The sequence below is a fragment of the Mauremys mutica genome, unplaced genomic scaffold (assembly GCF_020497125.1).
Source record: "Mauremys mutica isolate MM-2020 ecotype Southern unplaced genomic scaffold, ASM2049712v1 Super-Scaffold_100331, whole genome shotgun sequence".
Classification (NCBI taxonomy): Eukaryota; Metazoa; Chordata; order Testudines; family Geoemydidae; genus Mauremys; species Mauremys mutica.
In genome coordinates this window covers 1-65,173 of record NW_025423316.1, presented here as the reverse complement: position 1 = coordinate 65,173, position 65,173 = coordinate 1, and the positions used below count along the sequence as shown (strand labels likewise).

General features: G+C 52.8%; 6 non-coding genes across 6 annotated transcripts; 2 read left to right on the top strand and 4 right to left on the bottom strand.

Moving 5' to 3' along the window:
* Positions 1–26,174: 26,174 nt before the first annotated feature.
* LOC123360926 lies at positions 26,175–26,357 on the bottom strand. The gene has a single exon (XR_006576096.1). It is a non-coding gene; the product is annotated as a U2 spliceosomal RNA (small nuclear RNA).
* Positions 26,358–27,007: 650 nt separating this feature from the next.
* LOC123360928 lies at positions 27,008–27,123 on the bottom strand. The gene has a single exon (XR_006576097.1). It is a non-coding gene; the product is annotated as a U5 spliceosomal RNA (small nuclear RNA).
* Positions 27,124–30,213: 3,090 nt separating this feature from the next.
* On the top strand, positions 30,214–30,377 carry LOC123360924. Its single transcript, XR_006576094.1, has one exon. It is a non-coding gene; the product is annotated as a U1 spliceosomal RNA (small nuclear RNA).
* Positions 30,378–49,300: 18,923 nt separating this feature from the next.
* Positions 49,301–49,372, bottom strand: TRNAC-GCA. The gene has a single exon. It is a non-coding gene; the product is annotated as a tRNA-Cys (tRNA).
* A 3,917-nt stretch (positions 49,373–53,289) lies between these two features.
* TRNAV-UAC lies at positions 53,290–53,383 on the bottom strand. Its single transcript has 2 exons — positions 53,346–53,383; positions 53,290–53,325 (listed from the first exon to the last, which is right to left on the bottom strand). It is a non-coding gene; the product is annotated as a tRNA-Val (tRNA).
* Positions 53,384–54,373: 990 nt separating this feature from the next.
* On the top strand, positions 54,374–54,467 carry TRNAI-UAU. The gene is made up of 2 exons: positions 54,374–54,411; positions 54,432–54,467. It is a non-coding gene; the product is annotated as a tRNA-Ile (tRNA).
* Positions 54,468–65,173: the final 10,706 nt, after the last annotated feature.

Below are 65,173 nucleotides of genomic sequence, written 5' to 3'. Positions count from 1 at the left end.
ACCAGCCGTGTCAGGGCACAGTGTGTTTCAGTAACACGGATCCTGTGGGGTGGGCTCTGGAGACACTAATGCTTCACATCCGTGAAGGGATTGTTAATAGTTGCCTGTTACTGATGTCTGATTCATTAAGTACTATCACCATCTACAGCCAGGTTGGGACTGGCCCAGAGCCACGGGGGCTGTTGGGGTCCAGGTTAGGAGACCTCGGTTGTTTTCACACTCTTCAGCATAAACATGCTGGGCTTCCCCTCGTTAGACTAAAGCACCCGCACGTTGCAGGCGACTGCCTATCGGTCTGAACAGTGACTTGTGCAGCATGGAATCTAACGCAAACGTTAAAACTCTGCTTTACCCTGGTGGAGCCAGGATCTATTCTTTCCCTGTTCCGTTTCAGGCTGCCTGCCTGCGGGCTGAACGGAACAGCGTGCTCCCCCTGGCTATAATCGTCATGGCGTTGTCTAAAACCGACGCCGTTAGTTCATGTGTAGGGCTGTCAAATGTTCAGAGATGGCGCGTGACTGCAAGCATTGTTTGCACAGTGCATTTCTTTTTAAGACCCTGTTGGTTGGAGCCTCCCAGGGAAATATTTTACCCTCTCGGTGCACTACCCATTTGCTGCTGCTAATCTCCAGCAAGTTGCCTGCCACCAAGTGAGCACTGGAGTTGCCTGGAGACTTCTAGGATGGGGCTGGAGTACTAACATGAGCAGCAGGATATAGGAGTTCTATTCCCGCACTGCAACTTCCTTGCTATGTGCCTTGGGCCAAGTCATTTGCCGCTCTATGCCTCAGTTTCCCCACCTGTAAAGGGCCCCCTGTGCAGTCCTTGCAGGTCCCTTTGAGGAAAGGCAGTAGTGAGTTCATTTTTCAAACATCTCCGTTTTCATTGTAGGTGGGCTGACAAGACAGCTCAGCTCCACATCTTCAGAGGCTGGGGCCTACTTCGCTTTGTGGTTTTCGTTTAACCACAGGCTCTTGTGCTAAACCAACACAAACTCCTTGTTTTGAGAAAGTCCATCTCACCCGTTTATAGCAACAGATGAGTCTCTCGCAGTGAGTGAAATTTAGCTGGGCACAGTTACCGTATCACAGCAAAACTGCGCCCCCACTGCGTGCGGGCTCTCCCTCCTTCCCGTAAACACTGCTCAGCTGCTACTCCCCTTCTTAGAAACCTCACCACAGAAAGGCCAAGTAAGAGCAGTGTGTCATGCCCCACAGGGACTGATGTGATGATAGTCACTATGCTTCCTGCTGCAAATGGCACAGAGTACCTAATCCGGCCCTTTGCCAGGTAGGCAGAACTCCTCACTGAGCTTGGGAGTTAAATCTAAGAGCCTGGTTCAGGAAAACACTTAAACATGTGCTGAGGCCCTGGGAAGTCAATGGCCCCTAACTGGGTACGTTTACACTGCAGCTGGGAACACCCTAGAACGGGTAGGCAACGTATGGCGCGGGTGCCGAAGGCAGCACGAGAGCTGATTTCAGTGGCACTCACACTGCCCGGGTCCTGGCCACTGGTCCTGGGGGCTCTGCATTTTAATTTAATTTTAAATGAAGCTTCTTAAACATTTTAAAATCCTTATTTACTTTACATACAACAATTGTTTGGTTATATATTATAGACTTATAGAATGAGACCTTCTAAAAACGTTAAAATGTATGACTGGCACGCAAAACCTTAAATGAGCGTGACTAAATGAAGACTCGGCACAGCACTTCTGAAAGGTTGCCAACCCCTGCACTAGAAAATAACAGTGTCGACATCTTGGTACCGGTGGAGGACCAATGGTAACACGGTGCCGCAGTAGTGAGGATGCAAGCTGCGAGCAAACGCAGGCTTTCTATATAGAGCGTATCATGCGATCAAATTAAAACACAAAGCCACTTTTCTGAGACATTAGGGCAGGTGTGGGCAAACTTTTTGGCCCGAGGGCCACATCAAGGTTCCAAAATTGTATGTAGGGCCAGGTAGGGAAGGCTGTGCCTCCCCAAACAGCCTGGCCCTGCCCCCTATCCGACCCCCACCCACTTCCTGCCCCCTGACTGCCCCCCCTCAGAATCCCCGACCTGTCCTGCTCCTTGTCACCTGACCGCCCCCCCGAGGTCCCTCCCACCACTGCCCTGGGACTCGACTCTGCTCCCTGTCCCCTGACTGCCCTGACCCCTATGCACCCCACCCCCCTGCCGAGTCCTGACAGCCCCCAGAACTCCCACAATCCAACCCCCCGTTCCCTGTCCCCTGACTGCCCCCGCACCCAGAACCTCTGCCCCATCCCACCCCCCCCCACTCCCTGTCCCCTGACCGCCCCCCTGAGGCCCCCCCCACTGCCCCGGGTCCCCACCCTGCTGCTCCCTGTCCCCTGACCCCTATCCATGCCCCCCTCCAAGTCCTGACAGACCCCCAGAACTCCCACAATCCAATCCCCCCGTTCCCTGTCCCCTGACCAGCCCCGCCCCCAGAACTTCTGCCCCATCCAACTCCCACCCCGCTCCCTGTCCCCTGACTGTCCCCAGGACTCCCTGCCCCTTATCCAACACCCTTGGCCCCGGCCCCTTTCCATGCTGGTGAGTAGTTGCTTCAGGTTAGGGGGCTGTCTGTAAGCGAGGACTGGCCTGTCTCCCAAGATCTGTGAGAGTGAGGGATCATCTTTCGGGATAGGTTGTAGATCCTTGATGATGTGCTGGAGAGGTTTTAGTTGGGGGCTGAAGGTGACGGCTAGTGGCGCTCTGGTACTTTCTTTGTTGGGCCTGTCCTGTAGTAGGTGGCTTCTGGGTACTCTTCTGGCTCTGTCAATCTGTTTCTTCACTTCAGCAGGTGGATATTGTAGTTTTAAGAATGCTTGATAGAGATCTTTTAGGTGTTTGTCTTCGTCTGAGGGATTGGAGCAAATGCGGTTGTATCTTAGAGCTTGGCTGCAGAGAATGGATCGTGTGGTGTGTCCTGGATTGAAACTGGAGGCATGTAGGTAAGTGTAGTGGTCAGTGGTACTTAAGAAAAAAAGCAAAGTCATAGGGTTTTTTGGTAAAATTTATACCCATTTCGCATGTAACTGCACAATACGTTTGCACCACTAGCATAGAGAGCAAAAGAGAATTCTGGAGAATTTTAATAAAACTAGAGATCCCAATCCCGGGGCCAATGAAGGGAAGGTTAACACTCCAAATAATCCCAGTGTTGGGACAGCAGGACTGAAGCTTACAGGCTGAAGTTTTCAGTGTAATGTGTCAGCATTATCTGAACAAAAGTATTCCTTGCCTTCCAAAGACAAGTTGACAGCAAATCGACGCAGGTTCAGTCTGCCTGCTTTCTTCATTCCTTTCAGGGTAGGTGCTACTCCTTAGGTATACCAAAACATTTGCAATTTTGTCCTCAAAAGATTTCCCTGAGAATTGTTTACAAGAGAAAACAGTTACTTGAGTGCAAACATGGCATGTCCATCCATCTAAGACTCAGCGTGGAGTTAGAAGGTATGAGCTATACACTGCAGACCTATAAGCAGGGTAAACCTACATCAACAATGCATCATTCGTAGACCAGTCACAAGACAGGCATGAATAAATCGCAGGCATGTGCATAATATTTCCCCATGCTTATCCTCCCCCCGTCCCCCCAGTTCCTTACATCTTGTCAATTGCTGGGAATGGGCCATTTTCATTACCACTACAAACTGTTCTTTTTCTCTCCTGCTGACAACCGCTCACCTTGACTGATCACTCTCCTTACAGTGTGCATGGTAACACCCATTGTTTCATGTTCTCTGTGTATATCTATATCTTCCTGCTGTATTTTCCACTACATGCATCCGATGAAGTGGGTTGTGGCCCACGAAAGCTTATGCTCAAATAAATGTCTTAGTTTCTAAGGTGCCACAAGTCCTCCTGTTCTTTTTGTGGCTACAGACGAACACGGCTGCTACTCTGAAACCTGTCATACACCTATCAGTATCACCTCATTCTCAGCTATGCCTTCATCGGTCATTTTACTGTAATTTAACTAATCAATCCAAACATAATGTCACTTGATTATTTAACAAATTAGATCCCACCCCCTTCATTGGTTTACACCCAGCAAAATTACTTCATCAGGAAAAAAAAAAAATCAACCAACCAGACAGAGACCAGACAGATAAACAATAGCAAAATGGGGACCAATAAAATCACCATGATTACAGGCATGCAAACCATTTCAGAAATGCCTATGCAGTTATTGTAAAGACTCTTGATTATTCATGCAGTTGAATGGTGGTGGTGTGGCACTGGGCATAGGGCGTCTGAGGGGTGGTGGGCAGGGGAGTTTCTGGGGGTCTTCGGGTGTAGGGATGCTGGGCATGGGTATTTGTGGGGGCCTCTGGGGGGCGTGGCGCCGCAGGTAGGGGGTTCAAGCGGTGATGGGCGGGGGGGGTCTCCAGGTGGCGTGGCGCTGGGAGTAGGGGGTCAGAGGGGTGCTGGGCAGTGGGGGTTTGGGGGGTCTCCAGGGGGTGTGGCGCTGGGCGTAGGGGGTCCAAGGGTTGCGGGGTGGGGGAGGTTCGAGGGTCCCCGGGGAGCATTGCGCTGGGGGTAGGGGGTACGAGGGTTGCTGGGGGGGGGAGGGTCGGGGGTCCCCAGGGGGCATAGCGCTGGGCGTAGGGGGTCCGAGGGTTGCTGGGTGGGGGAGGTTCGGGGGTCCCCGGGGGGCATAGCGCTGGGTGTAGGGGGTCAGAGGGGTGCTGGGCGGGGGGGGTTGTGAGGGTCTCTGGGTGGTGGGGTGCTGGGCATAGCGCTGGGTGTAGGGGGGTCACAGAGGTCGCGGGGAGCTCTGAGCCCTATCAATCCCGGCCCCAGCCTGGCCACCGGAGCCGCAGCCGGGATTTAAAGAGCTCTGGGCTGCCCTTTCAATCCCCGCCATGGAAGTCGATGCGGTCCAGGATGGCGTACTGGCTCTCGCCGGAATGCCGGACCAGACCGGCCCGGCTTACTTTCACCTCTGACTGTGTGTGTATGAATGTGTCACAAACAATGCAGCTGCAGCCTGCCACCGACCAGCAGCGACCCCAGCAACCGGCCCCTGTGGGCTGCTGCCAGCAGAGAGCCAGCAGGTGCCGCTGGGCTGGGTCTGCTGAGGAGTAAGTAACCAAGGCAAAAACCACAGCCAGCCAACCAGGGAGGGAGCCGGGTGGGGCGGGGGTGAGGGGAAGCCAGGGGTGAATGAAGGACAACTGGAATAGCCTTCCTGAAATTTACAAGATATTTAGAGAAAGTTTTGTCAATTTCAGCCTCTGCACTCTGCAGGCAGGACAAAACAAAACAAAAAGAGATCTGAGATTGCACCACATTTCAGGTGTATAACGCAATATCGAAAGAGGGTGGGTTGGAATTAAAACTACTATTTCTTTCAAAGGAGGCACAATAATTTCCCTGAATATTTAGTTTTCCCCTCCAGTCCCTTTGTGGTTTTGTCTATGGGGGCTATTTGCTTTCCCTGTGAATCTTTAGTTGCTTTAGCAAAATTGCTTTGCCCAAAATAAACCCTAATCATCATGACACATCTTTCCACCATGTTCTCCATGCTTTTTGTGTTTTTTTTTAAAAAACAGTAACATTTCAAAGAGGATTTGCAAGCAGTTTGGACATCACAACCATGATCCTCTGCTGGGGAGGGAATGGGATAGATTTGAACTTGGAAATGGTTCCTGATTTTGATTGTGTTTAGGAGATCCCCTCATCCCTGGGGCAGAAAAGAACTGCCCCTGCCATGGTCACACACACCCAACAACAACTGGGAGTGAAATTAACAAGGATGCCAGAAACAGCTCCTAACTCTGGGCACTGAACTGCACAGGGAACAGCTGAGTTTAAACTGTTCTTTTGCAGGCAGCAGCAGCAGGCATCTCAGCCAGTGTCCCTACTGCAAACTGACTTGCCTGCCTGGTGCGAAGGTTGTGGATCTCTCGAGGCATCTAGACAGACTTATGTGTAGTGCTGGGGAGGAGCCAGTGGTCGTGGTACATGTAAGTACCAATGACATAGGGAAGGGTAGGAGAGATGTCCTGGAAGCCAAATTTAGACTGCTAGGGAAGAGACTGAAATCTAGGACCTCTATGGTGGCATTCTCAGAAATGCTCCCAGTTCCACGCGCAGGGCCAGGTAGGCAAGTCAGTAGGGACACTGGGGAAACTTCTGGGATGGGAGGAGCCTATACAGGAGAGATGGGCTCCATCTAAACCAAAGTGGAACCAGACTGCTGGCACTTAACATTAAAAAGGTTGTAGGGCAGTTTTTAAACTAGGAGATGGGGGAAAGCCGACTGCTGCAGAGGAGCGTGTGGATCGGACACAGACTTCTCTTAGGGGAGAGTCTGATGATAGAGAATCTCCAGGTTATAGTCAGGAGCAGAGGACGGAAGAGGATAATATAAGGGCCGGATCAGATGATAAACAGTCACATAAAAAAGAATCTGGCACATCAGAAAAAGGCAGGCTAATAAACAGGGACAAGTTTTTAAAGTGCTTGTACACAAATGCCAGAAGTCTAAATAATAAGATGGGTGAACTAGAGTGCCTTGTGATAAAGGAGGATATAGATATAATAGGCATCACAGAAACCTGGTGGACTGAGAGCAATCAATGGGACACAATCATTCCGGGGTACAAAATATATTGGAAGGACAGAACAGGTCGTGCAGGGGGAGGAGTGGCACTATATGTGAAAGAAAGTGTAGATTCAAATGAAGTAAAAATCTTAAGCGAATCCACATGTTCCATAGAATCTCTATGGATAGAAATTTCATGCTCTAGTAAAAATATAACATTAGGGATCTATTATCGACCACCTGACCAGGACAGTAATAGTGATGATGAAATGCTAAGGGAAATTAGAGAGGCTATCAAAATTAAGAACCCAATAGTGAGGGATTTCAATTATCCCCATATTGACTGGGAACATTTCACTTCAGGACGAAATGCAGAGATAAAATTTCTCGATACTTTAAATGACTGCTTCATGGAGCAGCTGGTACGGGAACCCACAAGGGGAGAGGCAACTCTAGATTTAATCCTGAGTGGAGCGCAGGAGCTGGTCCAAGAGGTAACTATAGCAGGACCGCTTGGAAATAGTGACCATAATACAATAGCATTCAACATCCCAGTGGTGGGAAGAACACCTCAACAGCCCAACACTGTGGCATTTAATTTTGAAAGGGGGAACTATACAAAAATGAGGGGGTTAGTTAGACAAAAGTTAAAAGGTACAGTGACTAAAGTGAAATCCCTGCAAGCTGCATGGGCCCTTTTTAAAGACACCATAATAGAGGCCCAACTTCAATGTATACCCCAAATTAAGAAACACAGTAAAAAGAACTAAAAAAGAGCCACTGTGGCTTAACAACCATGTAAAAAAAGCAGTGAGAGATAAAAAGACTTCCTTTAACAAGTGGAAGTCAAATCCTAGTGAGGCAAATAGAAAGGAGCACAAACACTCCCAACTTAAGTGCAAGAGTGTAATAAGAAAAGCCAAAGAGGAGTTTGAAGAACGGCTAGCCAAAAACTCCAAAGGTAATAACAAAATGTTTTTTAAGTACATCAGAAGCAGGAAGCCTGCTAAACAACCAGTGGGGCCCCTTGACGATCGAAATACAAAAGGAGCGCTTAAAGACGATAAAGTCATTGTGGAGAAACTAAATGGATTCTTTGCTTCAGTCTTCACGGCTGAGGATGTTAGGGAGATTCCCAAACCTGAGCTGGCTTTTGTAGGTGACAAATCTGAGGAACTGCCACAGATTGAAGTGTCACTAGAGGAGGTTTTGGAATTAATTGATAAACTCAACATTAACAAGTCACCGGGACCAGATGGCATTCACCCAAGAGTTCTGAAAGAACTCAAATGTGAAGTTGCGGAACTATTAACTAAGGTTTGTAACCTGTCCTTTAAATCGGCTTCGGTACCCAATGACTGGAAGTTAGCTAATGTAACGCCAACATTTAAAAAGGGCTCTAGGGGTGATCCCGGCAATTACAGACCGGTAAGTCTAACGTCAGTACCGGGCAAATTAGTCGAAACAATAGTTAAGAATAAAATTGTCAGACATGTAGAAAAACATAAACTGTTGAGCAGTAGTCAACATGGTTTCTGTAAAGGGAAATCGTGTCTTACTAATCTATTAGAGTTCTTTGAAGGGGTCAACAAACATGTGGACAAGGGGGATCCGGTGGACATAGTGTACTTAGATTTCCAGAAAGCCTTTGACAAGGTCCCTCACCAAAGGCTCTTACGTAAATTAAGCTGTCATGGGATAAAAGGGAAGGTCCTTTCATGGATTGAGAACTGGTTAAAGGACAGGGAACAAAGGGTAGGAATTAATGGTAAATTCTCAGAATGGAGAGGGGTAACTAGTGGTGTTCCCCAAGGGTCAGTCCTAGGACCAATCCTATTTAATTTATTCATAAATGATCTGGAGAAAGGGGTAAACAGTGAGGTGGCAAAGTTTGGAGATGATACTAAACTGCTCAAGATAGTTAAGACCAAAGCAGACTGTGAAGAACTTCAAAAAGATCTCACAAAACTAAGTGATTGGGCAACAAAATGGCAAATGAAATTTAATGTGGATAAATGTCAAGTACTGAACATTGGAAAAAATAACCCCAACTATACATACAACATGATGGGGGCTAACTTAGCTACAACGAGTCAGGGAAAAGATCTTGGAGTCATCATGGATAGTTCTCTGAAGATGTCCACGCAGTGTGCAGAGGCGGTCAAAAAAGCAAACAGGATGTTAGGAATCATTAAAAAGGGGATAGAGAATAAGACTGAGAGTATATTATTGCCCTTATATAAATCCATGGTACGCCCACATCTCGAATACTGTGTACAGATGTGGTCTCCTCACCTCAAAAAAGATATTCTAGCACTAGAAAAGGTTCAGAAAAGGGCAACTAACATGATTAGGGGTTTGGAGAGGGTCCCATACGAGGAAAGATTAAAGAGGCTAGGACTCTTCAGCTTGGAAAAGAGAAGACTAAGGGGGGATATGATAGAGGCCTATAAAATCATGAGTGATGTTGAGAAAGTGGATAAGGAAAAGTTATTTACTTATTCCCATAATACAAGAACTAGGGGTCACCAAATGAAATTAATGGGCAGCAGGTTTAAAACAAATAAAAGGAAGTTCTTCTTCACGCAGTGCACAGTCAACTTGTGGAACTCCTTACCTGAGGAGGTTGTGAAGACTAGGACTATAACAATGTTTAAAAGGGGACTGGATAAGTCCATGTTGGCTAAGTCCATAAATGGCTATTAGCCAGGATGGGTAAGAATGGTGTCCCTAGCCTCTGTTCATCAGAGGATGGAGATGGATGGCAGGAGAGAGATCACTTGATCATTGCCTGTTAGGTTCACTCCCTCAGGGGCACCTGGCATTGGCCACTGCTGGTAGACTCATACTGGGCTAGATGGACCTTTGGTCTGACCCGGTACGGCCTTTCTTATGTTCTTATGTAGAGCCTAGAGGAAAACCCCTGCTCGGGGGGGGGGGGGGGGAGGAATGCAGATCCTTGTGGGCAGCCTGGCTGAAGGAGGGGGAGGGAGGAGCGGACAAACCAATGTGACAGTGTGTTTTCCCCTTCCAGCTGCTTTTATTAGCTCTGGATTTAAGCTGGGCAGCGAAATGCTTGTATTTGTTGTGTATATGAGAAGGAGAGATCCCCTCATCCCGGGGGCAGAAAAGGTCAAACACACCCGCCCCTCGACCCCCCTCCCCCCAGCTACTGTGAGTGAAATTAACAAGGATGCCAGAAACCGAGCCCTGGGGGCTGAACCATCAGGGAACAGCTGAGTTTAAACTATTCTTATGCAGGGAGCAGGCTTCTCTCTCCCTCCCTCAGTCAGTCTCCTTTTCTTACCGGTCCTCCGTACCGGCCCGTACCAGCTTACTTTCACCTCTGCCTAGGGGGTCCGAGGGGAGCTGGGGGTGGGGGGTTGGTGGGGGTGTGACGAAATGGGGCTGTTCTTAGTGTTCCCTCTGAATACTGTGTGGGGGCCTCAAGTCCTGGCCGACCCTCTGTCTCCTGGCAACTAATGGCCAGGCCCTTCCCCCTGCAAGGGGATGCTAAAGGTGGGGGAGAACAAAGAGGTCAGGTGACCTCCTGGCCCGGGAAAGGAACTGAGCAGAGGAGGAGGGGCTGGACGGGGGGTGTCAGTTTGGGGCTGGCTGGGGACGAGGCGTGAAGTGCAGACGGGGTTGTCTGGCTCACTGCCCCCAGAATGGACCTGGCCGAGGGGTCCGGTTCTCTGTACCTACGAGCTCTGTTTTACACCCTGTTCCTGTCATCTAATAAACCTCTGTGTCACTGGCTGGCTGAGAGTCACGTCTGACTGTGAAGTGGGGGTGCAGGACCCTGTGGCTTCCCCAGGACCCCGCCTGGGCGGACTCGCTGTGGGAAGCGCATGGAGGGGCAGAGGATGCTGAATGCTCCAAGGAGACACCCAGGAGGTGAAGCCGTGGGAGCTTCTTGCCCTGCAGACAGTCTGCTCCGAGGGAGAGGAGGCTCCCCAAAGTCCTGCCTGGCTTGTGGGGAGCAGTTCCAGAGCATCGCCCGGGGACTCCATGACAGGGGGTTTCCAGGTGGTGTGGCAATGGGGCATAGGGCATAAGCGGGGTGCGGGGCTGGGGTGGGTGGGGGGTCTTCAGGGGGTGTGGCACAGAGGGTCAGAGGGGTGCTGGGCATGAGGGATGTGGGCGTTCCTGGGGGGTGTTGCGCTGGGCGTAGGGGGTCAGAGGGGTGCTCGGCTGTTGGGGTCTCCGGGGGGTGTGGCACTGGGCATAGGGGGTCAGAGGCGTGCTGGGGGGGGGGGGTCTCTGGGTGGTGTGGCACTTGGCACAGGGGGTCTGAGGGGTGCTGGGCAGGAGGGTTTGGGGGGGTCTCTGGGGTGTGTGGTGCTGGGCACAGGGGGTCAGAGGAGTGGTGGGCAGGGGGTTGTGGGGGTATCTGGGGAATGTGGTGCTGGGCACAGGGGGTCAGAGGGGGACTGGGCAGGGGGGGTTGGGGGGGTCTTTGGGGGCGTGGCGCTGGGCGTTGGGGGTCAGGGGGTTGCTGGGCAGGGTGGTCTGTGGGGGTCTCTGGGGTTGTGTCAATGGGCAGGGGGGTAGCATGGTGCAGCACGGGCCTTCCCCTAAGGAGAAGAAGCACGATGGCAGTGCAGGACCGGGCTGGCCAGTGTGCGTCTGGCGGCTCCTTGGTTGTGAACAGTGCCCTTGTACTGGACTGGGCGGAGCGGGGCTGTCCCTGCCGTGCCATGACCCATCTCCCATTGCCTCAGGCAGCCCCTCGCTCTGAGGACTCTGCCCCCCCACCCCATGTCCTCTTCGCCCCCATGCGGGCCCACAAAAGGTTAATCCGGCCCTGTTTGGGGTGCAGGCTGTGGGGAGTTTGGGTGAGGGGTGCAGGCTCTGAGCTGGGGCAGGGCATTGGGGTACAGGAGGGGGCGTCTGGTCAGTATTTCACAGTGTTCAGTCTCCTGGCTGCACTTGTATAAGCTAGAGAGGAACTGTGGTGTCTAAGCATTTGCAAAGATGTATAGTTTAAGACAGGGTGACTCATAGACTTTAAGGTCAGAAGGGACCATTATGACCATCTAGTCTGACCTCCTGCACAATGCAGGCCACAGAATCTCACCCATCCACTTCTATAACAAACCCCTAACTATGTCTGAGTTATTGAAGTCCGCAAATCGTGGTTTGAAGACCTCAAGCTGCAGAGAATCCTCCAGCAAGTGACCCGTGCCCCATGCTGCAGAGGAAGGCGAAAAACCTCCAGGGCCTCTGCCAATCTGCCCTGTGGGAAAATTCCTTCCCAACCCCAAATATGGCGATCAGCTAATCAGTTCTGGAAGCTACTGAAGTGAATAAAACTGGGGAGGAAGATGCAGTCCTAAAACCAACCTAAGAAGCTGTGTTTTGAACAAGCTTCTGGTTGTGGTGAAGTGAATAAAATATTACTAAATCCAGTCTACTGTTGGATAAAGCCTGAATTTCTGTCAGGTACGAACAGCATCATCTGAGCCCATCTATAAGGCCAAATAGTGTTTTAACCATATTGGGAATTAATGTGAAACCAGCTCCTCCACCACAGCAGCTTCTTTTGTAATATAGCCTAGTCCACACTTGGAACAGACCTGTACTAATGACACTTCTGTTGATACATAGCTGTTATCAAAGTTTAACCACGTCTCCCCAAATGTGGTGGGGTTGGGTTTTGTTTTAGGCGAACAGTCGAACATAGTGGTACACTGCTAAAAAGATAGTCTTCAAGAAAATTCACTAGCACAATTTTCAGGGAAAAAAAGAATCCTTGTCCACACTGACTGACACCCTGCTAGTTACACCCATATCAACAACCATGGTTTAGTGTGGTTCTGATCCCTGTACGTAGGATACAAGCCAACCTACGCTGAAATGAAAGTGCTCTTCCTCTAAATGTTCTTTCAATGTGTTTGTATTTGAAAGCGGACAGTGATGCGGTTCCAAATGTCACAGTACATGTGATTACAAACGATTGAAACAAATTCATTTATTTCACAAATGCCAATTGAGCGAGGCAGCAGCCATACTTAATAAAAATCCAGTCCCTCCTCCTAAACGTTTACAAGTTGTTTTATAGTTCCCCCCAAATTTAGCTCTGTGATTTTGGATATACAACAAATATGTGAAAGGGACAGAACAGAAGGGAAGCTTTGTTTGGAGTATTAAAGAACTGAAAAGAGGAAAATTGGCTCAACTGAATCTCCTAAAAAAATAGTATGAACACACACCCTGCATCAGATTTCAGAATTCTTCATTTCAATTATGTGCCTTCTGCTGACATCTTTATGTCAACAAATAGGTGTTTTTTACATGTCATAGCATCAGAAAAGCAAAGCAAGGAGGCCGATGTAAATTTTGGTGAAGAAGTACAGTAAAGTAAGGTTTGTATAAGGGCTGTCAAGCGATTAAAAATTAATTGTGATTAATCGCACTAACAACAATAGAATGCCATTTATTTTCAAGTATCAGAGGGGTAGCTGTGTTAGTCTGGATCTGTAAAAGCAGCAAATAGTCTTGTGGCACCTTATAGACTAACAGATGTTATGGAGCATGAGCTTTCGTGGGTGAATATCCACTTCCTCGGATGCATGTAGTGGAAATCTCCAGGGGCAGGTATATATAAGCAAGCAAGAAGCAGGCTAGAGATAACGAGGTTAGTTCAATCAGGGAGGATGAGGCCCTCTTCTAGCAGCTGAGGTGTGAAAACCAAGAGAGGAGAAACTGGTTCTGTAGTTGGCAAGCCATTCACAGTCTTTGTTTAATCCTGAGCTGATAGTGTCAAATTTGCAGATGAACTGAAGCTCAGCAGTTTCTCTCTGAAGTCTGGTCCTGAAGTTTTTTTGCTGCAGGATGGCCACCTTAAGATCTGCTATTGTGTGGCCACGGAGGTTGAAGTGTTCTCCTACAGGTTTTTGTATATTGCCATTCCTGATATCTGATTTGAGTCCATTTATCCTTTTCCTTAGAGACCGTCCAGTTCGGCCACTGTACATAGCAGAGGGGCATTGCTGGCATATGATGGCGTATATTACATTGGTGGACGTGCAGGTGAATGAACCGGTGATGGTGTGGCTGATCTGGTTAGGTCCTGTGATGGTGTCGCTGGTGTAGATATGTGGGCAGAGTTGGCATCGAGGTTTGTTGCATGGATTGGTTCCTGACACTGTTGTAGCTGGCGTTGCAAGATATGCATGTGCCATATGCACTAAAGATTCACATGTCCCTTCATGCTTCAACCACCATTCCAGAGGAAGTGCTATTTCTTTTGCTTACCATTTTTACAGTGCATATATTTGTGATCAAAACTAATAATATAAAGTGAGCACTGTGCACTGTGTATATGTATTGTAATTGAAATCAATACTGAAAATGTAGAAAAACATCCAAAAATATTTAATACATTTCAATTGCTCTTATATTGTTATAAGTGCAATTAAAAATTAACCGTGATTAATTTTAATTAATTGTGATTAATCACAATTAATTTTGAGCTAATCACGTGTGTTAACTGTGATTAATTTACAGCACTAGTTTGTATGTATTATGTTTGTGGTGTGGTTATTAATAAACATTTACACAACAAACAGAACTTATTCTTGGTTTAATACACCTTTGTTTGGCAGAATTTTGGAAAATCTAGACTATTCAATCGGAGGGTCTTACAATATTGTAGACCTGTCCAGGCGAGGTGAATAGGTTGGGTTTTAAACCACGTTAGCAAACACATTTTTAAATATACAGTATTGTCCAGGACTTTTAACCTAGTGGAGACAGGGCAAGGTCTGTCTCCATGTGTTAGGTAGTCATGGGCATCCCTAAACTCCTTTTTTTCTACTCCAGACAGAGCCTAAATGTTTTCTAGACTCCAGGTTTGATTTATTTACACAGCTGCAAGTCCATGTCAGAGTTCACGCAGGTTGAAATTTCAAAGTGCCAATAATTCCACCAAACTGAGAACAGAAAGCACACCTATATGAAATCTCAAATATCGGTGGCCACATATCCACAGACGCCAACACTGCTAGATGTGATCAAACCCAGCACCAGAAGAATCCATCACTTGTACTAAGGCAAGTCTAGGGAGTTGGCTTCACGGCAGAGTTAACGGTGTTCTACCATTCTAGCATTGCCCCCAGATCAAATCCCATCCACACACAAAATCTCTGAACTCAAGCATGGCAGTTCTTTAACTTGATTTGGCTGGCCGGTCAATGGAGCTCAAGTGAACACAACTCAGCGGGCAATTCAATCACTATGATCTGAATGTTATTTCACTGTGTAGCTGCTCTCATCCCAGTTAGGCTAATTTGAGGTGTTAACTACAGTGAAAACCTGGGTTAGAAGTTAACAGACTGTACAGAGGTGGACACGTGAAGTAGGCTCTCTCATTACTGGAGCTAGGTGGGAAATGGTTTTCCCATCCCATGAAAGTTTTAAAGATTCTGAAATTTATCCCACCACAAATTGTGACAAATTATAAATCTCATATTTTAATGAACTGAACCTGAATTGGTTTTTTTTTTAATTAGGTAAAATGAAATGTTTCTTTTTGATACTTGCAAAAGGTTGAAATAAAAATAAAAAGTTTTGGAACCTTAATCTCCAAAAAGAAACAAAAATTTTCAAAACAAAAAGTTGTTTCAAACCAAAAATGAAACTTTTTGTTTAGATAATGTTGAAACAGCATTTTGACAATTTCAAAACATTTTTTAAAATAAAAAATTCAAATTGGGAAATTTGTCAAAACCAACCCTTACCCAGAGAGTTTCAGTTTGACAAATGTAGCATTTTCCATTGAAAAATACTTAGTTGGAAAACTCCAGACCAGCTCTACTTATTACTTAATTGTTCAAATGTCCTGACAAAGAAAAATATTGTTTGTATATCATTCTAATATATTGGATATTATCCTCCTTGCTCTGACCTGAGCTTTAGGTTGGGATGGAGATGGAAAAGATTTCAGATGATTCATTAACACTTTATAGAAAATGAAATGATGTGCTTTACAAAGTTTACAGTGCCTACTCCCCAAAAATTGTTCAGGTCTTTAACTGCTGGGACACTGTTCGTATTTCATCCTGGATCATCTAAAGACCTGTAACCTTCTGATTTCCTATTATACAAATCTCTGTACGAGTTTCCATTTCTCTTCTATTGATCAGACGCTCTAGCCATTTCTAAGCACTAATATTTCCATTCCAGGTCATGGCATTTTCATCATTTGTAGTTAAAGGAACAAGCTTTGATAAGTTTTTACAGTACTAATATGAATGGTTTTCAGTTTTTAGGGAAAAGGACTGGTTTGCTGTCTCGTTGTAGTATTCTGGTATCTTTTTGTACTGTTTTCTCCTAAACCATCAGAGGCCTCTACATTTAGGGGGAATCACATGGCTTGTGGGCTCTGGAAGTGCATTTAGTTTGCCAGTTCAAATCCAGCCTTAAATAAATAATAAACATGTTTCAAAGACGGTTATTTGAAATTATTTACTTTAATTTAAAGAAAAACAAAACCATCAGCATAAAAGCATGCACATCCAGGCTGGAGGTGAGCTCCACAACAACTAAAAGCACAATCCAAAAATAATTACAAAGAAAATAACCAAACCGAGACGCCATCCTGCGAGCTGCTCCCAGTGGGCAAGCCTCCTATGCCTCTGTGGAGAAGCTGGCAAAATCAGCCCATAACAGTCACCAGTCAGCAAAATTAGTCGAGTTCCTACTCTACCCTTTCTCTTCAAATGAACCTCACTCCTCCTCAGACAGGCTTTGCAAAGGAGTTTTTTAGGCCACAACAGGAAGAGGGGCTCTCACAGAACATATTAAAAATCCCCACTCCAACTGGTAGTATCAAAAAGGAGCCGCAGGATAGACTAGGCATGCACACTAACGTTCTTCCACCTGGTGACGGTACATTGTTAGTGTGGTGTAAGGCTTGCACGTCCGCTGCCCTGCAGTTTTGTTCTGCAAATAAACAGAAGTCATCAGCACTCGCATCATAGGCACTTACAGGAGCATGGAAAAAGAGTAAAAAAGACAAAAATGCCAGCAAGCAGGCTTTTAGAGGGTTTTTTTCCAGAGCGATTGGCAATACCACCCATCAATTAGTTACCATTATTTTGTCCTGTAAACGTCAAACAGATACAATTAAACCTGCTCCAGTTTTTAAGTAAGGCCTGGTCTACACTAGGACTTTAATTCGAATTTAGCAGCGTTAATTCGAACTAACCGCTCAACCATCCACACCAGGAAGCCATTTAATTCGAACTAGAGGGCTCTTTAGTTCGAATTTGGTACTCCACCCCGGCAGGTGGAGTAACGCTAAATTCGACATGGCTAGCTCGAATTAGGCTAGGTGTGGATGCAAATCGAACTTAGTAGCTCCGGGAGCTATCCCACAGTGCACCACTCTGTTGACGCTCTGGACAGCAGTCCGAGCTTGGATTCTCTGACCAGCCACACAGGAAATGACCCGGGAAAATTTGAATTCATTTTCCTGTCTGGGCACTTTGAATCTGACGTCCTGGCTGGACATCGGGGCGAGCTCCGCAGCACCTGCAACGATGCAGAGCTCTCCAGCAGAGGAGTTCATGTTATCTGTGAATAAAAAGAGGGACCCAGCATAGACTGACTGGGAACTCTTCGATCTGATCGGTGTGTGGGGCGAGGAGTCTGTGCTTTCGGAGCTGCGCTCCAAAACAGGGAATGCGAAGACCTACGAGAAGGTCTCCAAAGCCATGAGAGACAGAGGATACAGGCGGGATGCAACGCAGCGCCGCGTGAAAATCAAGGACCCCAGACAAGGCTACCAAAAAATCAAAGCGGCAAACGGACGCTACGGAGCCTGCCACCACTGCCCCACCAGTGACCGTGGACTCTGACGATGGGACAGTGTCGACGGCCAGTTCCTCGGTGATGTTCGCGGACGGGGAAGATGAGGAAGGGTTTGTGGAGGACGAGGCAGGCGAGAGCGCTTACAACGATGGTTTCCCCGAGAGCCAGGATCTATTCATCACCGTCACGGAGATCCCCCAACAACCCTCCCCGGCCATTAACCCGGACCCTGAATCAGGGGAAGGAGCAGTCGGTAAGTGCTGTAACCATGTTAACTTTTATTCTTAATATAACAGGAATCTGAAGTGTGTGAGAAGGAGGTCTCTCTGTATATGGTGATAGAACAGAAATCCTCCTGGGAGATCTCCACGAAGCTCTCCTTCCGTTAATCGATAAGCATCAGCAGGAGGTTCCTGAGGAGAGCTGCCTTATTGGGTGCTCCGTGATAGCACCGTTTTCCGCGCGAGGCTTTCATGCGGTATTCAGGGAGCACTGCCTCCCCAAGCACGGCTGCATCGGGCCCTGGTTCGTGCTAGCTTTCACGCAGCATGCGCTCTCTGTCTCCTTCAGTGACCCTCCTCAGGGTGATCTCGCTCGGAGACTCCTGCATCTAATTAGGTTAATTACTGTAATTTTACGCCTGGTCCAAAGTATTTTTAAAAAATCTAAGGACAGATGGCATAGCACAGTCTCAGCACGCAGCTGCGTGACGACCGTAACGGAAAGCCAAAGAATCAAATGGACGCTCATGGAGGGAGGGGGGAATGAGGACGCAAGGTATCCCACAGTTCCTACTGTCTCCGAAAAGTATTTGCATTCTTGGATGAGCTCCAAATGCTTCTAGGGTCAAACACAGTGTCTGCGGTGGGTCAGGGCATAGTTCGGCAATTTGCGCACACACCCCACCCACCACCAGAAGTGAAAACAATCCTCTGTTGACTCTTTTACATGTCACCCTATCTTTACTGAATGCTGCAGATAGACGCGATGGTGCAGCACTCAACACCAACATCCTTGCTCCCCCCATGCTATGGATGGCTGATGGTACAATAAGATGGAAATCCGTCCTCATCATCAGCCTATTGGCACATGGGCAGTGCAAAAGGGCTGGTAACCATGCCGACTAGTATCAGTAAGGTCGATCAAGGGCGCCTGTCCCTAATTTTTGATGGCTGATGGTACAATATGGCTGGTAACCGTCCTCATCATTGCAACAGGGGGCTGAGCTCCATCAGCCCCCACCCTTCATTGTAAATAAAAGATTCAATTGCCCCTGGACTAGCAGAGGGATGATGGGCTCCTTCATCCACACTCCTTAATGTCCTGCCTGGACTATCATTGCAGCTGGAGGCTTCCTTCCACTCATTTCTCACAAACAAGTCACTGTGTCTTATTCCTGCATTCTTTATTACTTCATCACACAAGTGGGGGGACAATGGTATGGTAGCCCAGGAAGGCTGGGGTAAGAATGGAATGAACAGGTGGTATTGTTGCAGGAGCACCCCCTGTGAATAGCATACAGCTCATAATTTATGCAGGATCGGACACAGAGCAGCTGTGCTCTCTGGTTCTATGATACCGTGGTTCTCTAGTACACTTGCCCATAATTTAGGCAGGACTGATTCTATTTTTAGGTACCAAAAAGGAGGGATTGACTCAGGGAGTCATTCCCAATTTTTGCTTTTGCGCCCCTGGCTGCTCGGCCAGGGGCACTTATGACAGCCCCAAATGGGGCAGTGCAAAAGGACAGGTAACCATGCCCATCTTATTACCATCTTATTACCAATTTATGGTATGGTTGATGGTACAATATGGCTGGTAACGATCTCTGCTGTCATGCAAAAGCAAAAGCATGCTGCTGTGTAGCGCTGCTTGCCCGCCTCTGTCAGCGGCATCTAGTACACATACGGTGACATACACAAAAGGCAAAACAGTGTCCATGGTTGCCACGCTATGGCGTATGCCAGGGCAATTCTGGGAAAACGGGCTTGAAATGATTGTCTGCCGTTGCTTTCCCGGAGGAAGGAATGACTGGTGACATTTACCCAGAATCCACCGCAAAAATGATTTCTGCCCCAGCAGGCACAGGGGTCTCAACCCAGAATTCCCAGAGACAGCCTAGACTCAGTTAATTGTTCGCAAAAATGTATCTTTGCAAGGAATTCACTCCCTGTTTCCCATCTCACAGCTTCCACTGTCTCCAGACCTGCCACAGCATCCCCCTCGCAGAGGCTGGCGAAGATTAGGCGGCGAAAGAAAAAGACAAGGGACAAGATGTTCGAGGAATGTATGGGCTGCTACCTAGCAGAGGCGGACCAGCAGAGCCAGTGGAGGGAGACCGTCTCTCTGTGCCAGCGCTCACACAGCGAACGGGAGGAGAGGTGGCGTGAGGAAGACAAGCAGGTGACTGAAACAATGCTTGGACTAGTGAGGGAGCACACGGACATGCTCAGGCGCCTTGTGGATGTTCTGCAGGACCGCAGGAGGACAGAGCCCCCCTGCAGTGTATCTGCAACCGCCCTCCCCCGCCACAAAGTCCCATACCCCCCTCACCGAAAATAATCAGGAGGAGGGGCGGCCGGGGACGTGAATACTGTCACTGCACCACAGCACAGTGCTCAAGTACCCAAAAGCTCTCATACCCTACATTTGCCGAAGTCCTTCACTTCCAGACTCACAGTAGTCCCAATCCCAGTCCCATCCCCTAACTTTCTACTTAATTAATAAAAATGCTTTGCTGTTAATTACTGTTTCCGTTATGTTTTTTCAAAGAAGACTGTGTTCGAATGGGGGGCGTGGGGAAGGGGGTGGTTAATTGCATAGGACAGTCACCTTTCCCAGGGTACAGACACGGGGGCAGGATCAGCAGCGGGTCACACACACGGTGCAGTCAGTAGGCAACCTGGTCGGTTTTTGGAGGTGGTTTCCAGGATCTGTGTGGGCGGGGGAGATGTGACTTTGCAGCGGGAGAGGGCAGTTACAGATCTTATACAGCAGTGCTTGTCCTGGACCGCTGAGTCACGCAGCTGAGGAATCTGGATCCGTCCTCCTCCACCACAAGGTCACATATCCGCCCGCACACAGAATTCCATAAAGAGGGATGGCAGGCTCCGTTAAAAGAAGCATTCCGGCACTGCGGACCGCTCTAGGAGCAGGAGCCTGTCATTCCTTGAGTTTAGAGGCGGTCTTTACATCACCGCACACCCTACCCAGCACAGCCTGCGTCCCAGTTTCAACCCTTTCACGAACAGTCATGAATAAAGAAACCTTTGTTAAGTAATAATGGGACATGTATTTTATTTTTACACGTGTGCTGGAAGTGGGGGTAACGGGGTGAACGGGGTATGTAACCGAAGAGGAGAGTCAACAGTCAGTGGGTAAAGAAACAGGGGCAGGTTCAGCTTCTCTGTAAAGAAACTGAACAGTCACAGGTCACGCTGCTCGCTGCTCGCTGGTATTTGAAGAGTTCCTTGTCGCTGTCCCAAGCGCCTGTATAGGGCTTCATGAGCAAGTGCATTAGCGGGCAGGCTGGGTCCCCGAGGATGACTATAGGCATCTGCACATCCACAACAGTTATTTCGTGGTCCAGGAAGAAACTACCTTCCTGCAGGCGTCTGAGCAGCCCACAGTTCCTGAAAACACACGCATCATGAACCTTGCCCGGCCACCCGACGTTGATGTTTGTAAAACGTCCCCTATGGTCCCCCAGTGCTTGCAGCACCATTGAAAAGTAGCCCAATTTCTCAGCAGCTGACTGTGGAAGACGTGGACGATAAAGTGCGAGGAGGAGAAAACGGCGATGATCGCAGCGGGCTCCGTGCTTGCAGTGCTGTGGCGTCCGCGCTGTCACTGACCAGAAAAGTGCACGAACAGATTGCCCGCAGGCACTTTCCCGGAGGGAGGGAGGGAGGTTGTGATTGACGGTTCAATGACGACACTTACCCAAAACCACCCTCGACACATTTTTTTCCCCCAGCAGGCATTGGGGGCTCTACCCAGCATTCCAATGGGCAGCGGGGAGTGCGGGAACTGTGGGATAGCTTCCCACAGTGCACCGCTTCCAAAGTCGACGCTGGCCCCGTGAATGTGGACTCAGAAATTCAAATTAGTGTATTTAGTATGGATACACAAATTCGACTTCATAAGGTCGAATCCACAAATTCGAACTAAGTTGATTCGAAATAGTCTTGTAGTGTAGACAAGGCCTGAGCTTTGACAGTCTGGGAATTGGGCTGCCGGTGCCTTTAAGACCCAGCCCCGGGAACCCGCCCCCTGCTCCGGGGCTGACAGGCGGCAGAACTGAAAACAGCCTCTGCCCCCCCCCCACAATCCCGACACCCCCAGATCTGCGAGCCCAGCAGATGGCTCATCCCGAGGGGCCACTTTCCCCCCCCCTCCCTAAACGGGGGTTTTGTCCCCGCACAGGGTCTCGCAGTGTCTCTCCCCCCCTGGGCTTAACCCCGGCTCCCACTCCCCACCCCCCATTTTTCCCCTTCAGCCTCTCTCCTGCCGCTGCCTACAGCAGCTTGACCCCCTCTGGCCAGTAAATTTCTGTGCCCCGCTCACACCCTGGCAGCCCCCCCCGCTGCGATTTGCCCCCTTGAGCATTTTAAACGCCCCCAAGAGGAGGCAGCGAATCGCGAGTAGAAGTGAGGGCAGAGAGAGGGCAGTGGCGACAGCGAGGGTTACTGGGCATGCTCAGTTCGGCCGCGCATGCTCAGTGCAGCCAAAGTAGCGAATCGGGAGCGGTTCGTGTTTCTGTCGGTACACCTGTGCCGAGGCCCGTCGGCCACGCACCCAGACCCGCTCACACCCGGACGGGGGGGCGGGTGTTACAGCCCCAGCGAACAAGGGCGCCGGGAACATCCCCGCGGGGCGGACACGTGGATCTAGTCCCCGGACAGAGCCAGACCCGGCCCCGCCCCCGCCCCGACCAGCCGCTTTGTGCGGGGGGGGGGAAGGGGCGAAGCAGCGCAGCACGTTCCTAGGCGGGGCAGCTTCACACCCTGCACGGGGGGGCGGGGCGGGGATGAGGAGTTGCGCTGGGGGGGGAGGTGTCAGGTTGACCCAGGGACCCGCCCTCACCTGGGCTGGGGAGGACGGAGGCGCCCTGGGGCAGGCTGGGAGTTGTAGTTCCTGGCTCGTCTCAGAGCGGAAGTGACGCGCCGGGTTCTCAGACAACGCGCCCCCTCCCGGTGCACTCTGGGAAGCGTAGTTCTCTCTCTCTCTCTCTCTCTCGCACGCGGCCTCTATTGGAGGAGGGGCCGTAACTCGTCACTTCGCCGCGCCCCTCCCTGCTCCCTGATTGGCGGAGAGAGCGCGGGACAGAGACTCGGCGTGTGGGGGGAGGCCCCGGTTCCCTCGCTCCGAGGCTTTGCTGCCCCCCCCTCCCCCCCACGGGCGCGCGCTGCCGAATCGAATCCCGCTCGCGGACAGGGGCGGCCTCAGCCCCGGGGAGCCGGGGGGGCTGCGCGGCTCAGTCCCCGCGGGCAGCACCAGTGGGACCCGCCCCGGTGCTGCTGGGGGGTCCCAGAGCGGGGGGAGACGTGGGCGTGAGGGTACCCGGCGGGCGGGGCGAGGGGCGCTGAGGCGGGACGGTAAGTGGCGGCTCCGCACGGGGGGGCTGGGGGCTCAGAGCCCCAGTTCCAGGCGCCAGGCCCAGCCCCTGCCCCGGGCCCTCCTCTTCCGCTGTAGGGCCCCGACAGCCCCTTCAAGCCCCCCCAACCTGCCCCCTGTGTCCCCCCATCCGCTGTGACCCTCCCGCCAGCCCCACCCGCATCTGTGGGGATCCCCCAGCATCCCCTCCCCCACCCTGTCTGCTCTGCCTGGCCTTTTCCTTCGCCCCCGACCTCCTCCTCTCGCCCCACCCCCAACATCCTCCTCCCTGTCCTCAGCGCCCCACCTCCCCTTCCTCCTGAGGAATAAAGCTGAGCGCTAGGCGTTACATTCAGATGAACATCCAGAAGCTGACTGTGCCCTGGCATGTTCAACGCTGCTGAAAAGAAGGAGCTCGTCAGGTCCCTCTGCTAGCACCCAAATCTGGTGGCTAGTCGGTCTGCTGGGAAATAAGGAAAAGGAAATGAATAAAGGAGTCGGGCAATAACAAGGAAATGAAGAGGTTTGTCCAACAGGTTCTGTCTGATTTACCGTCTTCTCAGCTACCCGTCCAAGTTAAAGACCTAGCCCAGTATCCTGTCTGCTGACAGCAGCCAATGCCAGGTGCCCCAGAGGGAATGAACAGAACAGGGAATCATCAAGTGCTCCATCCCCTGTCGCCCATGCCCAGCTTCTGGCAAACAGGGATACCTAGCTAGGGACACCGCTGACAAAGCGCCATAGATGGACCTATCCTCCATGAATTTATCTAGTGCTTTTTTTAACCTTGTTATAGTCTTGGCCTTCGCGACATCCTCTGGCAAAGAGTTCCACAGGTTGACTGTGTGGGGCGTGAAGAAAGACTTCCTTTTGTTTGTTTTAAAGCTGCTGCCTATTAATTTCATTTGGTGACCCCCTAGTTCATGTGTTATGAGAAGGAGTAAATAACTCTTCCTTATTTACTTTCTCCACGCCGGTCATGGTTTTATAGACCTCCCTCGTACCCCCATATGTCATCTCTTTTCCAAGGTGAAAAGTCCCAATCTTATGAATCTCTTCTTAGATGGAAGCTGGTCCATATCCCCTCATCATCTTTGTTGTCCATTTCTGAATCTTTCCCATTCCCATATATCTTTTTTGAGATTGGGGCGACCGCATCAGCACGCAGTATTCAAGATGTGGGCGTACCATGGATTGATATTGAGGCGATATGATAGTTTCTGTCTTATTACCTATCCCTTTCTTAATGACTCCCAACGCTCCGCTGCATATTGAGTGGATGTTTTCAGAGAACTCTCCACAACGACTCCCAGATCTCTTTCTCGAGTGGTAACAGCTAATTTAGACCCCATCGTTTTATAGGGATAGTTGGGATTATGTTTTCCAATGTGCATTACTTTGCACTTATGAGCACCGACATTCATCTGCCATTCGGTTGTCCCGTCACCCAGTTTTGTGAGATCTCTTTGTGGCTCTTGGCAGTCTGCCTGGGACTTAACTATCTTGAGCAATTTTGTATCATCTGCAAACTTTGCCACCTCACTGTTTAGCCCTTTCCCCAGATCATTTATGAATAAGTTGAACAGTACTGCTCCCAGTACAGACACCTGGGGATAAGAGAGGGCAGATCCTCTTCTGACACTGGCAGACCAGGTGCCAGCTCATGCCAAGGCCCCTAGGCCTTACTGAAAAGTGACAAACGCATGGCTGGAAACTAGTCTTGCTCACCTGTTTGTTAGTGTTGTTAAAACAGGCATTAGCTTTATAAAAACGTGTTTAGAGTTTATGACAAACTCGTGAGTTGCTGCATGCATTATTCTCACCTATAATAGCCGTAGCCCATGTTGTAAGGTGATATATAAGCGTTGGCACTAAAGCTGTAAACCCCCTTGCCGCCGCCCCGCCACGCCACCAGTCAGGAGAGAAGCATTACCAAGTGTGAAATGCCAGTTTACCAGAAGAGGCGTCATCTCCTTTCCAACAAGAGAAGGCCCTGACTGAGACATCAGACAAGCCACTGTGGATCATCCGTGGACAAAAGACTTGGTTGATTGCTCCCCCTCACACACCTCCGAGGAGGCAGAGCCCTGCACAAACACTTGCCCCCATCAGCTTGAGCTCTGGGGGAATGGAATAAAAATCCCTGTCAGGAAGAAACTGTTGTCCCCCATCCCCGTCCCCCCCCTGCCCCGCTGCTTGGACTTCAGGGAGACGGCACACCTTCTAAGCATCAGCAAGGGATCCCGGCTGTTTGGCTAGGGTTAGCCCTAAAGGACATACAGAGCTTGCGTGTTACAGTAGCAGCTTCTACTACCCCTGGGTGGCAAGATAGAGTCAGGGTGCCCAAGGGGTCTGTCTGTGACTCCATGTTAAGGCTGTTCTAGTGTCTGAGGAGTTCACACTTGATACTTGGTGGGTGAAATCAAAGTGTGGAACACACAACCGTGAGGAGCCCCGCTGCCTGCCAGCCCCAGGCGCCGGGGGCTGCTGCTCTCTGGGGCTCTGGCCACACTAGAAAGGTAAGTTTCTAGCTTGCCTGGTTCAGAAAACCAGAAGGGAAAGAAAGAGAACCCACATTACATTTTTAAAAAAAAGAATCCTCCTGATTTGTAAGCCACTGTCGCGATTTTGGGGATTTTCCAATAGCGAGGGTGGCAACAATGAGAAGCTAAGGATTATTATTTAACATTTAAATTACAGTAGGCTTGGGGGGAAAAAATCAGGATTGGGGCCCTTGTGTGCCGGGTGCAGCACGACACCTAGTGCCTTTTCTTGATCTTACGAACCAAGATACATAGAACGTAGGCCGGGTGGGGAGAGGTCTATGTAACTCAGGCAGTTGTGGATATACATGTGACGTCAAATATTACCAACCACCCCGCCTCACCCCCAAAAACAAAAAAAAACCAAACAAAAAAAACCCATCTCCCCAACAGACCCAGAATCTGGAAAGCATTTGTCCCACATACTGTTGAAAAGACTCACAGCAGAAAGAAGGAGTCCCGCTTCTTAAATAATTCTCTAGCAAGACAAAGAAGAACCTCTCATATCTATAGACTGACAAAACACTTCCAAGAAACTGTAAAGGAAGAAAAATACCCAGATTTTTCTGCTACTTCAAAAAACATCTGCTTTAAAGAAAGTGTCACAGTTAAACTCTTTTCTGGTTTTCGAACCAGAAGGTTCTCCCCTAAAGGAGATACCCTGTTCCTGGAAGCACTGCAATACCAGGTCAATGCATGGGGCAGACAAAGCAAGCTTCTGTTCTAATCCCCCCTGCTTCAAAAATCAAGTTAATATCCAGTCCTCACATCAAGGACATACCAGAGATTAAACTGATAAAAATTTAAAGTTTATTAGAGAATATTTAAAAATAAACAATACAAAGTGTTTGAAGCATCAGTTATTGTGTCATTGGGGGTAACATACAGATTGTAGGGGGTTGTTAGTGTTTTGGTATTGGACGGCATATACATATACACAGTCTGTCATGTCCCCCATTACACTTTGATCTTAGCGCTAAGAAGCAATGCTCACACTCTGCTACGCATGCACACCCCTCGCGGCGGAAGAACCCTCACGGACTAGACTAAGAAAGCAGCTCTTGAACTGACCTTCCAACAATGACAAACTAAAATCTGCAAGAGCAGTCTTTCAACTCAGGGGCCCAATAATAAGCTGCTACCAATAACTAACCGAAGAGTTACAAATGACTCCAAACCATACACTCTTAGGACAAACCAAACGTTAACACAAACAACAACGCATTTCTCTGCTGCTCTTCAACCGTGATACTCTCCTCCACCGTTCCTGCCAAAAACATACAAAACTAAAGAGCCAGCGGAATACACGTCAAAAAACGATCCCCTGCTAACTAGGAAACCATCTCACTAACACGACAAACTTTAAGAAAAAAAACCCCAAAAAATCATTTTCAGAGCTCTGAGCTTTTTTCATACTACAGAAAAGCTTTAACCAGTGACACCAGCTCAGGTAGCACCTTTCTGTTTTTCTCACAGCAGGCAACAGCCTTACCAAAACAAAACCTTAAAAAATGGGGTACAAACTCATAAACATCCCTCTCTATGAAAATCTTTAGTAAAAGGCAAACGATTTATACGAACTGAAAAGAAAACAGAGTACGTAGAATGTGCTGCAGAGGCGCTGCTGGGGCAACCGCCTACGCTCCCAAAAGTCAGGGTGACTACTCTCCCAGCCCGCTACACCGCTAGCTTTCAGAGGAAATGGAATTGAACCGATTGACAGCCTGAGTTGGATCATCGGAATCAGGGACACAGGGAGCAAAACCAGCCCCTTGACCAGGGACTCGCTTCGCTGCGCGCAATGCACGGTGGCTATGCAAATAAGATGCTCCGGCCGTCTCCGGCGCTCAAAGGAGTCTTTTCTCCGGGCTGCCTCTGCTCCTTCCCTGGCTGGGCGGAGATTGGGATGCGGCAGCTGCTCTCCTGCTCTCCCGCTGATGCCCAGGCGCATGGTGGACAGAGCCCTGACGAGAAGCCAGAGGGCACTTGGCCCACAGCTAAAACCCGGAGCAAACGCACACGCTTTGCAAAGTAACGGGAGCCGGGATCTCGGACATGAGATTCTATCTGTCGGCTGGGGTGCGACCCCGCGTTGTACCTGCTGCTTGGTCTGCCTCTGCTGCAAAGTAGCTCGCCTCGCTCAGATCCTTGGGGTTCGCTGAGCTGCAGCTCACCTTGATACACGGGAACAGCTTCAAATCATGGAATATCAGGGTTGGAAGGGACCTCAGGAGGTCATCTAGTCCAACCCAATCCCCAACTAAATCATCCCAGCCAGGGCTTTGTCAAGGCTGACCTTAAAAACCTCTCAGGAAGGAGATTCCACCACCTCCCTAGGGATCCCGTCCCAGTGCTTCACCACCCTCCTAGTGAAAAAGGGTTTTCCTAAGATCCAACCTAAACCTTCCCCACCGCAGCTTGGGACCATTGCTCCTTGTTCTGTCATCTGGTGCCACTGAGAACAGTCTAGATCCATCCTCTTTGGAACCCCCTTTCAGGTCGTTGAAAGCAGCGATCGACTCCCCCCTCATTCTTCTCTTCTGCAGACTAAACAATCCCAGTTCCCTCAGCCTCTCCTCATAAGTCATGTCTTCCAGACCCCTAATCATTTTTGTTGTCCTATGCTGGACTCTTTTCAGTTTTTCCACATCCTTCTTGCAGTGTGGGGCCCAAAACTGGACACGGTACTCCAGATGAGGCCTCACCAACGTCAAAGAGAAGGGAACGACCACGTCCCTCGATCTGCTGGCAATGCCCCTACGTATACAGTCCAAAATGCCGTTAGCCTTCTTGGCAACAAGGGCACGCTGTCGACTCATATCCAGCTTCTCGTCCACTGTAACCCCTAGGTCCTTTTCTGCAGAACTGCTGCCTAGCCATTCGGTCCCTAGTCTGGAGCAGTGCACGGGATTCTTCCGTCCTAAGTGCAGGACTGGGCACTTGTCCTTGTTGAACCTCATCAGGTTTCTTTCGGCCCAATCCTCCAATTTGTCTAGGTCCCTCTGTATCCTATCCCTACCCTCCAGCGTATCGACCGCTCCTCCCGGTTTAGCGTCATCTGCAAACTTGCTGAGAGTGCAGTCCACGCCATCCTCCAGATCATTAACGAAGATATTGAACACAACCGGCCCCAGGACCGAGCCTTGGGGCACGCCGCTTGAGACCGGCTGCCAATTAGACGTGGAGCAATTGATCACTACCCGTTGAGCCCGACGACCTAGCCAGCTTATAGTCCACCTTATAGTCCATTCATCCAGCCCAAACTTCTTGAACTTGCCGACAAGAATACTGTGGGAGACAGTATCAAAAGCTTTGCTAAAGTCAAGGAAGAAAACATCCATTGCTTTCCCCTCATCCACAGACCCAGTTATCTCCTCACAGAAGGCAATTAGGTTAGTCAGGCGTGACTTGCCCTTGCTGAATCCATGCTGACCGCTCCTGATCACTTGCCTCTCCTCTAAGTGCTTCAGAATTGATTCCTTGAGGACCTGCTCCATGATTTTTCCAGGGACTGAGGTGAGGCTGACTGGCCTGTAGTTCCCCGGATCCTCCTTCTTTTTTCCCTCTTTTAAAGATGGGCACTACATTAGCCTTTTCCCAGTCATTTGGGACCTCCCCCAATGACCATGAATTTGCAAAGATAATGACCAGTGGCTCTGCAATCACACCCGCCAGCTCCTTTAGCACCCTCGGATGCAGCGCATCCGGCCCCATGGATTTGTGCTCATCCAGCTTTTCTAAATAGTCCCGAAGCACTTCTTTCTCCACAGAGGGCTGGTCACCTCCTCTCCATGCTGTGCTGCCCAGTGCAGCAGTCTGGGAGCTGATTTTGTTCGCGAAGACGGGGAGGGGGGAGGAGGGAAGCATTGAGTACATTAGCTTTTTCCACATCCTCTGTCACTAGGTCGCCTCCCTCATTCAGCAAGGGGCCCACACTTTCCTTGACTTTCTTCTTGTTGCTAACATCCCTGAAGAAACCCTTCTTGTTGTTACTCTTCACATCTCTTGCTAGCTGCAACTCCAAGCGTGAGTTGCCCTTCCTGATTTCACGCCTGCGTGCCTGAGCAATATTTGTATACTCCTCCCTGGTCATTTGTCCAATCTTCCACTTCTTCAAACGGCGCTGCCTGCCAGTGCACTCAGCCTCACTTGGCAGGTAACAAAAGGGATCGAGTGGCCGTCCAGTTTCTGGAGAGTGGCTGACAACACCCGACCTTCTGGCCTGAGGAGAAACTGAGGTGAGACAAGGCAGGGGAGGTCATTCTTGTATTGGACCAACTTCCGGTGGGGAGAGAGCGAGAGAGAGCGAGAGAGAAGCAAAATGCAAGCTGCGCTCTTTCCCCAGCAGCAGGTGGGCCACGTCGTCTCTCTGATGGCCTGGCTTCCCGGGACGGGACCTGGCTACCACTACAGGGCAGGCAAGAGGGGCCCGAGCGGAGGGGCGGAGCCGCGGGAGCGGGTATGCAGATCTGTGTGCGAGCAGAGCATTGTGGGAGCGGACGCAGGCTGCCAGGCAGGGCCCGACTTTGGCACTGGGAGCTCGGCGTAGAGAAGGGACGGTCTCCGGGGGACGCGTCGGGGCAGCTGTCGGCAGTGGGGGCCGGTGTGGGCGAGGCCGGCGGTCGGTCCGCCCCGTGTGTTATAAGTGCGGGGCGAGCGAGGGCGGGCGGCGGCCGGGCAGCAGGAACTCATACTTACCTGGCAGGGGAGATACCATGATCAAGAAGGTGGTTTTCCCAGGGTGAGGCTTATCCATTGTACTGCGGGTGTGCTGACCCCTGTGATTTTCCTAAATGCGGGAAACTTGACTGTATATTTTGTGGTAGTGGGGGACTGCATTTGCGTTCTTCCCTGGCGATTGGTTGGAACAACAGAAAACCAAAAGTGGGCTGCTTAGGCTTAGTGCACTGCAAAGCAGACTCTAAGGAAAGCAGGTTTTTTTCTGTACTTTTGGGAGTGCTTCTTTCCACAGGCCCTGTACTTTTGGGCACCTTCGTCGTTCCTCCTCGTAAGCAAAGCTCAGCTCTGAAACTTTACTCGGCATTATAAGGCTCTCTGTGTTCTTGGTTTTCCCTGGTCTTTTGCAGCTGGTCTGCTCTCTAGTCTGCTTTTGGGGGGGCTTGGACCGGTGCCTTCTTTGGCTCTAAGGGGAGCTGCCTGCCTGCTCTGCTTCTTTCCCTGCTTGTAGCTTCTTGCCCTGCCCTCCTTCTCAGGCGCTTCCTCCTTTGACGGAAGGACGGCCTGTCCAAAACGCCTGTCCCACCTGGTCCCCTCGTCCAACAGGCAGCCTCGCCCCTGCCCTGGGGCCGCTTAGGCTTTCGCTGTCTGTTCCTGTCTCTTGGTGGCCACCCTGTGTGTGCTACGGAGACTAGGCTGTCACAACCCCGTGCTGGAGGAGGGCTTTCTGTCGCTCTAGGCCCACCCACTGCCTCCCCGAATGCCCTTAGCTACGCTGGGGGTTAGGGCGGCGTGGCCGCGTCGCACAGGAGCGGGTTTTCCCTTTTGCACACCTCTGACGGATGGAGCTGTTTTGACTTAACTGTTCAGCACGCACCGACCCTCGGGCCTGGTCTGCACGGGGAACGTAAATTGGCACGGTTACGTCAGTCCGCGCCTTGGTCGGAAGAATTGTTCCATCGACCTAGCTCCCGCCTTTCGGGGAGGTGGACAGCCGTCACCAACGAGGAAAACCCTCTCCAGGACCCTTCTCCGGGAACAGTGCCCTTCCGTTTGGGGAGATTATGCTGCTTTAAAAAAGAGAAATTGTTTAACTGCCTTTCTCTGAGGCAAGGTTGACTTTGTATTGCTTCCCACATGGCTCCTTGTAGCAGTTGTGTTCTGAAATCTTTAGGGTTTGACTTCATTTATGATGAAATTTTGCTGTAACTTTATTCTAATTTTGAATCCTTGCAGCCAATGAGACGCTTCAGGGGCGGTGTCTGGGGGCAGCAGTACACGGAGGCCCCCCACCCCACCCTGCCTTGGAGCCTCAGTTAGGTGCTGCGTCCCTGACCCCCTCCCAGAGCCTGCACCCTCCCCCCTCCCCACATACCTCTTCCCACTCCCAAACTCCATCCCAGAGCCTGCTCCCCCCTCCACACACCCCTGCCCGCAACTCTCTCCCACACCTTGCACCCTCTCCCTCCATACCCCCAGCCCCCAAACTCCCTCCTAGAGCCTGCACCCCTCCCCCTTCCCACACACCCCCTCCCACCTGCCCTCAAGCTCCTGCCCAGAGCCTGCAACCCCACCCATCTTCCTGTTCCCTCTACCCCCTGCCCCAGCCCAGAGCCTGCACCAGCACCCAAACTCCATCCCAGAGCCTGCACCCCAGAACCCCTCCCCACCCAAACTCCCCCCAGAGCCTGCACCCCTCCTGCACCCCAATCCCCAGCCCCAACCAGGGCCTGCACCCTAGACCTCCTCCCCCCACCCAAACTGCCTCCCAGAGTCTTAGGCAGGTGAGGGGCAGAGTTTTTGGGGGCGGGTTCTGGGCAGTATGAGTGACATTATTAGGCCACTGGGAGGACTGGAGGACTGGCCCTGGCCCTAAGGTAAATTGAGGTTGAGATCCTGCTTTAAGGGATTGGAGCAATGCTGGAGAGACTGACGGGCAGGGAGCTGGGGAGCCGGGTGTGCTCCAAGGAGAGTTGTTGTTGTGCTCTGGTGACACAGAGCGGGGGTGGGGAGTTTGTAAGCTGTGGTGTTTGTACAGAGAGAAAGTTTACTAATCCCCAGGTAAAAACTGGTCCTGCTCTGCGCTATACAGGACACTTTCTGTTCTGAGGGTAGGTCAGTGGGTGAATGTTTCCCTGCAGAATAATAGGGTTCTAGTTCCAATCCAAGTGATTCCCTTTAAAATCTTTTTCGAATGAAAATCAATTTCCAGACCCATCTCCAGTATGTTCAGGAGTTCGCTGAATGGGGGCAGGGGTTTGAAATGAATTTAAACACTCAGCATTTTCCTGTGCAAATGAATAAAGACCTAGCAGAGCTGTCCAGCAGCTGAAATCAGTTCCAGTCCTCATTGTCTCTAAGAGGGACACTCGGTAGCTGAGGCACGTGGGACACCTCTGTGGTGAGGACAGGTGAAAAAATGCTGGATTCAATGAAAGCTGAGCCCATAGGAGGGGAAGGTGAATGGCAGCACCACACAGGGTCATAACACTCAGACACGGGGCTTCACTGTCACTGCCCCTGTGTTTTCCATCATTTCTATCCCCCTCCCCCCCACACTGTCACACAGAACCTTCTCCCCTTGAGCCCCATCCCACCCCTACCCCTCTCCCCCCCACACGCCATGGGACACAGCCTCTTGGTGACTCTCCCAGATGGGGGCTTGTCTCTGCATCTCCCCAACAGGGGAGCAGAGAGCCGAAAGGGCCACAGGAGACCAATGGAGCTAGGCAGGGATAGAAAAGACTTCCCCTCCCTTCCCAAGAGTCCCGTTAATCTCACCCATGGGACGTTCCAGCACCGGGTGGGCTCAAAGCACCAACCTTCCCCTGAGCAACGGAAGGGGAACCCGCTCTAGCACATGGAAGGAGGGTCCCCACCTCTGCTGCTGCCATCCTGCAGCCTTTAATGTGGATTTGTTTTAGCTAATGCACCCCCCCCCCACTCCACTAATCCATCCATGAAACATGGAGCCAAATTCCTGAGAACAGCCTCCAGTGGTGCAATGGGTTAGTGCCCAGGACTTACAGAGCAGTGCTGAGTGGAGTCATGCTGAGGTTGTGAGTTCAAACCTCACCTACAGCACCAGTTTTCTTTAAGCAAATGGCTTCTGCCAATCATTTTGCCCTGCAGAAAATACAAGTGCAGCTCAGAAGACACCGAGGTCCCCTTGCTTTACAGAGAGCAGGGCAGATTCCACAGATCTACCAGGCTCTGCTCTCCACCAGCCGCCTGTGTCAGGAGGGGTCAGGCAGAGCCCAGAGCACTGCCCCCGACTCCCCCTCAGTCTTTGCTCCCCAAACCACCTGTGTGCTCACCCTCTTCGCTGTGAGACTCAAACCCTGCCTGGCTTTCTGTATGTTGGGGGTTTTGTTGTCTGTCATGTTGATGTGCATGTGGGTCCTGTGTGATATTGGTGGATGCCATATAGTTGTTTGTGTGTGTGTGCGTGGGTGTGTGTGTGACTTTTGCATGCAGAGTTTTTGCTAAGTATTCTTTTGGTATGTGGTTTTTGTGCTTTCCTGTTGTGGGCTTTTGCTGTATTTTTTGGTGTGGATTTGTTCTATGTTTTGTGTGGCTTTCCCTTATGTGTATATGGCTCTGTGTGCTGTGTGGGTTTGGTTTTTGTTTATGTCTGTGTGGGCCTGTGCAGTCTGTGATGTTCTCTTTCTCTCTATTTGTCTCTCTGTTTGTATCTTCATGTGTAAATTCAATGGAACTTTTCAAACTCTCCACAGCTTTGCCAATTTTCACCAGGAATTTTACTCATTAACAAATTCTCACTTGTTCCCTACCAGTTGGTGACCATTGCCCCAGGGGTATGTCAGTCTCCAGGTCCTGATTTCCCATTGGCCCTTCCCACTTCTATTGGGACTGGGAACTAGCCAACCAAAAAACCCCACTCAGTTTTAGTAAAGGGCCAACAGTCCCCTTACACAAGCTGGGCCTGTGAGGGAGGGAGAGCTCAGTGGTTTGAGTATTGGCCTGCTAAACCCAGGTGTGTGAGCTCAGTCCTTGAGAGGGCCATGTAGGGATCTAGGATAACAATCTGTCTGTGGATTGGCCGTGCTTTGAGTAGGGGGTTGGACTAGATACCTCCTGGGGTTTCTTTCAACCCTGGTATTCTATGATAGGGTCACCAATGTTCAGAGAAACTAGCACAGGCTGCGCCCATGGTGTAATGGTTGGCATGCTGAAATCTGAATTCAAATCTCAGTGGGACCTTGTGGTAAATCCCTGGAGATCCAAGTGCTTTCCTATGGCCAGCTGTATGAAAATGAGTTGTTTACCTTGTGCTGAGTGACTCATACCCCCTGGAGCCAGGTCTTTGGTTGGAATGGGGTCTAGAAGTGGCTATGGTTTGACTGGGTGTTTGGGATTTTTGATGCCCACACGTTTGGCCCTTGTGCTTTCTACCACACTTTTTCTCTTGCCCACATGGCGCTTGAAGAAAGGGGTGTCAGGGTCAGGTTTCATAGTCAGGAAAAGGCAGGAGGGAGGAAGAGTCCCAGGCTGGAGCCCAGCACCTCTCCTCCTCTGGGCACCTAGGACAGAGGCGGCTGGTGCTGACAGCTCCAAGGGACGGCTTAAAAGCCACAGAGCAACCAAGGGCAGGGCAAGAGGAGGGGAGAACCATGCCTATGCGTGGCCAGCAGACAGCCACAGAGACACCCAGCCAGGCTGCTCCCTGCTCCCTGGCATGCCGAACCCCCACTGAAGGCCACCCACAGCCAGCTGCTGCTGCTTTGTGGCCAACATCAGAAGATGGTAGGAAAGCAGGGCCAGCCCCCCTGGTGGGGCCTCTGACCGTTCCCACTCACGGTGCTGACTTTCGCAGTGGGGCAGGAGATTTTACCCCAAGAGGCTTTTCCCCAGCTGGTGAGAAGCAGAGAAACACCCAGGCTCCCAAGGTGCTATTTAGCAAGTACCGTCCAGCACAGGGACAGGTGCACACTTGGAAGAGGGAAACTGCTCCACACTCTAGCCCGGGCAGCTGCCCATTTTCTTTGGCAAGTCAGGAAGGGCAAAGGTGAGACTGGAAGCACCTGGGGCTCATGCCCCAGCCTTTGTGACACCCAACCCCCAACTCCTTCCCGGGGCTCTAGCTGAAGCCAGAGCATTGGCCTGAGCAGCCAAGAAGAGGTTCCAGCCCTGAAGGGAGCAGGACTTTCAGCACAAAGGTAAAACTACACCAACACAACCATGAAGAGACTTGAACCCTCAATCGCCTGATCCGAAGTCAGACAACTTATCCATTAGGCCATGTGTTCAGAAGAACAAAACCTTTCCAAGTACTTATTTGGAAAAGGCAGACACTGTGTTTCTCAGGTCCTCTACTGAATGGGGCCGAGACTCTCTGGGCACAAGAAGTCGAGTTCCCAGCGAGATGTGAGACAATTCTCTGGAGCCAGGTACAGGACTTTGGCAGGGAGGCTCAGGCATGAGGGATTGGGGTGCAGCGGACAGACCAGCTGTCTAGGTGCTTAGATTTGGTCTCACTGAGGAGAAGGAGGAATCCTGCTGACAGGCAGTGGCTGTGGAGAAAAAGTGGGATGTCCAGGCTGCTCAGGTCTCCTTTTTCCAGCTCCTCATCTGGCTGAGCTGCTCCACCAGCCTGGACAAGTCCTCTGCATGCACAGCAAATAGCCCAAGAGCCATTTCTGCCCAATCCTGTGCTGGGGGGTGAGCGTATGTCTTCCCTGTCCCATCCGCGCTAGAGCAGACCACTAGATTGAGAGAGACAGTCAACAACTATTAAGGCTAAGATTATATAAAGGGGGTCACAGAATTTGTGACTTTCAGAGATCTCAGTGACATTTTCCACCTCAGCCCTGGGGCAGCAAGACTGGAGCTGTCGGCTGGTGGGGGCCTCACAGCTATCAGCCACCAGTGTCGGAAGGGGCTCCCACAGGCCCATGCCACCACGGATGGACCCCACAGCTCCCAGCTGCTGTGAGTGGATCCCAGAGCTCCCAGCCACCACATGGGACAGGGGGACCCTGGAGCTCCCAGTGGGGTGACTGGGTTATAAAGTCCAGTCAGCGGTGCTGCGGGGCTCAGGCAGGCTGGTCCCTACGTGTCCTAGGGCACCGCACTGTGCCCTGGAAGTGGCCAGTAGGTCCCCCCTGCTGCGCCGCTGACCAGGAGCCACCTGAGGTAAGTCTGCACCCCAACCCCTTGCCCCAGCCCTGAACCCCCCGAAACCCAGAGCCCCCTCTTGCACCCCAGAGCCCTCACCCCTCTGCACTTCAACCTCCTGCCCCAGCCCAGAGCTTCCTCCCACACCTGGAACCCCTCATCCCTGTCCTCACCCCAGAGCCATCACCACATCCTGGACCCCAACCCCCTGTCTCAACTCACAGCCCCCTCCTGCACTGCGAATCCCTCAGCCCCACACTGCAGCCTCCTCCTCCACCCCAAACCCCTCATCTCCCCACAGCTCCCACAGGCAGACCCTGGAGCTCCCAGCAGCCATGGGTGGCCGGGGAGCCCCCACAGCCCCACCCCACTGCCTATGGACCCTGCAGCTCCTACGAGCAGACCCCAGAGCTCCCAGCCGCTGCGGATGGACCCAGGATTTCCCAACAGGCCTTGATGGCGTGAGGACCCTGCAGCCCCACGTCATTGCGAACAGACCCTGCAGCGCCGAAGCCCCTGGAGCTCCCGGCCGCCCCAGGCAGGAGAGGAGCCCCCAGCACTCAGACACCGCAGGCAGAGCCCGGCGCTCCCAGTCACCGGGGGTGGGGGCGGTGAGGAGAAACCGCAGCCCCCGGCCATTGCAGGTGGCCCCGTAGCTCCCAGCTGCCGCGGGCGGACGCCAGAGCCCCCAGCTGCCATCGGGACCCCGCGGCCCCAAAGGGCAAGACCCGTCACCCCGCGACCGGCAGGAAACAGCCGCGCCCGGAAGCGCCTCGCGCCCTGTGACTGCCCCCCCCCCCGGTGCTGCGGCTTCTCGCCAGGCGGGAGGCGGCGCCGCTGCTGCGGTCTCGGTTCCTCTGCCCAGCAGCGGGACCCGGCCCCGCGCAGCCTCGCACCGCTTCTCGCGGGCGGCACTGAGCTCTGAGCGCACAAGTCCCTGGCGGCTCCGCCCCGCATCGCTGTCAGACAACGTCACCAATGGGAGATGAGTCTGTCAGAAACGTCAGTTGGAGAGGGCCCAATGGGAGACCAGCTTTCAGAGACCCGCCCCACGCAAGGGCCAATGGGTGATTAGCTGTCAAAAAACACTAGGCAGGCTGGCACCAGCCAACCAAGAAGCGCCCCTCATCTCAAGCCCCCAAACAGCCCCCCCACCCCCCACCTGTCCTATGCCCCACAGCAGCAGCCAGCACCGGGTGGCTCGTGTCACACCCCACAGCAACCCCCAAAGCAGAGTCTCAATTCCCCTCCCCCACCACTGCTCTTCATTAGGTAACAAAAACCCCACCCAGGCACCAAAAAAGAAAGGAAACACTTTCTGCTTCCTACAACCAAGCTTCTCCCGCAGCCCCCCCTTCCCCATGTCTGGCCACACGCTCCCAGCTCAGGGTGACCACACACCCCGTCGGGGCAGGCTCTGCTCAGCCCGGCTCCCCACAGCCTGCACTAAACATGTGGGTCCCAACCCCAAAACTTACTCATATTTTACCCCAATGGCCCCAAACTGCCACTTTTAATATGCAAATAAGGTGCTGCCACACTCAGGCCACACCCGAGCTCTGCCGTGGAGCCACCCAGCAGAGAACCAGGTGATATTTAAATTAGCCAGGACGCCGCTCAGTCATTTCCCTCTGCTCCCAACAGGTGGCGCCGGAGAGCTCCGAGCTCGCTCAATTCCCTTTCTCGCGTCGGCTTCAGCCCCCGGGTTACAAACGCACCAACCGGGGAGCAGGAGTGTGGGGCTGCTCCAGGGTGACCAGATGTCCCATGTTTAAAGGGACAGGCAGGTCCGGGAGGACTTTTTCTTATATAGGAGCCTATTACCCCCCCACCCCTGTCCCGTTTTCCACCGTTTCTTCAAGGTCACACTATGAGGCTGCTCTGCGGGGACGGACTTGCACACTTGGGAGCCATCAGCCGGATCTGCGTGCCTGGGAAGCTGTGTCCCTCCAGAGGCGCTTGAGAAGCCAAAGGGGCCGTGGGTGAGTTTGTGATGAGGTGAGTGTGAAGTGTGGAAGCGGGAGGGTGGCAAGAGGAGGTTTTGAGAGGAAGAAAGGTGCTGCTGAGCTGGTAGGTGAGGGCAAGGTCCCAGGCGGGTGTTGTGTGAGGAGCGGTGTAGGCCCCGAAAGGCGTCCTGCTGGGCAAGGGCAGGTGAGGAGGGCCAGGGCTTTTCCCAGGGCTGTCGCTGCGGCCAAAGCCTTTGGGAAGCAGAAGAGGGCCAGGGGTGTTGTTGCCTGCTGGGGCCCATGCGACGGTGTAGGTGTATGCTGACCAAGGCTGGTCTGTGGGAGCTGGGTCTACTCACCGTGCCCCTTTCCTCATTAGTATAGTGGTAATTATCCCTGCCTGTCACGCGGGAGACCGGGGTTTGATTCCCCGATGGGGAGGGTGACCCCTTTTGAAGGGGGGACAAAGAAATCCCTGGCCTGCCCACCACATGCCTTGCATTCTCCTTTGATGGCCACTTCCCTTCGCACCCCGAACTGATGACTTCCACCTCCGGAGAGACAATTACCTTGCAAGGAAACGCTCGCCCTAGCCAAAGCCTCCCCCGGGGCCTGCACGTGGGGGCACGTTTCAGAGCGGCAAAGGGAAATAGGCTGACCAGGGCCATGAGGACAATGGCCCAGACAAACGAGGAGGGACTTGGTCCAGGGGTGGAGGAAGACAGAAAAAGGGACAGGCATGGGATTGGCTTCCTCTCTTTTTTCCTTTGCTCAGCATTTGACCTGTGACTGTAATGGGGAGACTTGAGAAATACCTGTGGCCACCGGCGAGGTAGGTGGCCGTCCCGAGAGCGCAGAGCTGAGCATTTTGCGCTGGGCTGCTGCCTGCTCAGCCAGCGCCTGGCCGTGATCGTATAGTGGTTAGTACTCTGCGCCGTGGCCGGAGCAACCTCGGTTCGAATCCGGGTCACGGCATTAATTTTTGGTGGGGAGGGGCTATCCTGCAGCACGCCTCGTGGCTCAGTCTGATGGCGTCCGTTTGCAAAGAGAGCCATCGGCCGGTCCTTAGTTTCTGCTTGGTAAAGGCAAGTCAGTGGGGTCCATCCGTCAGAAAAAGAGTCCCAGGACTTCTTGCTGGGCGCCAGGGTCCAAAAGCAGCGCATTCCCTCCTGGAAAGGGCTGTATTTCGAATGTCTGTCCAGTGCGCGTTGAAGGGAAGGATCCGCGTGCCTGGGAAGCTGCATCCCGCCAGAGGCGCTTGAGAAGCCAAAGGGGCCGTGGGTGAGTTTGTGATGAGGTGAGTGTGAAGTGTGGAATGGGGAGGGTGGCAAGAGGAGGTTTTGAGAGGAAAAAAGGTGCTGCTGAGCTGGTAGGTGAGGGCAAGGTCCCAGGCGGGTGTTGTGTGAGGATCTGTGTAGGCCCGAAAAGGCGTCCTGCTGGGCAAGGGCAGGTGAGGAGGGCCAGGGCTTTTCCCAGGGCTGTTGCTGCGGCCAAAGCCTTTGGGAAGCAGAAGAGGGCCAGGGGTGCTGTTGCCTGCTGGGGCCCATACGACGGTGTAGGTGTACGCTGACCGTAGCTGGTCTGTGGGAGCTGGGTCCACTCACCGTGCCCTTTCCTCGTTAGTATAGTGGTGAGTATCCCTGCCTGTCACGCGGGAGACCGGGGTTTGATTCGCTGGCGGGGAGGGTGACCCCTTTTCAAGGGGGGAACAAAGAAATCCCTGGCCTGCCCACCCCATGCCTTGCATTCTCCTTCTACGGCCACTTCCCTTCACACCCCGCACTGATGACTTTCACCTCCAGAGAGACAATTACCTCGCAAGGACACGCTGGCCCTAGCCAAAGCTTCTCCCTGGCCTTCCGCCCCCGGGCCCAGCTTCGGGGCCTGCACGTGTGGCACGTTTCAGAGCGGCAAAGGGAAATAGGCTGGCCAGGGCCATGAGGACAATGGCCCAGACAAACAGGGAGGGACCTGGTCCAGGGGTGGAGGAAGACAGAAAAAGGGACAGGCATGGGATTGGCTTCCTGTCTTTTTTCCTTTGCTCAGCATTTGACCTGTGACAGTAATGGGGAGACTTGAGAAAGACCTGTGGCCGCCGGCGAGGTAGGTGGCCGCCCCGAGAGCGCAGAGCTGAGCATTTTCCAGTGTGCTGCTTCCTGTACCCCCAGTGCCTGGCCGTGATCGTATAGTGGTTAGTACTCTGCGCCGTGGCCGCAGCAACCTCGGTTCGAATCCGGGTCACGGCATTGCTTTTTGGTGGGGAGGGGCTATCCTGCAGCACGCCTCGTGGTTTTTCCATCCTGGTGTTACAGAGATAGTGTACTTTCTTTCTTTCTTTTAATAAAATCCTTTTCTTTTTAGAACCTGATTGATTTCTTCCCTTGTTTGGATTTTCAGGGGAAGTGGAGGGGGAAAAGTGAATCCCTCTTTGTTTGATTCAAGGAGTTTGAATCAAGGTATCTTTCCCAACAACTAGGAGAGGGGGAAGAAGGTGGGGGAATGGTTTATTTCCCTTAGAGTTACGAGTCAAGGAGTTTGGATCTGTGTTCCCCAGGGAAGGTTTGGGGGAACAGGGCGTGTGCTAGACACTGGAACTTCTAGAGGGTGGCAGCTTTACCAGATCTAAACTAGGATTTAAGTTGAGAGGGGCCCATGCAGGTCCCCATCTTGTGGATGCTAAAGTTCGAAGTGGGGAATAAACATATGACGGGGCGATGCCCGCATTCTCCCAGCCTGTCGACTAAGGGCTCCTGATGAGCGTGGTGGACGGGAAATTCGGCCATCTGACTTTTGGCCTTGCTGCCCGTAGCGGTCAGGCCGAAAAATCAAAAGCCATCCTCCCCAGGCCCACAGCCACCCAGGGGCTCCTCTGCACCATCTTGCCTCCACGAGTGCCGCACTCTGACCAGCTGAACCAGGCAAGCCACGGGAAACTTCTCAAGGTCTTCCTCTGGTGTGGGCTTGGATGCGAAAAGCACCTGGCCGTTCATCAGCTGTTGCAAGAAGTGTGCAGAGTAGGAGTAGCGATGGGGCTGTAGCTTTCCAGAGCATCTCAATTTGGGCAGCTTTCCATTCCCCTTTTCTGTGTAATGTCCCTCCCACGGGTTTCACTTGCGGAGCTGTACAACTCTGGCAGGGTGGCCATTTAGAAATCTTTTCCTTGCTTTTCTTTTTCGCCTGGCCCCAGCGTTAGGACCGTCTTGGTGTTTCAGTGTGTGTGTTTTCCCATTTGGAGGCATTTGGAAGTTTGGAAGGGGAGCCGAAAGAGGCGTCTTTTTCACAAGCAAGTTGGCTTTCTGCACAGGTAGGGCCCTTGGCCGTAAAGCTTAGCTCCGTCAGTGCGTCTGCATGGGGTTCCTCCAGTGCCTCAAGAGCCCGTGCTAAACTCTCGGTGTGGGCGTTTGGCTTCCGCCAGTCAGAGTGCCGTGCCTGCGTCTCCCCAGGGCCGGCTCCCGTGAGGGGCGCATAACTTGGGAGGAAAGGGGTAGAAGAGGAAGCAAGTGAAGCTGACTTCGAGTGGTGGTGCCTCTGGGCGGAGTGGTCCTCCTGCTCCTTCCTGTCGGAGGGGTGGGCTTGGGGGGTTTGGCTGTGGGCGGTGGGAGGATGGTGTCCAGGGAAGTCCCAAAGGTCACCCTGCACCGGCGGAGTGTGAAGCCTCTCCCCTAGGTTGGGGTGCCGAGTATTAAGCCTTCCTCTGTGGCTTGGACTGGGGAGCATGATCCGGCGTCGGGTCCATTTGGGTGGAGCTGGCGGCCAGCAAGAATTCGGGCCATCAGGTCAACCCTCTGTGGGCAATGGGTGCGAGCCGGCAGGCCTACGATTTTGGCTTCGTGGGCGGGCAGCTCAAGCCTGGCCTCTTATGAGCCTGGAAGGCAGCCGGCCGGACTCACCCGTCTCCAAGTTCCTTTCAGGCAGCAGGTGGAGCAAGGAGCCCAGGAAGGTGTCAGGAGCTTGGTCCTGCCCGGCACCTGCACCCAGCAGGGCTCTTGCCCGCTCCTGGCTCTGGCCTCTGCCACCCCTGGTAATCAGCCAAGAGAGGATAAGTCACCCTCTCCCTCCCGGAGGGGCCGGCGTGGGGCTTGAACCCGTGACCTTGGCATTATTAGCACCATGCGTTAGCCAGCTGAGCTAGCCAGCCTACGGGAAACTCTGCCTTGCCTGACCCTTTTGGAAGGAGTCACCGGCTGGCGCGGGGAACGATGTGGCCTCCGTTATCGAATGGATGGATCAAGATGCACCCTGCCCTGGTAGGGGAATTAGCTCAAGTGGTAGAGCGCTCGCTTTGCATGTGAGAGGCAGCGGGATCAATGCCCGCATTCTCCAACGGCAAGGCAGCCGCAGGACCTTTTCTTGTCCTTCTTTTAGAAGCCATGGACAGTCAGCCGGCTCAGCTCCTCCAGTGGCCTCCATCCCTCTCCCCACTTGGCCTCCCAAAAAGCCAGCCCTTGCGGAGCACAAAGCTCTTCCTCCCCGGCCCTTCTCCCCCTTGCGCTGACTGGGAGGCTGGAGACAGCTGGGGGAAATTAGCTCAAATGGAAGAGCATGGGAGAAGTAGTCAGACCCAGACACACATTCTCCAGCCTGCTCTGCTCTGCTTTGCTCTGCTGGGCTGGGCTCTAGTGGGGGACCTGCACCTTTCTTTCTGAGCTCTCACTGGAGCACAATCCCTTTCCTCCTCCCTCCCTGCTAGTCTATGCCAAGCTCATTGCCCGGGAGGGAGAGCCACTCAAATACAGAATTACTCACATCCCAGGGGTCCATGAAGGGAATGAGGAGATGGGCGGGGTGGCACGCGATACCAGCTCAGCTGAGACCGTGAGACCTCGCAGCCTCCTGATCTCAGGAATGGCGGGGGGGGGGCTGCACAAAGAGAGACTGACTCTCCCTGGCGGGGCTGCAGCAGCTCTTCACAGGGGCAGTTTCACTGCCAATTGATACCAGAGTTGTGAAAGCCTCCTTTTCTGGCCTGGCTCCCCTCTATTTACGAAGACTGGTGACCCCAAACTTCCCAGAAATCATCATAGCGAGGCCAACCTGAGCACAGACACCTGCTCAGCACCCCGGGGTGCAGCCCTGAACTCCGGCAATCAACTACACTCAGCTGCCCACCCAACACGCGTTACACGCAGGAGCCTTCGTGCCCCGCGTGTTCAGGTCCCTCCCAGCGCCAGCTTCAAACTCCGCTGCTCAGTTCTAAGCGTTGGCCACACTGGGGCAGCCTGGAGCTCAGCCAACGCCTCCCGTTGCTGGTTGCGTTTCCCGCTCCTCGTGGCAGGTTCACACCCCACAGTCAGGTCTCTGAATCGGAGCCGAACCGTTCCCCAAATCCAGCGCTTTAGCAGCAGCTTTGCTAGGAAAGCGCTGACGTCACCAAGTAAAGTAAGAGCCAGAGCGCTGTGTCCAGGATCTTCCATTGGGCCCCTCACCGTGGTGTCTGTCAGGCGCAAGGAGAAACCAGGGAAATGTTTCCATGGCGTTTAAGGGCAGAAGGGGCCATTAGCTCAGCTAGTCTGACCCCGAATAACACAGAATTACACCATGACACGTATTGATCCCACAGACCTTAGACAGATCAAAGCGTTTCAGCCCTCAGGAAGGAGGCTAAACTGGGTACCAAGGCAGCGAACAAGGGGCCCCCAAGGCAATGGCAGGGAGCTGACGAGGTGAAATATGCCCAGATGATCCCAGCAGGCGACCCACCCCCATGCTGCAGAGGTGGGAGTCCCTGTTCCTCTGCCCTTAAGAATCTCTGGTGCGTGGGTGCGCTGGGCCCCATTACAAACCCCTCTGTCTTACCCTCCATGAGGGATCCGGTGGATGTGGGTGTTCTCCACGCTACTGGGGGTGTCTGGTGCCCCTGACCCTCCTGGTTAACACTGGAGTGTGTGGGTGCCCCCCCCGCCCTTTAACGATCCGTATTGTGCGGATGCCCCCGTTCTTCTCATTAAGAATGGTGCAACGGAGCATATGGGGGTGTCCCCCACCCCATGAACTAGCTCCCGTGTGTGGTTTCCCCTGCCTGCCCCCATCCGGAAGCTGTGGGTGTCTCTGTTCCCCTTTTCAAGATCCGTGTTGCTTGGGTGCGTCCCTCCCCCCAAGTCAGAATCCCCAGCGTGTGGGTGCTCCCATCCCCCCCTCCAGGCTCTGCGTGGGGGGGTGTGTCTAAAAAGAGACCATGTCTCGCCCAGGCTATGCTGCAGGGGCTACTCACAGGCACAATCAGCACAGGAGATTTGATCTGCTCTGTTTCTGACCTGGGCCGGTTCACCCCTCCTTAGGCAACCTGGGGACCCCAAGCTTCCCCGGGATCACCATATTGATGCTGAACTTAGTGTTGACACCTGCTTGGCACAGCCCCCTGCAGTCCAGAACTCCTGAGCTCAAGTGATCCGTTGGCCTCAGCCTCCCCAGGTGCTGGGATCACAGGCACCAGCCACAGAGCCCAGCTTGTTTTGTGGCCTGGCAGCTGGAGCTTTAAACTCTGCTTGTGAGCTCTGTGCCTTGGCCAGACAGGGACAGCCTGGAACTGGGAAATGCTCCTTCTCCCCCCGCCCCCGTCTCATGTCGAGCTGCAAGCGGCTCTGTCCTCCCAGGTAAGATCCCGGATGTTTCGGTGCCCCCCTTCCCCCGCCCAGGTGTCCGGGTACCTCTGCCCCCCATACAGAATCCTGATGTGTGGGTGTCCGTCCCTCTGCAGAGCATCCCAGAGTGTGGATGCCCTTGTCCCCCCCTACAAGATCCTGGGTGTGTGGGTGCCACTCTCCCCCCCAGTAGATCTCTGGTGGGTGGGTCCCCAGGGTGTGAGTGCTCCCATCCCCCGATACAGGCTGGGCGGGGGGTATAACTGGCTCTCCCTGTCCTGCCCAGGCGGTGCTACAGCAGCTGTTCACAGGGGAGCAACCCCACTGTCACCCTGCAGCTTTAACCTGCTCCAGGGGTGACCTGCTTCACCCTCCTGTGTGAGCCTGGGGACCCCAAACTGCCTAGAATCACCTGATTGATGCCGAGCTTAGCACAGACACCGGCTCAGCCTGGCAGGGTGCAGCCCTGAGCCCTGACAATCAGCTTCCCTCCGCCTCCTGCTGCACAGCGAGGGTCCCACGCGAGAGGCTTCCTGCCCAGTTTGTTCAGGAGTGTCCCAGGCTCCAGCTGTAAACTCTGCTGGTCAGTTCTAATCTTTGGCCACACGGGGGCGGCACTAACGGTCCCATCTAAACGCTGTTTGCATTCGACCCTTCGGATCGCAGATTGTAACCCACGGGCAGATCTCTGAGTGCAGCCAGATCCCTCCCCAAACTGAACATTGAAGCAGCAGCGCCCATTGGAAAGATCAGGATTTTTGCCTTTAAAAACAAGGGAAATGTCTACAGTGAGAGACTGAAGAAGCTCAATTGATTTCATTGACTCCATGAATGTTCCTCTGTGTCCCCCTAGGAGTCATGCCCCACATTTTGGGAACCACTGAACCCTACTCGCTAAGCAGGGGCTAGTGATGCCAAAACCCAGGGAAAGGGAGAACAAGTGTGGGGCCCCCAGCACTGGAGCCATGTGAAGGGGCTGCAGGAGAGGAGCAATGGCTGGTGGCCCAGGGAGTTAAGGGCAAAGGGGGCACAGGAGGGGGCAGGAGTTAGGGGTGAAGGAGGTGCAAGGGCTGGGAGTGCTGGAGCTAGCGGTAAAGGGGGAGTGGGGATCGTCCAGGGGCAATGGGGAAGTGCCAAAGTACAAGCTTTGCCCAGGGCACCATTTCCCCTAATGCTGGTCTGAGCAAACAATTGGAAATGACCCTTCAGTGAGGCCAGAACCATAGTGTAGAAAAGCCCCTTTGTTAAGTGGTGGTGGCTGAGGGCTTAGGGAGATGGGTTAGAAAGCAACAGGCATTTGTCTGTGGAGGTTTGATTCTTGCCTGTTAGGCAAGGCTGGTGTGTGGTGTCTCCATGGCTGCACTTTCAGTGTCTGATCTGCCACAGGGAGCCAAGTCTAGACATACTCAGAGGCTCTATGCCAGGGTTTCTCAAACTTCCTTTCACTGTAATCCCCTTCTGCCAAAAAAAACCCCCAAAAACCTTACTACATGGCCCTGGAAAGACGCACCAAGCCCCTCCACACGGAGCAGAGGGAGGGGAGACAAAGCCTGAGCCCTGCCCCAGTTGGGGGAGGGCAAAACCAGAGCTTGAGGGATTCAGCCCTGGGTAGTGGGGCTCAGACTTTTGGCTTCAGCCCCAGGCCCCAACAAGTCTAATGCCAGCCCTGGCAACCCCATTAAAACAGGGTTATGACCCACTTTGGGGTCCTGACTCACACTTTGAGAACCACTGCTCTGTGCTGATGGGAGAGAGTTTTCCTGTGGGTGCAGTTAATCCACTTCCCCAAGAGGTGGCAGCTATGTCAGTGGGAGAAGCTATATCGGTGGGTGTGCAAGCTTGTGTACCACATTTAAGAAGTTTAATCAAACCCCATTTTTAAAACCACCTGTGGTCTGGGAATGGCAAAGGACCTCGATGAAGCAGGGTTTGTCCTTCAAAGTCCTGGAGATCATGAGTCCATACTGTGGTCATGGAGGCATAGCTTATCAAAAGAAGATTGAAAGGTGACTTCATTGAAGGGTTGAAGGGCCTTAATGGAGAGAAAAGATTGGGTATGAAAGGGCTCTTTAATCTAGCAGAGAAAGGCATAACAAGACCCAGTGGCTGGAAGGTGAAAAGAGACAAATTCATATTAGAAATAAGACACAAATATTCAACAGCGAGGATGATTCACCACAGGAACAAGCTACCAAGGAAAGTGGATTCTCCATCTCCTGATGTCATTTAATGAAGACTAGATGCCTTTCTGGAATGCGTTTGCCCCAAAAGTAGCTCTTGTGTCATACAGGAGGCGTGTGATATACAGGGGGTCAGATTAGACGCTCTAATGGTCTCTTCTGGCCATAAAGTCGACTAATTTCTGAAAAACTGAGTGTAGCATTGGGAGCAGCGTCTGATGTTTTCCTGTCTAGCCGGCTTGCTGCCTAGAACGAACGCTCCTTGAGTGGGGTGATCCACAGGGAGTAGCTCAAACCTCCAAAGTGCCTGGGCAGGGGCAGGACATTAGCACAGCAAGGGAGGGGTGTGGCAGTGACATCACAAAGGCTTTTTGCAGGACCTCAGACTATTGGTCAAAGGTGGTGGGAAGGTGGTGACCTCACAGAGAGATGCTGACATCAGCCAGGCAGGACAGGGGCGAGGGGCCAGGGAAACCTCAGAGACCCCTGTGGCTTTGCTTCAGCTAGTCTCCTTCTCCAGGTCTCTCTTTGAGGACTGAGGGAGTATTTGGGTTCACGTACGTGAGCGCCAGGAGGAACCTCTTTCGAGTTTTCTCCTTCCCTTTTAGGGAGTTTACTAGAGACCAGCCGTCCCTGTTTAGAAGGTAAGAGCCTCCTTGAGGTTTGAAACCTGTTCAGTCTGATCCATCTGGTGATGAAATCTAAGCATGGAAAACACGAGCTTAAGGAGGCAGAATTTTATTCCGCACCAGGGATTTTGTCCCCTAGAATTACTGGAGACATTAGGGTTTGTCCTTTGTGTTTCACCTTTTCCTCCATCCCTTCCTCCTTTCTCTTCTCTTGCTTCTTTTGTCCTTTCACCTGTTTCCCTCCCAACACCAAGAGCGGGGTGTGTGTATGTGTTGCAGGGGAGTGTTTGGCAGCTCCCACTGTGGGAGGTCCACCAAAAATGTGGGGCTGAAATAGTGCTCGGGCAGTGATCCCCACCAGTGACCTGAACCATCCTTTGGGCTCCCTGCTGAGAACCCTCAGCTTCCCATCCTCAGTCTCTACCCTGATTGGCTGAGCAGGGGGTTATTGACAGGGAGGAGACTCAGGTCCTTGTTGTTCTCTTTTAAGACCAAGGAAATAAGTCATAACCAGTCATATGTTTGATGAATTTTGCTGCTTCTCTGCATTAATGGTCTCTGAGCAGGTCATGATTCTCTCTAACATTGCAGTTCTCCTCAAATACTTGCTGAATAATTACTGTGCACTGTTGGTCTGGATCTCATCTGAGAGCACTTTATTCAGGTCATTTAATGGATGAAATTCAAGATCCGATGGTTAGTTTGAAAATCAGGGGTCTTGGGTCCTATTCCCAGCTCTGCCACTGACTGGCTGTGTGACCTAAGACAAGTCAATTCTCCTGTCTCAGCCTGAGCTTCTCCCTCTTTCAAGTAGGGATAATAATGATCCGCTCCTACCTACCTTACGGTATGTGGAGGCAGGGCTGGCTCTAGGTTTTTTGCCTCCCCAAGCAAAAAAAAAATTTGTCTGCCCTCCCATCCCCCTGCTGCCCGAGCCCTGGGTTCTCCCCTCCCTACACCTGCACCCCTTGCCTCCCCAGCTCTGGGCCTCCCACCACTTTCACTCCCCTGCCAACCCAGCCCTGGGCTCTCCCCCACACACACCCTGTGCTGCCCCAGCTCTCGACTCTCCCCATCCCCCCTACCAGTGCTCCCCCATCCACACACCCCCTGCTGCCCCAGCCCTGGGCTCCTCCCCGCACTTGCACCTTCTTCCACCCCAGCCCTGGGTCACTGGTAACTTGCTCCCAGGTTAATAAAATAGAAAAAAGAGAGGATTGAATGTGTAACAGGGAGTTTGGTAAATCTTGGTTATTTTATTTTTTCAACAGGCTCCTGTCCACCTCCAGTAGAATTTTCAGTCCCAATGGCAACTTACTTACCAAATGTAATACAGACTAGTCCATGCCTCCCAAGTGGATGTGGTTCTTGTTCTTCTGCACATTGTAGCCCGTGGAGGCCAAGGACCTGCAAATGTGTCTTCATGTGCCTTTGTTTCATTGATGAAAACATAAACTAGATTCTTAGAGGATTGGAACTGATTTCAGCTGGGGGACATATTTGCTAGATTTTTATGCATTTGCACAGGAAAATGTTGAGTGTTTCCATTCATCCCTAGTCAGTGGAGCTCCTGAACATAATGGAAATGGATATGCAATTACTTTTTGTTGAAAGACCAGGCTTTTAAGAGGGCACTTGGATTTGAACCAAGGCCTATTTAATCTGCAGTCAAACACTCTACCACTGAGCTATACCCCCTGACAATTACATTGGCAAGTCAGTGATCACAAGGATCTTGAAACCTGAGAGTGGAGTTCGTTTCTTCCACACCAGTGTTGCTGTCTGTGCATTCCGGAGCTATGGGGTGAGTGGGAAACGCCCACAACTAGCTTGTCAGTATCAACAAAGGAGCAGCCGACATCAGGACCAACGAGACGTGTTGGTGGCCCATCAGGAAGAACCCACACTCCCAGAGACTTCTCGGCGAGGGCACGGTACACAATGGGGGCTACCTACCCGCCACATCCCATCAAGGGTCTTTCTAGTCCCACTTCAGTGTTACCCAATTTCTAACCAGTCTTTGGCCCAGATTCCCTCCCTGAGCGGCACCAGCACATGCCTGGGCCCCCTGCTAGTGTTAAATCTGCCTTGAGCTGGGACCCAGCTTGGCAAAGAGCCTGCAGCCCCCTCTGTGCTGGGGAGTGAGAGCAGCCCTGGCACTGGGCAGGGCAGCCCTGAGGGAATGAACCCAATGTGCCCGTGAGACCCTGATCCAGAACCTCTGCCAGGCAGCTTGTGCTGCTCGGGCTTCTCTAGTCTCCAGCGAGGATTCAAAGCTTCTCTGCTCCAGGGGAACCCCTGGGGGAGGGAGGCAGGGCTCCTGCAGGATAAATCTTCCTGCCGGCAGAGCCCCGGTCCCCTCCTCATGGGCACAGGGCGTTGCACACGGCACCCACCACATGCACACACCCCTTTGTGAGGAGAATCAGCTCTGGGATATTGGGGTCAACCCCCCCCCCTTCTCCCTGCAAACCTTCTCCTGGCTTCAGTGAGGGAATGGGGGCGTGAGGGGCTAGTGCGGTAACAGCAGCAGCGTGGCCGTGGGGCTCGGCCGGTGGCTGGGGCCAGTCGCCTGTGCATGAACCCAGCCGACCCCAGGAGATGGACCCGGGTCACCAGCCCAACCCACCACGCGGCTGCTGCCGCTGCCCTGTTAGTGCGCGAGCTCCCACAGACCACGCTGGGGAGAGCCCCCAGCTGCAGGGGAGACGCCCCTGAGTGCCTGGCAGGGCCCAGCTCCTGGCTGACCTGCACTGCTGGGGGTCAGGGGGCTGGGTGACAGGGGGGCGTTGGCTCTGGGGTGGGACTGTCACTTCCCCCCCTGCCAAGCCAACAGGATCACAGCAAACGAAACCAGCTCGGCCGGCAGGGGAAGAGTTCAGTCCAGGGCCTGGTGCATTCTGGGAGCAGGGGCGGTGCAGAGAAAGGGCAGATACGGGGCAGCTCTGAACACTCCGCGCAGAACTGCCTGTCCTGTCCCGCAGCCCCTGGTACAGGGGGCTTTTCGCCATAGTTTTAATCAGGCCAATAAATTGAAACAAACCCCTGTTAAATCATTGCTCAGCCCGAGTCCTTCACCCACATTCCTTAGGGCATTGGGTGTTTCATTTCCTGCCTCCATTTCACACAGAGACACAATTTCCTTTGCACAGATCCATGAACAGCAAAACCTTCCTGTGTCTCTGGTCTGAGCCAGGGCATTCGATTCCAGTGAACCCTTCTCTCCTGCAATGGCGATGGTCAGACAGAGGGGACATGGCACCTGCATCCCTGCCAGGGAGATATTGGCTCGGCTCTTTCTTTCTGCTGCTGTTGTTAGTCCATGAAAACATCAAGGGTGGAATGCAATGCTGAGTTCATCCACCAGCCCCCTGAAAAAATTTCAGTGCCCCAGAGAAATCCTGCCGCCTGCTATTGGAACGATGTGCTGGAGATTTGAATGGGAAAGGGAATGTCTGAATTGACAGAGTGGGGAATGAACAACAATCTACAGCAATGTCATTAACACAAACACACTCTCATCCTGCTCCAGCCGGAAGGGAAATGGGCAGGAATTCTCGCTGTTCACCTAAGGACACACTTACACTCATGCGCAGCCATGAGTGTGCTGGGGAAGCTGGTCTGAGCAAACAATTTGAAGTGACAATTCAGTGAGAACTGAATTATCGTGTAGTGAAACAATTGTATGTCAAGTAGTTGTGGCTGAAAGGTTAAGACGATGGACTAGAAATCCTTTGGGGTTGCCCCGTGTAGGTTCAAATCCTGTCAACTATGCAAGCACTGCACTGTTGTTATGATTACTCTAGTTTTAGTGCCTGAGCATCCACAGTGCAAACTGGAGCTAAATCTAGTTTCACTCTGTCTACACTTAAAATGCTGCTGTGGCACCTGCTATAGCACTCTGGAGTAGACAGTCAGTGGAGAGGTTTTCCCATCCCTGTAAGAGCTGCATTGACAGAACAATTCTTCCTTTTCTTTAGCACTATCTAACCAGGGCTTAGGTCACTGTAACTATATGGGTGGAGGGGGGGGTTTCACACCCTGAGAGACGTCGCTCTGCCAGTGAAGTGCCCAGCGTTACACCAGCCCTTAGATCCCTCTTGGTATTTCAATGCAGGCACTGACCTGTGAGAGGAAAACATCAGCTCACAAACACAGAGACTGAATTCCCCACATTTAATCTCGCTGCACTTTCCAGAAAGTCACAAAATTGAATTCTTTCTTGCTAGGACAGAGAAAAAATAAGTGACACTAAGTTTTTGTCTTGGTTAAATAAAATTAAGTGTTTAATTAATATAGTAAAAAATCTGTCCTGATTCCTCTAACTAACACCATAGCGTGAAATAGGAACAGAGACAAAGCTTGTCAGTGATGACTAATTTCGCAAATGATCTTCCCATTATTAATTTCCACGCTGCCCCCACTGGAGGTCTGGGCATCTCCAATGTCATTGCTCTGCATTCACCTTCCCCTTAGAATTGTTATCAGACATTCGCTTTCCTCTGCAGCGTGGGGCACGGGGTCACTTGCTGGAGGATTCCCTGCACCTTGAGGTCTTTAAGCCACGATTTGAGGACTTCAGTAACTCAGACATAGGTTAGGGGTTTGTTACAGGAGTGGGTGGGTGAGATTCTGTGGCCTGTGTTGTGCAGGAGGTCAGACTAGATGATCATAATGGTCCCTTCTGACCTTAAGTCTATGAATCTATGAATCTATTCCCAAATTTGGAAAATTGTGCAGTTCACAATGTGAATAGTGACCCCGGCTCCTTCCTGCACCTGCTCTACATTGCTCCACAGCAGCTTCTCCACCTGCACAGTCACTCCAGCAGGGCAGTGCAGCCGCCCAGGGTTCAGCAGGGGCCCCTGGCAAGGACAGTGGGTGCAGCTAACAGCCCGGTGTGCCTGGCCCTGAGGCAGCTATAAAAAAGCAACACCCCCTCCCAGAAGTACAGAGACTGAATTCCCCAACTTTAACATCATGACCCCCAGTAGAAAGCCACACGTGTCAGTTGTATTGTCACAGGGAGATGCAAAAATCAAGTGACACCAATTTTTAAGTTGAGTAAATAAAGTTGAGGAGATAGTTATTAACCTCCCAAAAATATACTAAAGATCCCTCAACATAACACCTGAAGGTGAAATATGGACAGAGACAAACCTTGTCAGCAAAGGCTCATTTCCCAAACGATCCTCAAAATGTTACTAATTCCCACCCCTCCTCCACAGGAGCTCTGTGCAGTGTAACTGTTCTGCAGGCAGCTTCCCATTCAATGCTGTTGTGGGACATTCCCAGGCCTGGAAATGTACCAACGACAGAATTTCAAGAGCAAACCTGGCTCCCCGCACCAGGCGGGATTTGAGTGTTTTGTCCCTGTCACTTAGTCTTTGTCAATAGTACAGACGCCAGGGGCAGGACTCCAGGCTCTGCTTGAGGGATCCTGGCACAGGGGTTGGGGGAGAGAAAGGATTGTAGATTCTCACCTGTGCTCTGGAGAGGAGGTAATAAGTGAAGGGTCATTATTAACTCTTCCCCTTCTCAGTGTCCCAGGGCTGGAATTCTACATTCCACAGGGGCAAATGAGGGGGTGATGCCATGTGGTTAATGAAAACCAGGGCTCCAGGTGAGGTTTGAACTCACAACCTCAGCATAGCTCCTCTCAGCCCTGCCCTGTAAGTACTGTGCCCTAACCAATTGCGCCACTGGAGCACCTTTTAATTAGCATTTTCTGAGACTCCCTAGTTTGTACTCGATGGGGTGGATCCTTCTTAAGGGTTCCAGGCCCCATTTGACACCTTCACTGCACCTCACTCACAGCTGCTGCCCTGGGTCAATGAAAACCCAGAGTTCACCTCTCACCTCCCGGGGGGAAAGCCCCTTTCTCCCTCCGCTGGCTGGCCACATTGCTGGCCACTTGCCGTTCCACCCTGTCACCGCTCTGCTGGCCACCCTCTCTCCTCTGGGACATCTTGTGGTCCCATCAGGAGCGGAACAGGCTCCCTAAAAGCAGGGCCGCCCAGAGAATTCGGGGGCCGGGGGCAAAGCGGGGGAGCGGACATAAAAAAGGCGCCACCTGCTGCGGCGCTTGTACTCACTGGGCGGCGTCCGAGTCTTCAGTGGCGGCGGGTCCTTAACTCGCTCCGCATCTTCGGCAGCACTGAAGGACCCGCTGCGGAAGTGCATCCGAAGACCCGGACCGCTGCCGGGTGAGTAAAAATTAAAAAGGCGCCTCTAGCCAGGGAAGGGATTCTCGGCCAGGGCTTGCGGGGCCCCTGCGGGGTTGGGGCCTCGGACAAATTGCCCCACTTGTTCCCCCCTGTTCAGGCACCCCTGGGGCCCTGCACGTCACACAGCTCTCCCTGATTTCAGCTGTTAGTGAGGGAGCCTCACTGCTAGCGCAGACTGGGCAGTTCGTTGCATGAGAGACTCTGTCCCAAAGCAGGACTAATGCTTAGAGCTGGTTCTCAGTGATTTCAGCTCTGTTGGTCTGCAGCAAGACTCTCCATTGAGTCTTAACCAGCTCTGTTATTACACAGGGAAGAACAAAAGGGTGAAATGGGGCCTGGAACCCTTAAGAAGGATCCACCCCACTGAGTACAACACTTGTCGCTACCTGCTCCCAGCCCCACTGAGAATGTTTTGGGGTCACTACTTCCCTGTATCAACCTAAGGGGTCTTAAAGAATACTAGCTAACAAGTGCTCCAGTGGCATAATTGGTTAGCGCACAGTACTTATAGAGCAGTGCTTAGAGGAGCTATGCTGAGGTTGTGAGTTCGAGCCTCACCTGGAGCACTGGTTTTCTTTGACCACATGGTGTCACCCCCTCATTTGCCCCTGTGGAATGTAGAATTCCAGCTCTCCAGAGCACAGGTCAGAATCTACAATCCTTTCTCCCCCACCAACCCCTGTGCCAGGATCCCTCAAGCAGAGCCTGGAGTCCTGCCCCTCCTTGACCCCTGAGCCTGGAGGGAGAGGAGCAAGGAGCCATTGTTAGAGGGCTTTCCCTTCCCCTGCCCACTTCCCTGGCTCTTGTCACACAATCGATAAACAGCAAAAGACCAGAAGTCGGAAGCGCAGACAACGGGATGTTTACTGGGGTTAGTTTCCAAGCAAGCAGATTCCGAAGCCCTTCACACCAGTCGGGCTTATCTCTATACACCGACAGAGTCTGTTCCCCAGTGTCCCCCTTCCCAGCTCTGACACCGCAGTTCTTAAAGTTTAGGCCTGTGCAGGCAGCCTGAATATCTCTATTCTAACAGCCATCGGTCCCTGTGGGAAAATGATCTATTCAGGGTTGTCCCTAGACATTTTGGTGCCCTACACGGCACCCCCGTCCCCCAGTCCGAGCTGGCAGAGCGGAGCAGGCTGGGGCCAGGTCACTCCACTTCCCGCCGCCGAGTAATTGCAGGGCAGGCCCGACCCCACACTCACGGGGCGGCGGGAAGTGGAGTGATCCGGCCCCAGCCTGCTGCACTCTGCTCCCAGCCTTGGAACTTGGGGGTTGGGGGGAAACGCCCCCCAGCACTCACCAGTGGCGCGGCTGGGAGCTGGTGGAGCAGAGCAGGCTGGGGCCAGGTTGTTCCACTTCCCACCGCCCGGTGAGTGCAGGGTGCGCCTGATCCCTCCTGGCGCCCACCGGGATGTAGCTCAGGGGAAGGGGCGGAGTGGGGGGGGATGGGGTGGAGCAGGGATGGGACGACGGGGGTGGGGGCAGACCAGGGGTGGGGGCTGTGGGGAAGAGGCGGAGCAGGGGCAGGGGCAGCTTTCCTGGCCGACTCAGCCAGCGGGGGGATGGAGTTCGCCGCTGGAGCAGTACACAGCTGCGTAGGGCACCAGGAAATTTGGGGCAATTTGGTGCCTCCACATCCCTTAACCAGGCAGTGTCCCTGTGATGTGGGCTGTCTGCATAGGTCCTTTCTCAATCTTTCTCACCCTCTTGCCTTGAGTCTCCTGTGTCTCTGCTTTCTAAGCACAGACTAACTCTGGCTGTTCAGAGGAGGGGAGAACCATGCCTATGTGTGGCCAGCAGACAGCGACAAAGACCCCTAGCCAGCCTGCTCCCTGCCATGCCAAACCCCACTGAAGCCCACCCACAGACCAGCATGTGGGGCGGCTGCTGATGCTCTGTGGCCAACATCAGAAGACGGTAGGAAAGCAGGGCCAGCCCCCCTGGTGGGGCCTCTTACTGTTCCCACTCAAGGTGCTCAATTTGGCAGTGGGGCAGGAGATTTTACCCCAAGAGGCTTTTCCCCAGCTGGCGAGAAGCAGAGAAACACCCAGGATCCCAAGGCGCTAAGTAGCAAACCCCCCTCCAGCACAGGGACAGACGCACACTTGGAAGAGGGAAACTGCTCCACACTCTAGCCCACGCAGCTGCCCATTTTCTTTGGCAAGTCAGGAATGGCAAAGGCGGGACTGGAAGCACCTGGGGCTCATGCCCCAGCCTTTGTGATGCCCAACCCCCAACTCCTTCCTGGGGCTCTAGCTGAAGCCAGAGCACTGGCCTGAGCGGCCAAGAAGAGGTTCCAGCCCTGAAGGGAGCAGGACTTTCAGCACAAAGGTAAATGTGAACAAACACAACCACAACGGGATTTGAACACTCAATTGCCTGATCCAAATGCAGATGCTTTATCCATTAGGCCACATATAATTTCTCCAAGTACTTCTTTAGAGAAGACGGACACTGTGTTTCTCAGACTCAGGTCATCTACTGACAGGGGTTGAGACTCTCTGGGCACAGAAGTTGAGTTCCCAGCAACACGTGAGACTTAATTCTATGGAGCCAGGTGCAGGGCTTTGGCAGGGAGGCTCAGGCATGGGGGACTGGGGTGCAGCGGATGGACCGGCTGTCTAGGTACAGAGATTTAGTTGCACTGAGGCACAGGAGGGAAGAGGAATCCTGCTGATGGTCAGTGGCTATGCAGAAAAAAGGGTGTTGATTCCCCCATCCTAAATGGGCTGGTTGGCTTGACCCTTCTCCCCTCTGCAGAGCATGGTGGGGCTGCAGCTCACCCCTTGTGGGGCAGGAGGGAACAGGTGCAGGGCGCTGGGCTCCAATGTACTTGGAAGGCAGCTCCAGTGCGGTGGGGCAGGGCAGGGCCTGTGGTTTACATTCTGCGTTGCCTGGTGCTGGGCCACTGCACAATCCCCGAGAGGGGACAGGGGGCCAAGCAGACGATCCAGCACGAGGGGAGAGGATGTGTGGTTGGGGGGAGGAAAGGCCTTGGGCTGCACTGGGGGAGCGCAGAGCAGGGGTGACACCCCAGAAGTCTGCAGCAAAGGGATGGACAGGTGGGCTGGGTGGATAGAAGAGGCAGCGAGCCTAAAAGAGGAGTGGGGTCTAGTGGTCAGAGCAGAGAGGGGGGAGGGGGCTGGGCGCCAGGGACCTCTGGGTTCTATCCCTGGCTCTGGGAGCAGAGGTGGGTCTAGAGGTCATAGCAGGGGGACCGGGAGCCAGGACTCCTGGGTTCCATTGTGGCGGCTGCTTTTTCCTGTGTCTTCCTCCCTACAGATCCCAGCCCAGCCCCCTAGCAGAATCTGACTGGGGGAGGGGGTTGCCCTGCCACTCCAGACTCGTGATTCGAACCCCTCTCACCATAGGCTCTGACATCACGGAATCTCCCCCGCCCCCAAGACAGAAAGTAGGAGCCCCTCCCCGCATGCGGAGGAAGCTAGTGAGTTTCTTGGGGGGGTCTCTGGCGGAGGTGACAGCACCCACCAGACACCCACTCATGGTTGCAAGGAGACCCCCCTGCACAGCCCCCTGCTACGAGGGGCCAGGGGCGCCCAGCCAGGGTCAGGAGGTGAGATGGGGTTGCAGTGGCAGGAAGGGGGCAGAGCTGGGGGTGGTGCCAGGTCTGGTGCTGGCTTCACGGGGAAAAACCACACTGCTCCCCCATCACACACACACACACACACAACTCCTGGTCTTGGGAGGGGAACAGGAGAAAGGACAAAAGAAGCAAGAGACAAAGAGAAAGGAGGGATGGAGGAAAAGGTGAAACCAAAAGGACAAACCCTAATGTCCCCAGTGATTCTAAGGGACAAAATCCCAGGTGCAGAATAAAATTCTGCCTCCTTAAGCTCGTGTTTTCCATGCCTAGAATTCAACTGTCATCTGATGGATCACACTGAACAGGTTTCAAACCTCAAGGAGGCTCTTACCTTCTAAACAGGGACGGCTGGTCTCTAGTAAAATCAGGAAAACGGAAGGAGAAAAGTCGAAAGAGGTTCCTCCTGGTGCTCACATCCGTGAACCCGAATAATCTCTCAGTCCTCAAAGAGAGACCTGGAGAAGGAGACTTGCTGAAGCAAAGCCACAGGGGTCTCTGAGGTTCCCCTGGCCCCTCGCCCCTGTCCTGCCTGGCTGATGTCAGCATCTCTCTGTGAGGTCACCACCTCCCCACCACCTTTGACCAATAGTCTGAGGTCCTGCAAAAAGCCTTTGTGATGTCACAGCCACACCCCTCCCTTGCTGTGCTAATGTCCTGCCGCTGCCCAGGCACTTTGGAGGTTTGAGCTACTCCCTGTGGATCACCCCACTCAAGGAGCGTTCATTCTAGAAAGCAAGTCGGCTAGACAGTAAAACATCAGATGCTGCTCCCAATACTACACTCAGTTTTTCAGAAATTAGTCGAACTTTATGGCCAGAAGGGACCATTAGAGCATCTAATCTGACCCCCTGCATATCACAGGCCTCCTGTATGACACAAGAGCTACTTTTGGGGCAAACACATTCCAGAAAGGCATCTAGTCTTCATTAAATGACATCAGGAGATGGAGAATCCACCACTTTCCTTGGTAGCTTGTTCCTGTGGTGAATCATCTTCGCTGTTGAATATTTGTGTCTTAGTTGTAATATGAATTTGTCTCTTTTCACCGTCCAGCCATTGGGGCTTGTTATGCCTTTCTCTGCTTTAATACCCAATCTTTTCTCTCCATTAAGGCCCTTCAACACCCCCCAGAGCCCAGAGCCCACAGCCGGGGCCCCAGACACCCCCACAGCCCCAGCCAGGGTCCTGCCAGATCTTCCCTGGCCCCCAGTCCCCAGAGTCCCTGGCCAGGGGCCCAGACACCCCCAGAGCCCCACCAGCCGCAGGGAGAGCTGGACACTGGCGAAGGGGAGAGAAAATGGGGCACAATCGGGGGGGGGACAGGGAACTTCTCAGGGGTGGGGGGAGGGGGGGTCACCCTGGGGGCTGCTCGTGGCTCTCTAGGGAGGGGGGGGCGGGGGGTCCCCACGGGGGGGGCAGCGGTAAATCCGAGGGGGTCTCAGCCCCCCCCTTTCTCCCCCGCTCCTCGGGGGTCACCGGCTCCCCCCCCCCCGGCCATGTCAGGGCTGCACCGACACTTCCCCCCCCGCCCCTTTCCCAGCCCCCCCGGGCCCCCCCCCCCCCGCATCCCACGGGGGGGCCCGCCAACGGGGGGGGTTAATGAAGGTCTCTCCCGCCGCGATCTTGCGCATGCCCAGAGCCCCAGCGCCACAAACCCTTCTCCGGCCCGGGAGAGGCTTCCAACGGCCCCGCGCGAGCCAGGCAGAACCGCAGCGCCTCGCTGACGTCACTTCCGCTCCAGGGAGAGTCCGGAACTACATCTCCCAGCCTGCCCCGGGGGCGCGTCCGCCCTCCCCAGCCCGGGTGAGGGAGGGGTCAGCAGCTGAAACTGCGCATGCTCCGTGCGAGCCCCGCTGGGGGCGGGAGAACAAAGCTGCTGCTGCCGCCTCCGTGTGAGCCGGTGAGTGAGAGACCCCGGGGGGGCGGGCACGTGACTCTGCCCCGGGAACCTGGGAGAAGCCTCGGAGCCGCCCCGGCCCCGGGAGCTGCAGCAGGATCCGCTGGGATGGGGGGGGGTCGCTGTGGGGGGTGTCGGGCGGGGGGAGAAGGTCGGTGGGACGCGGGGGGGGAGGGGGTTGAACTCTCTCTGGGCAGCCCGGAAATCCCCGGGGGGGGCGGGGTGTGAATTGGCTCCTGTCCCTGTTGGCGCCTCTCGCCCCCGGTACAGAGTCTCTCCGGTTCTGCCCCGTTTCTCTCTCGGGGTCTCGCTCGGGCTGTAACATCCGGGGAGATTCGCGCCCCCCCCAAGATCCGCTCTCTCGCTCCCCTGTCCCCCCCCCCCCCCCCGGTCTCCTCCATGAGTCTCCAATGTCCATTTAAAATCTCTCCCTATGGGGGGGTTCCCCCCCCCGTTTTACCTGCAGCGATTTGTCCTTGTCCGGGTGGGGAAATTGTTGCCCTGGGTCAGTCCCCGGCACGTGGCTGCCCCTGGCGGGGGGGGGGGTGAGATGCCGGTTCTCTGCCAGGGCGGGGGCGGGAAGGGGCACTGTGCCCCCCGTGGGGGCTGCCCGGACCCCGGTTTTCCCAGGTCCCAGTTCACTGCCCCCAACTACCACCACAGCCACCAGCCCCTCCGTCCCCCACTTGGCTGCCCCCTTCCCTCCCTCCAGGGACCTTGCCAGCTCCCCCCCCTTTGCCCTTTTTAAAGCAGCTCCTATCAAAGGTGCTCCCTGCTGGCCTGTGGAGACAATGGATGGGGAGAACCATCACTTTTCTGTATATGTATTGGATAGTAAATATAAAATCCAGTCCAACAGCCCCCGTTTTCCCTTAGTTATGTAGCAGTAATATAAAAATCCCCTCAGATGGTCTCAATGGTGTTCATAGACTATCAGGGTGGATGGAAGGGGACCTCAGGATCGGTATTCTAGTCCAACCCCCTGCTCAAAGCAAGAACAATTCCCCAGATTTTTACCCCAGTTTCCTAAATGGCCCCTCAAGGATTGAACTCACAACCCCGGGTTTAGCAGGGCAGTGCTCCAACCACTGAGCTATCCCTGTGCCCTCTCATGTTATCACTTCGTATAGTTTCTGATACGCGTATTCTCTGCAAATCTAAAAATTATCCTAAGCCCCACTTTTTCTGGGCTCTGGGGCTGCTTACTAACCATGCTTCCTTCTCTCTGATCAGCTTGTGCCAGAAATCCTGACTCCAAGCACATCCCAGCATTCCCCAGCCAGTGGCCCAGTCACCATGATAACTTTCTAGCCACTTATCAAACATCTTGAAAAACTCCAGGACCTTTCCAGTTCCATTGGGCAAAATTTGTTGCCCCCGGAGTCCCTTTTATAACTAGATTCTGAGGGGGTGAGGCAGGTGGGAAGGGGGCTGAGATATGCCACACAATGGTCTCTTCACACAGGCAATTCTGGACTCATTCATTCTGAAATCTGGTTTCATTGACAGGACCATTGTTTAATCCAGGGAGTCACTTGCATGGAAAGACAAGGAGTGACTCCAGGTTAGGGCACAGTGGGGGCAAATGAGATCAGGCAGTTCTCCCTGTTGAGGAGGGGCTCTACATTAGCTGCTCTCCCCAGAGAGCCTAAAGGAGGGAAGCTGCTCAAATGCTCTGTCCCTCTCTGCCCGGGATATTGGGGTTCAGCTTCCTGGGTCCAGATGCTGCAGCCTCCATTGTGATCTGGGAGACCCAGGCATGTAATTGCATAGCATCCCTGGGCAGAACCACTTTTCCAGTGATCAAGAAAAGGATCCAGACAGAGGAATAAGCTGGTTCTTGACTCCATATTCCCCCTGCTGGGGTTTGTGACTGCAGGGGGGTCAGTGTACCGAGGGAATCCCCCACAGTGACTCCTTGGGTTCTGCTCTTTTCTAGCCTTGTGTTCAGAGACTTAGTTATGAGATTGGGAGAGGGAGAAGGAAGGTTAAAAATCTCTCTGTGGGCTTAGCCTGGCAGGAGGGGCCAGGTCTACACTGTAATACAGAGATTGAGCATTTTCCCAGGATGGCAGAATCTAGGATGTCTGTCTGCAGGGAAAGGGCCTGGGGGAATCGTCCTGTGACATTAACTAAAGCCTGTTCTGTAACCCCCACAACTGCCCTTCTCACCCTCCCACGCGCTGCAGAATGACGTCCGTGTTTCACTCCAGCTCATCCCATCCTGCCATGGGACAGGGGAGAGAAATGGCTGCAGAGGAGCCTGTTCAGGTAGGGATTGTCGGGGGGTTGCTGGTGGGTTCCTGCAGGAGGGGAGAGGGACAGCAAATACACCGGAGATGGGAAGATTTGCACAGTCTGGTTTGGAGCCGGGCAGGAAATGCACAAGGTGGGGAAGGAGGAGGACAGCTTGTGACATTCCTGCTGGGGGGAGTTTAATGAATGGCCCAGATTCTAGGAACAGACCCATGAGATTAGGAGGTGGAAATACCCCAATTTGTGAAACAGAAAATAACCCTCCTACATGGGGCTAGGAAAACTGACCAGACTCCCAGTGCTGGAGCCTGACCTGACTGACCAGCCGCTGTGAGATATGAAGGGGGCACCCACAAGTGAGGTTTAGGGGAGATTCCCCTCCCTTCATATCCAGCTCCTCACAATGGGGAGGGTGTTGGGCTTCCTACCAGGGAGCTCTCCCTGGTCCCTGCTAGGGGCTCCATCTCCTTTATCCGTCTGTGGCTAGTAGGAGTGTGATGGATCTGCTGGGAGAGAAAAGGGACTCTCTATTCACCCCTTAACCTGGTGTTTCCAGGATGCTCTGAGTGGGGTGGAGGTGGGACTCTGACTGTGATCCACCCAGAGCTTGCATTTGATTGGCTTCTCTCCCCCACAAATAGTGGGGCTCTGAGTGAGGCAGCAGGTACTGAGTGTTGGACTCTTGCTCTTTCAGGGGCTTGTGCCCTTCAAGGAGGTGGCTGTGTATTTCTCCAGGGAAGAGTGGGCTCTGCTGGACCCTGCTCAGAGAGCCCTCTACAGAGACGTCATGCAGGAGAACCTATGAGAATGTGACCTCGCTGGGTAAGGATTCCTGTCCCCTCAGTTCTTGGAAGGGGAAATGAAGAGATACGGTTCATGCCAGCCCCACAATGCCACCTCTGCTCTGTCCTGTCTGTGCATCACCCAGTATGCCAGTGACCCACACACTGCCACAGACCCTCCCCTGCTGCATAACACAGGAACAATATTGCACAGTGTCAAATATCTCCTGTTTGCAGAAGTAAACTTCTTTGAGATGGGGCGACTACATCTGAACGCAGTGTTATGCTCCTACAAAGCACACGGGATCTTTATAGAGGAAGGTAAACACGCACGCACACACACACACACACACACACACCCTCTGCCAGAGCAGTTCATAGTTACCAGTCTGTTGTAGCTCGAGTCAATCTAATGGCCAATTACACTGAGCACGAGTGTGGGGCTGGGCTCTTGTCGGTCGCAATCCAATGCTCCGGGAGTGTGGCAAAATGAACCCAAACTCCCATGGCCAAGCACCTGGTTCTTATAGGGTTTTTTCCTTTGTTGAACTCTATGGATTTTGCTGTATCAGTTTGTGATCGGTTACTACTTAAACTGGTGTAAACATTCCAGTGCACCTCTGAGAGGGTCAGCCTGACCTTTGTTCTGATTTAATCAATTGTCCTCAGGGGTGCCAGCCTTGACTTCAGGGTCATCAATCTGCCCTTCATTATGGATGCGCGTTGTTGATTCTTTGATGTCCTTTAAGTCTCTTGACTCCTTCTTCCTTGACTCTGGCTATAACAATGGCCTTTACACCTTCTCTTTTCCTGCATACATCCTTCATTCACACAGAACTACTGAGAATACAAACAGTAGTATTTTATATCGAGCAAAAAGGCATTGCAAATGAACCTTGCCTTCAATGTTTCTCTAATCTACTTAACATAGACACAATAGGAGAATCCTGTCTCTTATTTACTAAACCTTAAAACAAAGACTTGTAGATTTAACTAGAGTGCCTAATTTGTAATACATAGAGGAAACCATAGTAGACAGTGTAACTTATCCTAAAACAAAAGATGACCATAATCAGTCAGAAGGATTGTTCTGGTCTGTCATTCCTTTCTGCTATTCAAACAGGGTGGCTGACAGGATGAAATCAAATCAGACATTAAATTCTCACAGTACATTATAAAATCCAGCTCCTACAGCCGTATTCGAGATGTGGGCGTACCATAGATTTATATACAGGCAATATGATATTTTCTGTCTTTTCTATCCCTTGCTTAATGATTCCCAACATTCCGTTCGCTTTTTGACTGCCGCTGCACATTGAGTGGATGTTTTCAGAGAACTATCCGTGACTCCAAGATCTCTCTCTTGAGTGGAAACAGCTAATTTACACCTCATCTTTTTGTGTGTCTAGTTGGGATTATGTTTTCCAATGGGCTGCACTATGTGCTATCCTGACATCTAGTAATGCTGAGATCCTGCATTCAGTGATATCCCTGCCCTTCCTGTTCCCTTTCTCCACTGAACCCCACCAGCCCATGGTTACTGTCCCCAGCCTCCCCAGGACTCTCTCATTGTCTCTGGACCTCTCCGTCAGCAAGAAGCAGTGCCAGGGAGACTTGCCCTCTCTCTGGAGTCTTGGATTTCTGGGACATGGATTTACTTTCTCTGTGTTTTAGGAGCCTCTTTGAAATTGAGTGTCTGTGACATTAACCACAGTGCAATCTGGAGTGTTGAACAGCTGTGTCCCCTCAGTTCCCCAGGCTGGGGTGACTTTTACACTGTTTTACTGTGAGAGCAGCCACTCCTGGGCAGTTAACACACAGTCTCCAGCATGTAACTCGCTCCCAGCTACACAGTATTGAGTGCTGCTAGTCAGCGACTCAGGAGTTACAGTGCAGCACAGGAAAACCCAGAAAAGTCTCTGTTCCCAGACTTCCCCCAGAAATGTGCATCTTTCCCTGTCCAGCACACTACTGAACAAGGCAAGCTCATATGAAGTCTGTCATTTCATCAGTGGAAACTGACATGCACCAGCCTTGTTATCCCATGTAGATGAGTGGACTCATACCTGCGGCACCCCCTGCTGGTGACTTCTGGGAATTAGCTCATTCCAGCTCTGGCGCACCCTCTGCAGGCCGGTGATCCGCCTGTCCTCTGGCCCCCCATGTCCCTCCCTGGACCTGGTGCCCTATACCTGGGGTGCTGCCCTCTGGCAGTAACCCCTCAGTCTTAGGGTCTCCCCTCCCCAGGGAACTCCCACCCTCTATGTTTATGTATTGGACTGTAATATAAAATCCAATCAAACAGTCCCTCTTTTCCCTCTAGTTATTCAATAGCTGCCCAGCCCAGGTGATAAGTTTCTGCAGCTGGTCCCAGCCCCATTGCGGGCAGGCCCTGGGCCCCGGTTAATACAAATTCTTTTTTTTTTTTTTGTTACCTAGAGTCCAGGTAAATGAAAGACCTCTGAGAAAGTGCTGGGAGACTGAGCAAGAAAAGTGGACTTCTGTACAAACTAGCCTCTCTCAGTCCCAATTAGGCAATTGCCAGGAGCAAATACCAGCCATGGGGAGAGGCCAAAGCCCCCAGGAATGGGAGTGTCCCAGCCAGGAGGGGGCAGGGAGAGAGGACAGGGGAAGGACGGAGACTGAAAGGTGGCAGTGGGAGAAGAAATGGGGGGGGGAGAGATTTCCAGCTCTTTGTCCCACCCAGACACAATGTATTGCAGCATCCCT